This window comes from Azolla caroliniana, unplaced genomic scaffold, assembly GCF_043228905.1.
Source record: "Azolla caroliniana isolate FFs.n. ecotype wild unplaced genomic scaffold, voAzoCaro1.0.p SCAF_13, whole genome shotgun sequence".
NCBI classification, from domain to species: Eukaryota; Viridiplantae; Streptophyta; class Polypodiopsida; order Salviniales; family Salviniaceae; genus Azolla; species Azolla caroliniana.
In genome coordinates this window covers 13,569,779-13,641,867 of record NW_028230448.1, presented here as the reverse complement: position 1 = coordinate 13,641,867, position 72,089 = coordinate 13,569,779, and the positions used below count along the sequence as shown (strand labels likewise).

The window sequence follows — 72,089 nt, the reverse complement described above, 5'->3', positions numbered from 1 at the left end:
CTCCGGAGGAACGCCGAAACAGAAGTAGAGCGCCTGAAAGAGGAACTCCGGCAGCAAAAGGACCGGGAGGACCGGAACCATCGCCAAATCAACGGCAAGCTCAAACAAAAAACGGAGGAGTTTTAGCACTTGCACCGGGAGTATAAACGGATGCAAACGGAGCACAAGGAACGGATGGATGAGCTCCGGCAAGCAGTTGATCGGACCGCAACGGCATACGCTAATGAACAAGCGGAAACCAGAAGACGGTTGGAAGAGGCAGAGAAGGTTCGGACGGAGCTCCTCAGGCAACAGCAGGCGGAAAGAGAAAGAGCGGCGGCGGTACTGCAGAAGCTGCAAACAACATATCAAGGGTAGCTGACGCACTACCAAGAGCAGACGGAGGATACGGCTAATCTCATCAAGCAGTTGAAGGAGGAACGACAAGTTGTGGAAAGTAGAGCGGAAATGGGAGCAAGTCGCATCCAGGATATCATGCGGGCCTGGTTGAACCAGACCAAGAGCTTGATTGACGACGGTTCCGTCAAATGGTGGACCAAGTGGGCCCAGAACGCGGCGGAACTCCAATTGCTCTGGGCCGACGTAGAGAACCGGCGGAAGGAGGGGGATGATTGCTATATGTTGACTTCCGAAGACTTCACCGGCATAAGAGATGAGCTGGCCGAAGACTTTCAAGCCTTGGTAGAGGACCAACTAGGGCAAGTCCGGCAACTTGTAGCTCAGCTGGACGACGACAGGCTGGAGGCGCAGATCCAGTTTGAAAGCTACGAGAGGTCCCGAATCCGGGAAGAGAAAGCACGAGAGGTCCCGAATCCGGGAAGAGAAAGCACGAGAACCGGTTACGGTCAACCTCAGTGATGAGGAACCGTTACTAGAAGGAGACCGGACCGGAAACAGTCAAACGGAGATGCCGGAGTCAGAGAAACAAACGGAGCAGCCGCCTATAGAGCAGCCGGAGCAGTCTCTGTCAGGAACTCTATTAAGGCAGAGAAGGAATTAGTACTAAAAGAAGGATTAGTACTATTGTCGGGGAATAGTACTAAGACAGAGAAGGATTAGTACTATGAGAGGTGTCGAACTTTGAGAGAAGGAATGGGTGAGTGAGAGAGAGAGAGAGAGAGAGAGAGAGAGAGAGAGAATGATGATGCGAAAGGTATATGTATTATATGAAGGAAGATATACAACAGTAGTTAGAAGGCTTAAGACTGGCGTTGAACCGATTTGGTTCGAACTAATGCCTTGCGCCTCCTTTTATAGTGTCTTCAGGAATACTCCTGAAGTTTCTAGAATGTTCCAGAGAAATCTGGAATATACATCAATTTCCCAATAAAACCTAAATGAAAATAATATCCTTCAAATTACAATTTATAACCTAATGGTAAAGTCTCGACCCGTGTAACAAAAGGTTATGGGTTCGAGTCTAGTTATGACACTATCCCCCCTTTAAAACGACGAGTTCCACGAGTCGTTTTGGATTGAGGACCCGGTTTCTCGGGATATCGTTGATGGAAGTCTTCTAGAAGAGCACGAGCATTGGTCACATTCTCGATCGGTTCCCAAGTACGCTCGCTGGGACTATATCCTAGCCAATCGACTAGATAGTAGAGCTTGTTGCGAACAATCTTGGAATCGAGGATGGCAGCGACCTCATACTCAGGTCCATCTTCGAGCTCGATAGGAGGTGGTGGTTGTATAGTACGTCCTGGGATAGTGCTCTCGTGATAGGGTTCGAGGAGAGAACTATGAAACACCGGATGTATCCGAAGTTGCGGAGGTAGCTCGAGACGAAAAGCGACATCATTAATCTTCCCGATAATACGGAAAGGACCTAATCGCCGATAATCCAACTTCTCACATGGGCGAGTAGTCTTGATGTGTCGTCGTAGCAGCCACACCCGATCTCCAATGTTAAAACTGGATGGAAGTCGATGACGATCTGCGTAGTCCTTGTGTGATTGTTGAGCTTGCTGGAGTTGAGTAGATAAATCCGCTTGTATCTTGCGTAACCGCTCCAAACGATCCTCCGCGCAAGGATTTGTGGACACTTCTGGGGTTTCAAGGACACACCACCGGGGATGATATCCTGTATAAGCGTAGAATGGCGTGACTTTAGTCGATGCGTGGATAGCGTTATTATAGGCAAATTCGGCGAACTGAAGAATATCTGCCCAATCATTCTGATGATAGTTGAGAAAGCACCGCAGATACTGCTCCAGTGTTTGATTTGTTCGTTCAGCTTGACCATCGGTTTGTGGGTGGTAGCCGGAGGAGAGGTGACAAGTGACCTTCAGCATTTTAAAAAGGTGCTTCCAGAATTTTGACACAAACTGAGGTCCACGATCGCTGATGATATTATTAGGGAGTCCATGATGCCGACATACTTCCCGCATGACAATTTCGGCGGTGTCTTCACTAGATATTTCTTTAGTACATGGTAAGAAATGAGCCATCTTTGTATATCGATCCACCACTGTGAGAATCGCACTGAATCCCTTGGAGACTGGAAGATCTGTAATGAAGTCAAGAGCAATGGATTGCCATGGCTTGCTTGGAATTGGTAATGGTTCTAATAAACCATATGGATGATGTCTTGGCATTTTCGCTCTGCAGCATGTATCGCAAGTCCGAACAAAATCTTCGACAAATTGTCGCATACGGGGCCACCAGAATGATCGTTGTACTAAATCTAATGTTTTAGTACTACCAAAATGTCCTGCTGTATATGTGTCATGGCAGTTTTGTACTACTCGAAGGCGGCAAGAACCATTAGGAACATACAAAAGTTCTTTAAAGAAGAGTAATCCATCACAGTATTTGAATTGCCGATAATCCGTACCTGGTGATTGTGATTGTGAACATGACGCTCGAGAGGGGTCAATTTGTGCTAGTATAGCTTGGGCGAAAGCGTCAGTCTTCAAGTCCTCACGTATAGTATTGGTAATGTCGGAATCCACGGGCATGTCAAAGACCTGTGCTGCTTGCAGTCGTGCTGGACCCAAGATTACTTGCTTCTGGTTATCGAAAGCTGGCTCACCAGGACCTGGTGTTAGATACGAACGCCGTGATAATGCATCTGCCTTCCCTTGGTGCTTCCCCGGATGATATGTAATTTTGAAGTCGAAGCGTGTGAGGAAGTGGGCCCACCGAGCTTGACGTCGATTCAGTACACGAGCATCTTGAAAGTAGGCAAGGTTCTTGTGGTCACTGAATACAGTGACCTGATGAGGAGATCCCTCCAGGAAATGCCTCCATTGCATAAAAGAATCAACTATTGCTAATAGCTCTTTATCATGAATTTCGTAGTTGATTTCGGCGGCGTCAAACTTACGGGAGTGGAAAGCCACAGGATGTAGCTTCTCGTCGTTACCCTGTTGTGACAGAATGCTCCCCAATGCGAAATCCGATGCGTCAGCTTCGATAATGAATGGTTTTTCCGGATCCACATGACCTAAAATTGGAGCTGATGTAAACGCCTTCTTAAGACTCTCGAAAGCCATGTCCGTCTCTTTAGACCAAAGGAATGATTGTCCCTTCCTGGTGAGCTGTGTGAGAGGCAGCACAATTTTTGAGTAATTTTGTATGAACTTCCGGTAAAAATTTGCAAAGCCTAGGAAGCATTGCACATCCCGCACCGAACGCGGAGTGTGCCATTCTATCACCGTTTTCACCTTGGCTGGGTCCATAGATATGCCTTCTGAGGAGATGACATAGCCGAGAAACTCCACTTGGTTGCACCCGAAACTACATTTCTCTAACTTTGCATACAGACCATGTTCTCGAAGTCGTTTTAGTACTAATAGTACATGAGAATCATGTTCTTCTTGGGTCTTTGAATAAACCAGTAGATCATCCAAATAGATGATCAAAAAATCATCCAAAAGATCTCGAAATATATCATTCGCCATGTGCTGGAAGACTGCCGGCGCATTAGTGAGTCCGAACGGCATGACCGTATACTCGAAGTGCCCATATCTGGTGCGAAACGCGGTCTTCCATTCATCTCCTGGTCGGATCCGTACGAGGTTATAGGCTCCTCGTAAGTCGATCTTCGTGAAGAACCTGGCACCGTTGATCCGTTCTAAAAGACTTGAGATAAGGGGAAGAGCATACCTATTTCTTACTGTGACCTTATTCAAGCCACGGTAATCTACAACGAGTCGAAGCGAGCCATCTTTTTTCTTGACGAAGAAAATGGGTGCGCCGGCTGGAGATTTCGAATGCCGAATGAAACCGTTCTCCAAATTCTCCTCTATATAGGCTCGAAGGACTTCTAGCTCGGTTGGTGACAAATTGTAGATCGGCCCCCATGGCGGCTCTTTTCCCGGTTGTAAGTCGATGGCGCAATCGTACGGCCGATGATGAGGAAGTGTGTTGGCTTGTACTTTATCGAACACATCAGCATACTGACGATACTTCTCGGGAAGTTGAACGGTGGACTCCTCTTTGGTGGTACTGGAGGGTTGTACTGATATTGCGAAGAGAAACATTTCCTCCTTGCGCCCTTCCTCACGCAACTGACGTAGCGAAATGGTTGCAACCTTCTGGGTAGATCCTTGGGTTTGTCGCAACCGGATTTCCCTTGTCCTCCAATCTATGTCTGGGTTATGTAACTCGAACCATGGTAATCCTAAAACTATGGGATGTTCTGGAATACTAATAATATTAAATGATACTACACATGTTAAGTTATCTAGGACAATATTAACGGGTTCCGACTCTTCTATGATATTACCAGAAGCAATGGGACGACCATCAATGACTACTACTGAGGCTGGACATGGGAGCTTTCTGAGAGATATCTGATGAGCTCGGGCAAAATTCCTATCCATGAAGCAAGAATTAGCTCCGGAATCTAGAAGGGCTAAGGTATGTACTGGAGGGGTACTTTTAGTACTAACTGCTACTTGGGCTACGAACACATCACTAACTTGCTTAGAGGGAATGGAACCACTAATGGGCTGCACAGATCTAGGGCTGTCCAACCAAACGGCTCCTATTTTGGCTGGACTTAGTCGTTTAACTCTTCTTCTAATTGGCTAAGGACATCAAATTTGTTTGCGAGATTCGGACTATTAGTACTATTAGGACTATGACTATGAGGACTATCAGAGATTCCTACTGAAATAGACTCGGGTTTAGTATAGTCAGAACTAACAACGACTTGGTTTACCTGCCTTCTTGGTCTATGGGGACAGTTTATCGCGATATGCCCTGGTCCACCGCAATAAAGGCATAATCGGTTTGTTCGGCGTCGTTGCTTTTCCTCCTCCGATAGCGGCCCACGACGACGTGTAGTGTCAATTTCCATTGGAGTTGGAGTACTTACTGGAGGCGCATTATGTGACTCCCTTTGAAAAGGTTTTGCTACCACTGAGGCATAGGTAGGCTCGGATCTTGCCCTCGGCATCTGAAATTGTCGTTCCGAACGTCGCTCGAAGAGGCGGTTGTCACATCTGACCGCTCGACTGATTGCTTCTGTTAATGATTTTGGCTCTTCAGGGAAAGTCAAGAGTAAATCCTTGACATCGTTGCGTAGACCATAGCGGAATTGCTCCATCAATGCTTGATCATCCCAGGGGATATCGGCGGCGAGTAGGCGGAAATCTGCAGCATATGCGGAGGCTGGACGGTCACCTTGGCGTAATCGCCGGATTTTGTTGATTGCAGTCCTTATGCTGTCAGTATCTCCAAAACATGCTTTAAACTCATTTATGAATTCTTCAAAATTATTTAGTACTGGAGATTCCTTTTCTAGTAGCGGAGCGAACCATGCTAATGCTGAGCCATTTAACAACGTGCCTACTAAACCCACTCGTGATGCATCGGTGGGATATCGGGACGGATGCATTTGAATAACTAACCGTACCTGGTTAAGAAACCCTCTAAACTGCGATCGCGTTCCATCAAACTTCGTGGGAAGGCCAATCTTGGGTTCTTTATGAATCCCTTGTGCTCCGTGCCCTTGTTGTTGCATTGCTACGATGGTTGCTTCGAGTTGTTGCACGCGTAACGCAAGTTCCCCATGCTGTTGTTGCGTTTGCTGCTTTTCTAAGGAAATTTGCTGAAGATCCCCCAACAAGCGTTGATTTTCTTGTTCCAAAGCATGAAACTTCTCTTTCAAGCATTGAAATTCCGAGAAAACGGATTGATACTCTTCAGCGCTAACGGTGGCCATGGGATGAAGGAAAAGGAAAATAAGAGACTAATAGGAAAGGAGGGAGACAGAAGGAAGAGGGAGAGAAAAGACCAGACAGGCACCGAGAAATCGGTTCAAACTGTCAGGAACTCTATTAAGGCAGAGAAGGAATTAGTACTAAAAGAAGGATTAGTACTATTGTCGGGGAATAGTACTAAGACAGAGAAGGATTAGTACTATGAGAGGTGTCGAACTTTGAGAGAAGGAATGGGTGAGTGAGAGAGAGAGAGAGAGAGAGAGAGAGAGAGAGAATGATGATGCGAAAGGTATATGTATTATATGAAGGAAGATATACAACAGTAGTTAGAAGGCTTAAGACTGGCGTTGAACCGATTTGGTTCGAACTAATGCCTTGCGCCTCCTTTTATAGTGTCTTCAGGAATACTCCTGAAGTTTCTAGAATGTTCCAGAGAAATCTGGAATATACATCAATTTCCCAATAAAACCTAAATGAAAATAATATCCTTCAAATTACAATTTATAACCTAATGGTAAAGTCTCGACCCGTGTAACAAAAGGTTATGGGTTCGAGTCTAGTTATGACAGTCTCTGTCCCAACCGCAACCACAGCAGCAGCAGCAAGCACAGCCGCAACAACCACAACCGGAAGAACAATTGGAAACTCTGGAACAAAGTATTTTGGACAATTTGGGTGAACAATGAAGGGGCCGAGAAGGGTTCGACGTATAAGGTACTGTCCCACGGGCGTGCCATGTGTTACCGGTCGGCAAGGAGTCCAAAATACGGAGTGAAGGAATGAATTAAGTATGGTTGTAAATGAGCATAGTGTGGACGGACGGACTGGAAACGGTATGCCGTTCGAGATCCGGACGGATCCCGAATAGGTGCGATAGGCACCGTTTTGTACTACGGGCCGGAAACCTATTTAAAGGCCCGGACCCCATTGTAATCGCAGCGGATAATTAATAGAGCGTATGGTGTTTATACTTCTGTGTTGATTTCCGTTCTGTAATTACTGTTATATCTTACGCGTGTAATTAACAAAAGCGCTCTAATCGTGTAACCTACTTAAGTCGGTGTAATCGTTGAGTCATAATCCTATGCCGTAATCACCCTTTGGTGAAGTGTCTCCGTGACACCTTGTGTTAGGCCTTGTCCGGTCAGAGAACAACAGCACTTGGTGGGACGCTTGGCTTATAATAGGTCAGTTGGACCACGTCGTCATTACATACCCCAATGTTCACAATGACCCTAACCTAACAGTTACAATAATTCACCGAGTTTTGATGTCTTGGGGCCAACCTTTCCCCCCTGTTCTATACTTTCAATTGGACAATATTGTGTTGGGAAATAGGTCCCTCCGGATGGGAAGGGAGAAGAACAGTGCCGATGAACAAACTCGGCCGAGGCCGAAACCGTATGAGGAGGACCCGGCTATGGAGAGCCAGATGGCGCAGGCCCGATATGAACCGGATGAGGAGTACTCGGCTACGGAGAGCCGGATGGTGCAGGCCCGGTATGAACCGGATGAGGAGTACCCGGCTACGGAGACCCGGATGATACAGACCCGGTGAAGACCGGATGAGGAATACCTGGCTACGGAGACCCGGATGGTACAGACCCGGTGAGAACCGGATGAAGAGACATATTCATAAATATGTTTCTGAAAGCCCATCGAGGCTACATTTGTAAATAGCCGAAAAGTCATATTAGTATAAATACGACTTAGGGCAAACTTTTAGCAATTGTTGTTGTCATTTTTTCCTTGTTGGTGCAAGAAGAAGAGAGAGCATGTAATAGTGTACAGAGAGAGAGAGAGAGAGAGAGAGAGAGAGAGAGAGAGGTCGTTGCCTCTGTTGTAACCGCCGCCTGTGGCGAAGATACGTGAGCACGAGGTCGGTGCCTCAGTGAACACACTGTTGTATATTCCTACATAGTGACAGTTTGCAGCTTGTGGGCTGCCGTGGTTTTTCCCTTAGTTTGGGGTTTTCCACGTAAACCTCCTGTGTACCTTTTTTTTCTCTCCTTTGCGTCGCGTGTTTTTTTTGTTTCCTGTTTTCTGTGTATGAAAAGAATCTCGGTTGTGGCCGAGCGTCGTGCATAAGGAGCGTTGCGTTCTCGACAAGTGGTATCAGAGCGAAATCGACACAGAAAATGGACGAATCGTTTGGCGGCATGTTCAAGCTCACCGGCTCCAACTATTCAGTGTGGAAGTCGAAGATGAGGGACATGCTCGTGGTTAAAGACCTCTGGCTGCCGGTTCAGTTCGGGGACAAGAGACTAGACAAAATCGACGCCGCGATATGGGAGGTGATGCACATGAAGACAATTGCGTACATACGGTGCTTCATCGACATGAGCCTGTACAACAACTTCAATGAAGAGAGCAAGGCTCATGAGCTCTGGGAGAAGATCGGCATAATGTTTCAAAACAAAAAAGTTGTTAATCAAGTGTCGGTATTCCGGAAGCTAGTAAGACTCCGGTACCAAGATGGCTCCAGCATGGCGGAGCATATGAATGCCTTCCAGGGGCTGATACACCAAGCAAAGTCATTGGAAGTACCTCTTGCCAATGAGGTACTTGCGCTACTCCTGCTCGGTTCCCTCCCGGATAGCTGGGAGACGTTGGTTGTCACTTTGGGCAACGCCGAGCCGGAAGGAAAACGGTTATCCCTAGCAAGAGTAAAGTCGAGCTTGCTAGATGAGGAGGCGCGTCGGAAAGATAAAGATACGAGCTCCAACTCCAAAGCGCTCCTTATCGAATCGGAACGCGGAAGACATAGAAACCGTAGTCCCCAGAACCGGGAGAAGTCGGGGACACGGTCAAAGTCAAGGGGAAGGCCTACTTGCTTCTATTGCGGCAAGCCGGGACACTTCCAAAAGAACTGTCGGCATTTCCGTAAAAACAAGGAAACCGACGGTACCGATTCGAAGCAAACCCCGGACCGGAACGGTAAAGACCTGAGGGGGCCGGACCGGAAGGGAACGACGGCAATCGCGGCAAGTGAAGAAGAGTTGATGCTCATCACCGAGGAGTGTGAGATAAACCTTGCTGGCGACGAGATGACCTGGGTGGTAGACTCCGGAGCGTCGTTCCACCTTACCCCGGACCGGAAATGCTTCTCATCCTACTCAGCCGGTGACCACGGCTGTGTCCGGATGGGGAATGAAGGTACATGCCGAATTGTCGGCATAGGAGACGTGTGGCTGTCAACACCAACCGGATGCAAGTTGTTGCTGAGGGATGTCCGGTCGGCTAGTCGATGAAGGCTACACGGGTAGCATCTGGAACGGTGTCATGAAGTTCAACAAAGGGAGCCTGATTGTGGCTCGGGCCCGGAAGGTCAACACGTTGTACCTGATGAATGCCCGGTTATGTCCGGAAGAAGTGAACGTAGCATTCAACACTGCCGGTGAGCTGTGGCACAAGAGGCTGTGTCATATGAGCGAGAAGGGGATGAAGAGGCTTGCAGATGACAACCTCATTCCAGTGAAGAACGTGCACTTAGAGAAGTGCACTGATTGTCTGGCCGGTAAGCAGAACCGGACCTCCTTCCGACCAAGGCCACCGATGAGACGTAATGCACCACTGGAGTTGGTGCATACGGATGTGTGTGAAGTAGACATGAAGTCACATGCCAGAGCGCAGTACTTCGTGACGTTCATAGATGACCACAGCTGGAAGTTGTGGGCCACACCGTTGAAGACGAAGGATCAGGTGTTATCCGTCTTCAAAGAGCTCCACGCAAGAGTGGAAAGAGAAACCGGCCGGAAGCTGAAGGCGGTTCGAGCAGATAACGGAGGAGAATACCGGGGGCAGTTCGAGGAGTACTGCCGCTCGAAGGGAATCCGGCTCGAATTTCTCGTGCCAAAGACGCCGGAACTAAACGGACTGGCCGAGAGGATAAACCGGACCATAATGGAGAGGGTCCGGAGTATGCTAGCACATGCAAAACTACCCAAGAAGTTTTGGGCTGAGGCATTGTCGACGACGACATATGTGATTAATAGATCACCCTCAGTACCCTTGGACGGAGACACGCCACATAGAGTGTGGACCGGTAAGGAAGTATCCTACCGGCATCTGAAGGTGTTCGGGTGTCTCGCGTACGTGCATGTAGCTAAGGACCAGAGAGGAAAGTTAGATCCAAAGACCCGGCCATGCATATTCCTCGGTTACGGTGACGATGAGTTCGGCTACCGAGTGTGGGACCCGGTCGACAAGAAGGTATTCCGGAGTCGAGATATTATCTTCATGGAGGACAAGACGCTCACCGACTGGGAGTCGGAGAAGAAGATAATGAACTCCGAGTCGACCGGTAAGGATAGACTCTACGATGAGCAGACCCAACCGGCAAGAGACCGGTTAGCACTCGAGGAACCAGCCGGTTACGGTGAGGATACCGAACAGGCTTAAGAAGAAGTACAGGAAGCTGAAACCGGAACCGGCCAAGACCCCGAATCGGATTCGGATGAAGAGCAAATGGAGGAGCCGGTTACCGAAGCCCGAAGACGTAGATATCCTCTCAAAGAGAGAAGGGCCCCCCAGAGATTTCCGGATGCAGATCATGTTTTGTTGACCGATGAGGGGGAGCCGAAAAGCTTCGAAGAAGCGAAGGAAGACACCCACAGCCGAAAATGGTTAAGTGCCATGCAGGATGAGATAGATTCCCTGCATGAGAACCATAAGTATGAATTGATGGAGTTGCCGAAAGGAAAGCGGGCACTCCGAAACAAGTGGGTGTACAAGTTGAAACCGGGAGATGCCGGCAACCCCCCGAGATACAAAGCCAGGATCGTGGTAAAGGGGTTCCAGCAGAAGAAGGGCGTGGACTTCGACGAGATATTGGCCCCAGTAGTAAAGATGACCTCCATCCGGACGGTGCTGAGTATAGCGGCAAGCATGGACCTCGAGGTAGAGCAACTGGACGTGAAGACGGCATTCCTTCACGGCGACCTCGAAGAGGAGATCTACATGCAGCAACCGGAAGGATTTGTGGAGAAAGGGAAGGAGCACCTGGTATGCCGGTTGAAGAAGAGCCTGTACGGACTGAAGCAGGCTCCCCGGCAATGGTACCGGAAGTTCGACTCCTTCATGATCGATCAAGGGTACCACAAGACGCAGGCCGATCACTGCGTGTTTGTGAAGAAGTTCGAAGGAGGGGACTTCTTGATACTCCTCCTGTACGTGGATGACATGTTGATCGTCGGAGAAGACCAAGTAAAAATACGGATGCTGAAGAAGGCTCTCAACCGGACCTTCTCAATGAAAGACTTGGGTCCGGCAAGACAGATGTTGGGGATGCACATCATTCGGGACCGGTCAAAGAAGCAATTATGCCTGTCACAGGAGAAGTACGTGACAAAGGTGCTTCACTGGTTCAACATGTCAGATGCAAAACCGGTCGGATCGACACTTCCGGCAAACTGCAAGCTATCCGGTAAGCAAAGTCCGAAGACGAAAGCAGAGAAGGCGGATATGATGAAGATCCCATATGCCTCTGCCGTCGGGAGTTTGATGTACGCAATGGTTTGTACCCGACCGGACATTGGATACGGAGTCGGAGTGGTGAGCCAGTTTATGAGCAATCCCGGCAAGGAGCACTGGAACGTGGTCAAATGGATACTCCGTTATTTGAAGGCCACTTCAAATATGTGTCTTCAATTCGGCTCCGGAAAACCTCAACTGGACGGTTTCACCGATTTGGACATGTCGGTTTATGTGGATACCAACCGGTCTACATCCGGGTATGTGATGACATATGCAGGGGGAGCTGTTTCGTGGCAGTCGAGGCTGCAGAAGACGGTTGCATTGTCAACCACAGAGGCGGAGTACATGGCGGCTATGGAAGGCGGCCAGGAAATATTATGGATGAAGGACTTCATCGGAGAGCTCGGTATCCGGCAAGAGGAATACCGACTCTACTGCGACAGTCAAAGTGCCATCCACCTTGCTAAGAATGCGGCTTACCATTCCCGGACGAAGCATATCCAGCGGAGGTATCAGTGGATCCGGGAAAGAGTAGATGACCAGGAGTTCGCACTGACGAAGATCCAGACGGCCGAGAACGGGTCAGATATGCTGACCAAAGTGCTGACACCCGACTAGCTGGACGCATGCCGGAAGAGGATCGGACTAGTAAGACACCCCATGCCGGAGTGAAGGGGGAGTTTGTTGGGAAACAGGTCCCTCCGGATGGGAAGGGAGAAGAACAGTGCCGATGAACAAACTCGGCCGAGGCCGAAACCGTATGAGGAGGACCCGGCTACGGAGAGCCGGATGGCGCAGGCCCAGTATGAACCGGATGAGGAGTACTCGGCTACGGAGAGTTGGATGGTGCAGGCCCGGTATGAACCGGATGAGGAGTACCCGGCTACGGGGAGCCGGATGATACAGACCCGGTGAAGACCGGATGAGGAATACCCGGCTACGGAGACCCGGATGGTACAGACCCGGTGAGAACTGGATGAAGAGACATATTCGTAAATATGTGTCTGAGAGCCCATCGAGGCTACATTTGTAAATAGCCGAAAAGTCATATTGGTATAAATATAACTTAGGGCAAACTTTTAGCAACTGTTGTTGTCATTTTTTCCTTGTTGGTGCAAGAAGAATAGAGAGCACGTAATAGTGTACAGAGAGAGAGAGAGAGAGAGAGGTCGTTGCCTCTATTGTAACCGCCGCCTGTGGCGAAGATACGTGAGCACGAGGTCGGTGCCTCAGTGAACTCACTGTTGTATATTCCTACATAGTGACAGTTTGCAGCCTGTGGGCTGCCGTGGTTTTTCCCTTAGTTTGGGGTTTTCCACGTAAACCTCCTGTGTACCTTTTTTTTCTCTCCTTTGCGTCGCGTGTTTTTTTTTGTTTCCTGTTTTCTGTGTATGAAAAGAATCTCGGTTGTGGCCGAGCGTCGTGCATAAGGAGCGTTGCGTTCTCGACATATTGCTAGAGAGAACAAAAATTCAACTCTGTTTGGCTATCTAAGTATATGTTGGTCAACCAAGGATTCTTTAGAAAAGTGAAAGTCAATTTTCTTTTGGTTGGCCACACACATGATCATATAGATCAGATGTTTAGCACATTCTCCAGACAATTGTCTCGGCATGATGCTTTCACATTACCTAAACTACTTGATGTAATTTGTGATGCATATACACCACACCCAAAAGTGTTACACTTGAAGGAGGTATATGACTTTAAGAGATATATATCAGATGGGGGTGTTGGGAATGTTAAAGTGCTCGCCCAGTTAAACAATATAAGCTTCAATCACATTTTTATGATAAAGAAAAATAAAATAAGTGGTTCTACGCTTTTGTAGGCTAAACAATATTCATCTTCTACAACATGGGAACCTGAAGGTGGTTGCCAGTTATTACTTTGTATCCCGAGTACAATTGTCCATGGAGCTAAGTAAATGCCAATTGAGAAGAAAGGACAGTTGCATAGTGACTTGGTATCGGAACAAAAACGGTTATGGCTCCAAGCCTTACAAGAAAAAAGAAAGCATATTGAGGCCGCCAAGAAATATGCCGCACAACAAGACATGTCATGGTGGCATGTATTTTATAGTGATTAGAAAGGAATTATAGACAATTGTGTATTTGGTGATAATTGGAATTTGGAAACGCCATTCACATGGTCGCTGCAACATGATTGTGTAAATAAAACTCCGGAGCAACCAGCAAATGCGATTAATGACAATTTGGTCCATCCACAACAAAGAGACATTTATGTGGGACCAAGGATGACCAAAGCAGCCGAAGCTAGATGGCAAGGCAATTTGCAAGAGCTCACGGCAGGGATGTTGATTGCAACGCCAGCTGATGAGAACTCACATGGCCACCAATTTTGGGTTGGTAAAATTCTAGAAGTGCTAATGCATGAAATAGAAAACACGATCAAGTCTATAAACGTTCATTGGTAAAACACTAGAAGTGCAAATGCTTTTATAGGTAAGTATACATTGGAGATGATTGAATGCCCAACAACAAGGGGAGGTAGGAAGAGGAAGCAAAACATTCGTAACACCTTGAACCTTGATATCTCTGATGTGGATATCATCGTGTACGACTTCACGCTTACAAAAGTCGGACGATAAAGGAAGTCAACGATAGATATAATAAAAGAAAAATTACCAGGTCTACAAGGTGGCTCGAGTCAAAGGCAAACGAGATCTGCTACATATAATCTAGAGTCAAACCATTTGATTTATGACGAAGATAATGCACTGATTAGTACATCCGAGGATGACAAGGAGGAATCGTCATTGTATATTAGTTATAGTAGTGATTCTCCGTAAAGGAGTGATCATGAATGTATTTTGGGCTATTAAGTTTAACTACATTCCGCTTGTAACAAATCGAGTAATATAAAAGCATGTGTTTTGAATTCTTATGATTTCTAAATAATCATTTCTTATAAAATAACATTGGTTGTAAAGTTTGTGATATAAATTGAGAATGTAACTTTTTGAAATTCCTCTTTTTTTGGCTACTTCTAAATCACGAAAATAGTAGATTTTTAACCTTTTTCATAGTATGTTTGAACATGTATGATACTAGTATCAATGTGTCTTGTAAAATCATTGAAAAAGCCCTAAAATCAACCAAAATTTTACATGTGAACGCGAACATGTTTTGAGTTTATTTAGATGGAGGTACAGGGTTCAAATCCTGCCCTATGCATGTAACAATCTTTTCTTCTATTTACAAATTTGTCTCTTCATCCGGTGAAAGACTCTCACCGGCTCTTGCCGGTTCTGTTTGATCCAATTCTTACCGGGTCTCCTTATCGGGTCCTCCCTTCCGGTTCCTCCTTCATCCGGTTCTCACTGGTTCTCCTTACCGGGTCCTCCTTCATCCGGTTCTCACCGGTTCTCCTTACCGGGTCCTCCTTGTCCCATCAGAAGGACCAAAATAAAATTTTTACGTAGTGTGCAAATTACACTACGACAACACAAGGTAGATTTTGACGCCCTTAATCGAGTGAAAGGAACATTCTCTCTCCCTCCCTCTCTATCTCTCTCTCTTCTCGTAGGGTTTGCCCCTACAATGGCAAACACTCGTAAAGTTGCTGCAAAGTTCGAGGTTATGATTGATAATGAGCCGAGATCACCAACAAATCTCGATTCCAATGCAATGGACAAAATGCTTGTGAGTCACTTGATTTCTCTTCAGGAAACCATAAATTGGCAAGTTGAAGAGATTACGACGTTAATGAAAGAGAATGCTAAGCTCCAAATAGTTGCCATTGAGAATGAAATTCTTAAGCAAGTGGTTGCAAAACTTCAAGAAGAGATTCAAGAATGTAAAAGAGCCTCTTTCGAAACAAATGAGCGCCTTAATAAGATTGAGTTAAAGGAAGCATTAAAAGAAGAAAATTTGGACATGTTGAGGCGGGATGTAAGTCAGATGAAAAATGTATATACAACGAAGTCATGGGCCGATGTATGTGGTGGGGATGTGGTATCAAACTCATCTAATATGCATGTGATGCATCAAGAGAATAACATAGAAAGCATAGATGTCCGAGAATTGAAAGAACGTGAACGACGATCAAAGAACATTGTCGTTCATGGGATTAAAGAAGAGAGTATGGAAACACCCACATCCCTTGGAAAGGCCATTGGTGAATTTTTTAGCATGCATTATGGGATGTCAGATGTGAATGTATATGGGGCACACTGAGTTGGGAAACATGGTGTTACTCGCTCTAGAGAAAGGCCTATCGTATGCACAATGACAGATGATACAAAGCGGCGGATCATACTCGAAAATAGTTGGGTATACCTCAAAGGTACGCAATGCTTTGTGAGTGAAGATCGTACTATCTCACAACAAAATGCTCGTCGTAAAGCATATGAAGAACGATTGAAAATTAAGGTTAAGGATGTGCCTAAAGATGGAAATGTAGGCAAATAGGGACATGTGACCTATGAGACTAACCCACGCCTTTTATGACGATGCCTTTGGAATTGCAATGGATACCCATGGAATGCGGGATTTGGCATAGAGGAGTTCATCGATGACTCGGATATCACACTTCTTGTTGAAACATGGGAGCATGATACTCAAAGGAATCAAGGTTTGGGAAACTATAATGTACACTCTTTGATATAGAAGAAAAATCCAAGACAAAGAAGAGGACAAGGAAGGGTGGCATGTTTGATTAAGAAGGAAATAGAAAAATATGTGTCAATCATAAAAAATGATGAACATAAATGCTACATATGGCTCAAAATAGAAACACCTAATGATTTTCCCACTTCTGTAGTTGGATGTTACATTCCTCATCAAGATTCTAACTTTTATGCTTGTTTGGATAAAGATCAACCTTTTGCCAATCTAGAAGATGATATTGCTTATTTCAAATCCAAAGGGGAAGTTATTGTCTTTGGTGACATAAATGCTCGTACAAGAAGTTTCCAACTTGATTCACAAGAATCTTTCAAACCACATATCTCAAGGATGCAAGAGGATATGCAAATGTATAGCAATTCTTCTAGCGATGAAAAAGATCCGGACCAATTTGGGAAGTTACTCAATGTGCAATAGTACCCGATTGCTTATTGCAAATGGTATTTCCTTATGGCCCAACACTAATGGTTTTACATGTAGAAAACACAATGGAAATAGTGTGATTGACTATGTGCTACTTTCCGAAGGTATTTTGGATCGTATACATAAATTCTCACTTGGTGAATGGAGACCGGAATCTGATCATAGGCCTTTATGTATTGATCTCAAATTTATGCATAGGTTTGATTGTGAGAAGGCTATTGAAGATAATAAACAACCGCACTTGAGCATGAACCTTAAGCGAGCACCCACGTATTCCAAGATGGTTGAGGATATGTTACAAATGACAAAGATACAACATGGTGCCACACTAGAATGCAAATGGGAAGCTTTCAAGAAAGTCATTCTCTCCTGTACAAACAAATGTTTTTCGACCAACCACACATCATGGAAATGCACCAAGAAACTTAGGAAAAAATGGTTTGATAAAGAATGTGTTGGGAGACAGGTCCCTCCAGATGGGAAGGGAGAAGAACAGTGCCGACAAACGAACTCGGCCGAGGCCGATAGGTCGAGGCCGAATCCGTATGAGGTGGACCCGGCTACAGAGAGCCGGATGATACAGACCCGGTGAAGACCGGATGAGGAGTACCCGGCTACGGAGAGACGGATGATACAGACCCGGTGAAGACCGGACGAGGAGTACCCGGTTACGGAGAACCAAACGGTACAGGCCCGGTGAGAACCGGATGAGGAGTACCCGGTTACGGAGAGCCGGATGGTGCAGACCCGGTATGAACCGGATGAGGAGTACCCGGCTACGGAGAGCCGGATGATACAGGCCCGGTGAGAACCGGATGAGGAGCACCCGGCTACGGAGAGTCGGATGACGAAGACTCGGTGAGAACCGGAGGGAAGAGACATATTCGTAAATATGTTTCTGAGAGCCCATCGAGGCTATATTTGTAAATAGCCGAAAAGTCATATTAGTATAAATATGACTTAGGGCAAACTTTTAATGGTTGTTATTTTCTTTCTTGTTGGTGCAAGAAGAAGAGACAGTACGTAACATTGTACAGAGAGAGGGAGAGAGAAAGAGGTCGATGCCTCTGATGTAACCGCCGCCTGTGGCGAAGATCGTGAGTCCGAGGTTGTTGCCTCCGTGAACTCACTGTTTTGTACATTCTTACATAGTGACAGTTTGCAGCCTGTGGGCTGCCGTGGTTTTTCCCCTAGTTTGGGGTTTTCCACGTAAACCTCCTGTGTATCTTCCTCTTCTTTTGTGTCGTGTTCTATTTCCCGTTTTCTATGTGTCAATCTAAGCTCGGTTGTGGCCGAGCGTTGCGCATAAGTAACGACCAGTTACCGTCAGAATGTCGTGAAGCTCAAAAGTGCCTTATGGTTTTGGATGTAGTTAAGGATAAAGAGAATTACCGAAAGCATTTGCATGAGTATACAAGTTTTATTCAAAGAAAGAGAAGAACATGGGAAGTTACTCAACAAAATTTATCCAAACGCAAGAGAAAGCACATGCATGTGCTAAATTTTGGGGAAATCTAAAGGGGAAACGTGTTGAGAGTTATGGTGACTTAACTCTTCACGACTTGTCTATGCATTGTAAGAATTTATATGAGTTATCTCTTGCCGGAAAGATGATGTATTATGGTTCTCCTTCACATATGCCTCCCTTCTTTACAATTGAAGATATATGCATAGGACTTAAGAAATTGGCCTCTCGAAAGGCAAGCGATCTTCAATGTATAAAGGCTGAAATGCTCAAATGGACGGGAAAGGAAGCACATGTATGGATAAGAGATATGTTTAATGATGCATTACAACATGGTATGTCGTACGATTGGACTACAAATTGGATGAAACCTTTACATAAAGGTGGAGATGTGAATAATGCAAACAACTATCGAACCATCATGGTTGGTTCATTAATGGCAAAACTGTTTTGATGTATAATGGAATCAAAGATAAGTGTATGGGCTGAAAAAAATGGTAAGTATTAATGGAGGAAAGTCAGCTTAGAGGTAAAGGTTTATATTGTTGCTTTGTAGACTTCAAGAAAGCTTTTGATATGGTATTTCGTGAGAATCTTTGGAGGCAAATGGGAGAACTTGAGGTGCCAAGTGAATATATGCTTGCAATTTCCCGAATTTATGAGAAGGTTATATCTTGTGTAGCATGAGAGATAAACTTTTAGATTTTTTCAAAAACACTATTGGTGTTAAGCAAGGATGCCCACTCTCACCAGCACTATTTGGTCTATGCATTGATGAATTTGAAGAAATGGTTACCAAGTTTGCAAAGGAAGAATGTGTTGAAGAAGTTGCCATTGGGAATGTTGTGATTATGCTTTTGCTATATGTAGATGATGTAGTGCTTTTTGCAAATATTTTAGGAGATGCACAAAAGCTTATGAAGGCATTGCAAAAAAATTGCATGCATACTAAATTAAGTGTCAATAGCTCTAAAACAAAGATTATGCTTGTGAAGAGCCAAAAAAGAGATAAACCATGCATTATGTACAACAATGAGCCACTTGAATGTGTGGAAAGCTTCAAATATCTTGGCCTTGAAGTTCCCTTGAATGTGTGGAAAGCTTCAAATGTGTGGAATGAATGTGCTACATGCCACTTAGAGGCGGGTAAGCGAGCATATTAGGCATTTAAGAACACATGCAATCTTGGAGATATTAAGTGTTGGGTCCTCAAGAAATATCATTTCGACACTTTGGTGATATCAGTTCTTCTCTATGGGGTGGAAGTATGGGGTGGTAGCATCCCTAAACCTATGTGGAAAGAGTTTGAAAATGTCCAAAAACATTTTCTTACAAAGTTTCTACAAGTTAAGAAACAAACGCCCTACACCCTCCTCCTCCTCCTCCTCCTTGAGACGGGATTGCTTCCCATTGAGATCATGGCCATAGAAAGGGTTGTTGAATACATGCTTAAGGTTCAAAAACATCCCTCACATCGACTTCCTAGAATTGCGTGGGAAGCAAGCAATAAGATCCAAAAGACGCATAAAAGCAAAATTTTGTGTTCCGGTTAGATGCAAGATATAGTAAAATGGTTTGGTAGATGGGATACGAGACACTTGCTTCATGATGCATCATTAGATTCCTCTGTAAATGAGGCCTTTTTGCAATGTCAATGTATCATGACATGGGACAAATGTGGAGGCTCACGCTTCACACATTATATTACACATGTTGCACCTAACTACAAAACCAAATTCTTTGCGGAACAGGGAAATCGTACACATCAATACATGTTAGAGCCCATAGCGTTATCGGCGATTCGAACCATTGCTTCCATGTGACTTAGCTCACATGCATTGCGATGTGAGACAGGGTGTTGGGGCACAAGTGATGAGAGTGGTTGGCTATGCACACTTTGCCCTAAACAAGTTTGCGAATCTAAGAATCACACTTTGATACAATGCTCTGCCTTTGATCATATTTGACCATGCTTTCCACATCTCTTTGACTGAGCCCAATCCTTGCATGAATTCCTCTCACAACCATAATGTGCACTCTCGATTGCAACATTCATTGGTAAATTTCTTGAACATCGAGAGTCACTACTCACTTTCACATGTATCACGTGAAATGTAATATTTTTGGTCTCATAGATCATATTAGACCTCCAAAGATGATAATATAATCTCTCTCTCTCTCTCTCTCTCTCTCTCTCTCTCTCTCTCTCTCTCTCTCTCTCTCTCTCTCTCTCTCTCTCTATATATATATATATATATATATATATATATATATATATATATAGTGGTCACGACTCAAAATAACTAACTTACAACTACACCAACTTCACATTGTCGTAGTTATAATTATACTTACATAACTTTAGGGCTATTTACAAATATGGCCTCAATGGGCGCATTAGAACATGTTTTCTAACATGTCCCTACTTCTACTTCACACCGGATACCTTTCCGATACATCTGATCTGGCTCGTCAGATTAGGACTGGTTTCCAACCACTTTGGAAGGATATAATGGGGAATGGGGACATGACGATGAGTATTTTGATGCAAAATTTGCATTCTACAATGAGGAAGTAGAGCTCATGACAGTGAATATGAGGGACACTTTGGATACAATGAACTTGAGGTATTATATGTGTGAGGAATTGGATGCCACATGGATGGTAGAAGGACTACCAACTAAGGATTAAGTACCTCATATAAGATATGCAATATTGGGGAATGGTTTCTCGCCCACCCTCATTGAAGTAGACATGTGTTTAGCATCCTAAGGGGTAGAGAAGAAGGAATAGATGACACATTTTAGCTTGTAAGCTTACATCGGAGTTTAGGATCTTTGCACCAATATCTCCAACCTCTTTCTCCAATATTTCCTATGGTCCAATGTATTGTGTAAGAGGACTAAGTTTGAAGGTGAAGCATCCAATGAGTTCTCGTCCTTGGCAGAAGACATTCAAATAACACTCTACTTCCTACACGACCGAACTACATTCAACATTAACCAAGTCCTTAATGCGGTGCCTCAAATCATCGCAACAATGTTTACCAAGTATCACAACAATGATGGGTGGTGGCTCTTAGAGATTCACAACACTTGCCTGATATGAATCATTATCGTGAAATTACATGCGAGTGTGAAAAATTCAATGACAATATTGGGAACTTGAACTCGGGAAGATGGCAATGTCGAAGATGAATTTTGTTATGGAATGTGGTTAAACTTGTCCATCTTGACCATCGTAGGTTCACTTGTAGGCACCCTTTCGGTGTGCAAGAGAATCCTTCAATGAGTAAAGTGACCTCGTTCTAGAACATATGCACTGGAATATGTTCAAATCTGACGCATCTACAATAGACGCGTAAGATTCGAACATGTGTGCTCATGTGTTTGGAATATGCTTGTTTAAATGTGTTTGGTTGTATATGCTCATAGGTATTCACATGAGTGTATACATGTAATTGTGCGTTATTGTCTAAGGGAGAGTATAAATACTGTATTAATTGTCTATATTATATGTTTACTCTAGTTTATGTCTCAATAAGTGTATTACATGTATATATGTACTTGTTTGTACATTGAATATATATATATATATATATATATATAATATGTATGTATAATATATTGTTACATATGTGTACACGTTTACCTATATGTGGTTCCGGATGTATGTGTGTGTGCGTATGTGTGTTTATTGTATAAGTTTACGATCATAATGGGGAAGTGAAGACTTTAGGATTTAAGAGTAATATTCTTTTATTGTTTTATTGAAAAAGGAGAGGTGCATAAGAGAACCGACAACATTTATTTATGTTGGCCTTACGGCCGGTACAAGGAGTGCGGAACGGGGAAATCATCGGTGGGTTGTAGATAAGTTGAGAGGGAGACGAGACCACCAAGATCGATTTGAGCGCACCCGAATCGTAAACAAAGCTTGGTGTAGGCGACGATTAGAAGAGATAGAGGGTGTCAGGAACTCTATTAAGGCAGAGAAGGAATTAGTACTAAAAGAAGGATTAGTACTATTGTTGGGGAATAGTACTAAGACAGAGAAGGATTAGTACTATGAGAGGTGTCGAACTTTTGAGAGAAGGAATGAGTGAGTGAGAGAGAGAGAGAGAGAGAGAGAGAGAGAGAATGATGATGCGAAAGATATATGTATTATATGAAGGAAGATATACAACAGTAGTTAGAAGGCTTAAGACTGGCGTTGAACCGATTTGGTTCGAACTAATGCCTTGCGCCTCCTTTTATAGTGTCTTCAGGAATACTCCTGAAGTTTCTAGAATGTTCCAGAGAAATCTGGAATATACATCAATTTCCCAATAAAACCTAAATGAAAATAATATCCTTCAAATTACAATTCATAACCTAATGGTAAAGTCTCGACCCGTGTAACAAAAGGTTATGGGTTCGAGTCTAGTTATGACACTATCCCCCCTTTAAAACGACGAGTTCCACGAGTCGTTTTGGATTGAGGACCCGGTTTCTCGGGATATCGTCGATGGAAGTCTTCTAGAAGAGCACGAGCATTGGTCACATTCTCGATCGGTTCCCAAGTACGCTCGCTGGGACTATATCCTAGCCAATCGACTAGATAGTAGAGCTTGTTGCGAACAATCTTGGAATCGAGGATGGCAGCGACCTCATACTCAGGTCCATCTTCGAGCTCGATAGGAGGTGGTGGTTGTATAGTACGTCTTGGGATAGTGCTCTCGTGATAGGGTTCGAGGAGAGAACTATGAAACACCGGATGTATCCGAAGTTGCGGAGGTAGCTCGAGACGAAAAGCGACATCATTAATCTTCCCGATAATACGGAAAGGACCTAATCGCCGATAATCCAACTTCTCACATGGGCGAGTAGTCTTGATGTGTCGTCGTAGCAGCCACACCCGATCTCCAATGTTAAAACTGGATGGAAGTCGATGACGATCTGCGTAGTCCTTGTGTGATTGTTGAGCTTGCTGGAGTTGAGTAGATAAATCCGCTTGTATCTTGCGTAACCGCTCCAAACGATCCTCCGCGCAAGGATTTGTGGACACTTCTGGGGTTTCAAGGACACACCACCGGGGATGATATCCCGTATAAGCGTAGAATGGCGTGACTTTAGTCGATGCGTGGATAGTGTTATTATAGGCAAATTCGGCGAACTGAAGAATATCTGCCCAGTCATTCTGATGATAGTTGAGAAAGCACCGCAGATACTGCTCCAGTGTTTGATTTGTTCGTTCGGCTTGACCGTCGGTTTGTGGGTGGTAGCCGGAGGAGAGGTTACAAGTGACCTTCAGCATTTTAAAAAGGTGCTTCCAGAATTTTGACACAAACTGGGGTCCACGATCGCTGATGATATTATCAGGGAGTCCATGATGCCGACATACTTCCCGCATGACAATTTCGGCGGTGTCTTCACTAGATATTTCTTTAGTACATGGTAAGAAATGAGGCATCTTCGTATATCGATCCACCACTGTGAGAATCGCACTGAATCCCTTAGAGACTGGAAGATCTGTAATGAAGTCAAGAGCAATGGATTGCCATGGCTTGCTTGGAATTGGTAATGGTTCTAATAAACCATATGGATGATGTCTTGGCATTTTCGCTCTGCAGCATGTATCGCAAGTCCGAACAAAATCTTCGACAAATTGTCGCATACGGGGCCAGCAGAATGATCGTTGTACTAAATCTAATGTTTTAGTACTACCAAAATGTCCTGCTGTATATGTGTCATGGCAATTTTGTACTACTCGAAGGCGGCAAGAACCATTAGGAACATACAAAAGTTCTTTAAAGAAGAGTAATCCATCACAGTATTTGAATTGCCGATAATCCGTACCTGGTGATTGTGATTGTGAACATGACGCTCGAGAGGGGTCAATTTGTGCTAGTATAGCTTGGGCGAAAGCGTCAGTCTTCAAGTCCTCACGTATAGTATTGGTAATGTCGGAATCCACGGGCATGTCAAAGACTTGTGCTGCTTGCAGTCGTGCTGGACCCAAGATTACTTGCTTCTGGTTATCGAAAGCTGGCTCACCGGGACGTGGTGTTAGATACGAACGCCGTGATAATGCATCTGCCTTCCCTTGGTGCTTCCCCGGACGATATGTAATTTTGAAGTCGAAGCGTGTGAGGAAGTGGGCCCACCGAGCTTGACGTCGATTCAGTACACGAGCATCTTGAAAGTAGGCAAGGTTCTTGTGGTCACTGAATACAGTGACCTGATGAGGAGATCCCTCCAGGAAATGCCTCCATTGCATAAAAGAATCAACTATTGCTAATAGCTCTTTATCATGAATTTCGTAGTTGATTTCGGCGGCGTCAAACTTACGGGAGTGGAAAGCCACAGGATGTAGCTTCTCGTCGTTACCCTGTTGTGACAGAATGCTCCCCAATGCGAAATCCGATGCGTCAGCTTCGATAATGAATGGTTTTTCCGGATCCACATGACCTAAAATTGGAGCTGATGTAAACGCCTTCTTAAGACTCTCGAAAGCCATGTCCGTCTCTTTAGACCAAATGAATGATTGTCCCTTCTTGGTGAGCTGTGTGAGAGGCAGCACAATTTTTGAGTAATTTTGTATGAACTTCCGGTAAAAATTTGCAAAGCCTAGGAAGCATTGCACATCCCGCACCGAACGCGGAGTGTGCCATTCTATCACCGTTTTCACCTTGGCTGGGTCCATAGATATGCCTTCTGAGGAGATGACATAGCCGAGAAATTCCACTTGGTTGCACCCGAAACTACATTTCTCTAACTTTGCATACAGACCATGTTCTCGAAGTCGTTTTAGTACTAATAGTACATGAGAATCATGTTCTTCTTGGGTCTTTGAATAAACCAGTAGATCATCCAAATAGATGATCAAAAAATCATCCAAGAGATCTCGAAATATATCATTCGCCATGTGCTGGAAGACTGCCGGCACATTAGTGAGTCCGAACGGCATGACCGTATACTCGAAGTGCCCATATCTGGTGCGAAACGCGGTCTTCCATTCATCTCCTGGTCGGATCCGTACGAGGTTATAGGCTCCTCGTAAGTCGATCTTCGTGAAGAACCTGGCACCGTTGATCCGTTCTAAAAGACTTGAGATAAGGGGAAGAGCATACCTATTTCTTACTGTGACCTTATTCAAGCCACGGTAATCTACAACGAGTCGAAGCGAGCCATCTTTTTTCTTGACGAAGAAAATGGGTGCACCGGCTGGAGATTTCGAATGCCGAATGAAACCGTTCTCCAAATTCTCCTCTATATAGGCTCGGAGGACTTCTAGCTCGGTTGGTGACAAATTGTAGATCGGCCCCCATGGCGGCTCTTTTCCCGGTTGTAAGTCGATGGCGCAATCGTACGGCCGATGATGAGGAAGTGTGTTGGCTTGTACTTTATCGAACACATCAGCATACTGACGATACTTCTCGGGAAGTTGAACGGTGGACTCCTCTTTGGTGGTGCTGGAGGGTTGTACTGATATTGCGAAGAGAAACATTTCCTCCTTGCGCCCTTCCTCACGCAACTGATGTAGCGAAATGGTTGCAACCTTCTGGGTAGATCCTTGGGTTTGTCGCAACCGGATTTCCCTTGTCCTCCAATCTATGTCTGGGTTATGTAACTCGAACCATGGTAATCCTAAAACTATGGGATGTTCTGGAATACTAATAATATTAAATGATACTACACATGTTAAGTTATCTAGGACAATATTAACGGGTTCCGACTCTTCTATGATATTACCAGAAGCAATGGGACGACCATCAATGACTACTACTGAGGCTGGACATGGGAGCTTTCTGAGAGATATCTGATGAGCTCGGGCAAAATTCCTATCCATGAAGCAAGAATTAGCTCCGGAATCTAGAAGGGCTAAGGTATGTACTGGAGGGGTACTTTTAGTACTAACTGCTACTTGGGCTACGAACACATCACTAACTTGCTTAGAGGGAATGGAACCACTAATGGGCTGCACAGATCTAGGGCTGTCCAACCAAACGGCTCCTATTTTGGCTGGACTTAGTCGTTTAACTCTTCTTCTAATTGGCTAAGGACATCAAATTTGTTTGCGAGATTCGGACTATTAGTACTATTAGGACTATTATGACTATGAGGACTATCAGAGATTCCTACTGAAATAGACTCGGGTTTAGTATAGTCAGAACTAACAACGACTTGGTTTACCTGCCTTCTTGGTCTATGGGGACAGTTTATCGCGATATGCCCTGGTCCACCGCAATAAAGGCATAATCGGTTTGTTCGGCGTCGTTGCTTTTCCTCCTCCGATAGCGGCCCACGACGACGTGTAGTGTCAATTTCCATTGGAGTTGGAGTACTTACTGGAGGCGCATTATGTGACTCCCTTTGAAAAGGTTTTGCTACCACTAAGGCATAGGTAGGCTCGGATCTTGCCCTCGGCATCTGAAATTGTCGTTCCGAACGTCGCTCGAAGAGGCGGTTGTCACATCTTACCGCTCGACTGATTGCTTCTGTTAATGATTTTGGCTCTTCAGGGAAAGTCAAGAGTAAATCCTTGACATCGTTGCGTAGACCATAGCGGAACTGCTCCATCAATGCTTGATCATCCCAGGGGATATCGGCGGCGAGTAGGCGGAAATCTGCAGCATATGCGGAGGCTGGACGGTCACCTTGGCGTAATCGCCGGATTTTGTTGATTGCAGTCCTTATGCTGTCAGTATCTCCAAAACATGCTTTAAACTCACTTATGAATTCTTCAAAATTATTTAGTACTGGAGATTCCTTTTCTAGTAGCGGAGCGAACCATGCTAATGCTGAGCCATTTAACAACGTGCCTACTAAACCCACTCGTGATGCATCGGTGGGATATCGGGACGGATGCATTTGAATAACTAACCGTACCTGGTTAAGAAACCCTCTAAACTGCGATCGCGTTCCATCGAACTTCGTGGGAAGGCCAATCTTGGGTTCTTTATGAATCCCTTGTGCTCCGTGCCCTTGTTGTTGCATTGCTACGATGGTTGCTTCGAGTTGTTGCACGCGTAACGCAAGTTCCCCATGCTGTTGTTGCGTTTGCTGCTTTTCTAAGGAAATTTGCTGAAGATCCCCCAACAAGCGTTGATTTTCTTGTTCCAAAGCATGAAACTTCTCTTTCAAGCATTGAAATTCCGAGAAAACGGATTGATACTCTTCAGCGCTAACGGTGGCCATGGGATGAAGGAAAAGGGAAATAAGAGACTAGCAGGAAAGGAGGGAGACAGAAGGAAGAGGGAGAGAAAAGACCAGACAGGCACCCAAAAAATCGGTTCAAACTGTCAGGAACTCTATTAAGGCAGAGAAGGAATTAGTACTAAAAGAAGGATTAGTACTATTGTTGGGGAATAGTACTAAGACAGAGAAGGATTAGTACTATGAGAGGTGTCGAACTTTTGAGAGAAGGAATGAGTGAGTGAGAGAGAGAGAGAGAGAGAGAGAGAGAGAGAGAGAGAATGATGATGCGAAAGATATATGTATTATATGAAGGAAGATATACAACAGTAGTTAGAAGGCTTAAGACTGGCGTTGAACCGATTTGGTTCGAACTAATGCCTTGCGCCTCCTTTTATAGTGTCTTCAGGAATACTCCTGAAGTTTCTAGAATGTTCCAGAGAAATCTGGAATATACATCAATTTCCCAATAAAACCTAAATGAAAATAATATCCTTCAAATTACAATTCATAACCTAATGGTAAAGTCTCGACCCGTGTAACAAAAGGTTATGGGTTCGAGTCTAGTTATGACAGAGGGAGGGGAGAGGGAGATAAGGGATCAAAATACTAAAAATTAAACTCTACATACCAATAAAACACTAAATAAGATTAAAACATACCCATGACCTTGAGAAAGAGAGAGAGATTAAACAAAACTAATCTTCATTAGGATAGGGTTTACAATGAGATAGGGGAAATGCGAATGGCCACAAGCAAACTAGTTTCGCCCCCTACGGGGCTCATTAGCATTAAGTGGCCTTTGGGGGTTGATGGTGTTTATATAGTGAAGTTTAGGAGAGGCTTTAGAAAAATGAGAATAAGGAGTGGGGAGTGGAGGTGTGGTAATGGGTATGATTGGAAATGGGGAAAGAGAGAAGAGAAGACTCTATAATAAGGGGAAATATAATGAGGGGGAGAAGGTTTAATGTGAAGGGGTAATAGTGGGTGTTTAGAAAAATCTAAGGGGGTGAAAAGGTAACAAACAATAGAGGAAGAAATGGGAATTAAAAGGGGAGAGTAAGGGAGGTATAGAACTAGTGAGAGGGGAACTTTAAAAAAAGGAAGAGCGAAAAAGAAGAAAGTGGAGAGAGAGAAAAGAAAACAACAATGACATAAAATTCCACCCGATTAAAACTATTAATTTCAGTAAAAGAGACCAATATATGTGTTTATTGTATAAGTTTACGATCATAATGGGGAAGTGAAAACTTTAGGACTGAAGAGTAATATTCTTTTATTGGTTTATTGAAATAGGTGAGATGCATAAGAGAACTGCCAACATTTTTTTTGGAAAATTAAAAGAACGGACAACATTTTTTTTGGGGACAAAAAAAAGAACTGACAACATTTTTTTTGGGGAAAAAAAAAAACTTACAACAATTTTTGGAAAAAAGAAAAAGAAAAAGAAAACGACAACGACATAAAATTCCACCCAACTAAAACCATTAATTTCAGTAAAGGAATACCAAATGAATCGTGTTTCAACAAAACTTGTCGATTAATCTTAAATTAGAGAACACAACCCTATACAATTTCCTTATTTTCTCACTTCCAAAACTCATAAAGGCAAAGAAAGGACATGGAAACGTTGATGTGCATTGTGTGTCATAAATTCAATATTTTTGGTGAAGCGTGAAGACACACACACGATATATCTACAAGGACAAGCATGCTCTCTCTCTTTCTCTCTCTCTCTCTCTCTCTCTCTCTCTTGAATAAGTAGGATCTCATTCTCTTTATAACAAGCACAAACACATAACAAAAAAGGGATGTGATTCAATTTTTACCACAATGAGGAAGCCCATGTGCTTTTTCGTCTCGTCCACCTTCATCATCATTCTTATGTATAACACTAATTATGGTCTTCACAATTCTAACCTCATAATACGAGCACAATGCACAATCTTGTCCCCAAACATCACTAGTTGCAATGCCCCATCAGAAATCCCCGCATTAGAACTCAAAATTTTGAATTGTTGTGCCCCTCCCCCAACTACAGCACCCTTGCCCCTCTTCACACCCAACCCAACACTTTATCCTACCCTCAAGGGTCGAAGGCCAGCCCACCTTCCCAATGCCACCTATGGAGACACACTTGTTAGAGATTACTCCCTCATGAAGGACCTACCCCCCGATGACCCTTGTTCCTTTGTGTTAAGTAATTGGGTAATTAACTAGGGTTAATTAGAGACTAATTATATGGTTAGGTTAAGCGGCAGAAGATTAGTATGATATGCGCGTGAGAGTGTGTGAGAGGATGAGAGAGAGAGAGAGAGAGAGAGAGAGGAAGTTACACTTATGAACACGAAGATAAATGGGGGATGATTGACTATATTGAAAAGTGTCATCAACCTACAAAAATACCCACAATGAGGTATATATACAACCCATGTGCAAAGGTGCACATGTGTGGGTAGAACATAGGTACTTATGTGTAAGTCCTACATTAAATGTACTAAGGAGTGGAGGATCTAGAATATCCCACTTAAGTACAAGGTCCTATTTAAAGGCTTAAGGTTAATACATTAACTAGATTCGATCTAGGTAACTACTAAGTTACATGTGTTGACTAACTAGATTAAACTAGTTGAGCTTGATATCTCAACACGCCCCCTCAAGCTCAAGTGTTGTTAGGAACAGTACTAAGACAGAGAAGGAATTAGTACTAAAAGCAATATTAGTACTAAGAGAGGTGAAGAACTCTCAAGAGAAGGAAAGAGTGAGTGGGAGGGAGGGAGAGAGAGAGAGAGATGATAAGAAAAGATATATATTATGTGAAGAGAATGTATAGTAGTAGCTAGGAGGCTTAAGACTGGCGTTGAACCGTTTTGGTTCGAAATAATGCCTTGTCCCTCCTTTTATAGTGTTCTAAGGAATACTCCTGAAGTTTCTAGAATGTTCCAGAGAAATCTGGAATATACATCAATTTTCTATAATAAAACATAAAAGAAAATAATATTCTACGTATTACAATGTATAGTCTAATGGTCAAGAGCTCGACCCATGTAGCATAAGGTCATGGGTTCGAGTCTTGCCATATCATGACACTATCCCCCCTTTAAAACGACGAGTGTAACGAGTCGTTTTGGATTGAGGACCCGGTTTGTCTGGATATTAACAATGGAAGTCTTCAAGAAGAGCACGAGCGTTGGTGACATTCTCTATCAGTTCCCAAGTACGCTCGTTGGGACTATATCCTAGCCAATCGACTAGATAGTACATCTTGTTGCGAACAAGCTTGGAATCAAGGATGGCGGCAACCTCGTACTCAGGTCCATCTTCAAGCTCGATCGGGGGTGGAGACTGTGTAATACATCTTGGGATGGTGCTCTCTTGATAGGGTTCAAGGAGAGAACTATAAAACATCGGATGTATCCGAAGTTGTGGAGGTAGATCAAGACGAAAAGCGACATCATTAACCTTTCCTATAATACGAAAGGGACCTAATCGCCGATAATCCAACTTCTTGCATGGGCGAGTAGTCTTGATGTGTCGTCGGAGTAGCCATACCCGATCTCCAATGTTAAAACTAGATGGGAGTCGATGACGATCTGCATAAACCTTGTGTGTTTCTTGAGCTTGTTGGAGATGAGTAGATAAATCTGCTTGTATCTTGCGTAACCGCTCCAAACGATCCTCCGCGCAAGGATTTGTGGACACCTTTGGGGTTTCAAGTACACACCACCGGGGGTGACATCCCGTATAAGCATAAAATGGCGTAACTTTAGTTGATGCGTGGATAGAGTTATTATAGGCAAATTCGACGAAGTGGAGAATATCTGCCCAGTCATCCTGATGATAGCTAAGAAATCACCGCAGGTACTGCTCCAACGTTTGATTTGTTCGTTCGGCTTGGCCGTCGGTTTGTGGGTGGTAGCCGGAGGAGAGGTTACAAGTGACCTTGAGCATTTTAAAAAGGTGCTTCCAGAATTTTGACACGAACTGGGGTCCACGGTCGCTGACGATACTATCAGGAAGTCCATGATGCCGACATACTTCACGCATGACAATTTCGGGTGTCTTCACTGGAGATTTCCTTAGTGCATGGCAAAAAATGAGCCATCTTCGTATATCGATCAACCATCGTTAGAATCGCATTGAACCCTTTAGAGACTGGAAGATCTGTGATGAAGTCTAGAGCAATGGATTGCCACGGCTTGCTTGGAAGTGGTAATGGTTGTAATAAACCATATGGATGATGCCTTGGCATTTTCGCTCTGCAGCATGTATCACACGTCTGAACAAAATCCTCGATAAATTGTCGCATACAGGGCCACCAGAATGATCGTTGTACTAAATGTAACGTTTTAGTACTACCAAAATGCCCAGCTGTATATGTGTCATGACAGTTTTGTACTACTTGCAAGTGGCAAGAACCATTAGGAACATACAAAAGTTATTTAAAGAAGAGTAATCCATCATGGTATTTAAATTGCCGATAGTCCGTACCTGGTGGTTGCGACTGTGAACACGACGCTCGAGAGGGATCAATTTGTGCTAGTATAGCTTGGGCGAAAGCATCTGTCTTCAGGTCCGCACGTATGATATCGATAATGTGGGAATCCATGGGCATGCAGAAGACCTGTGTTGCTTGCAGTCGTGCCGGTCCCAAGATTACTTGCTTTTGGTTATCGAAAGCTGGCTCGCCGAGACGTGGTGCTAGGTATGAACGTCGTGATAATGCATCTGCTTTCCCTTGATGTTTCCCAAGTCGATATGTAATCTTGAAGTCGAAACGCGTGAGAAAGTGGGCCCACCGAGCTTGACGTCGATTTAACACACGAGCGTCTTGAAAATAGGCGAGGTTTTTGTGGTCACTGAATACAGTGACTTGATGAGAAGATCCCTCTAGGAAATGCCTCCATTGCATAAAAGAGTCCACTATAGCCAATAGCTCTTTATCATGAATTTCGTAGTTGATTTTGGCGGCGTCAAACTTGCGTGAGTGAAAAGCCACAGGATGTAGCTTTTCATCATTACCTCGTTGTGATAGAATGCTTCCCAATGCAAAATCCGATGCGTTCGCTTCGATGATGAATGGTTTTTCTCGATCAACGTGAGCTAGAATCAAAGCCGATGTAAATGCCTGTTTAAGATTCTCAAAAGCCATGTCCGCTTCTTCAGACCAAACGAATGATTGTCCCTTCCTAGTAAGTTGTGTAAGAGGCAAAACGAGCTTTGAGTGATCCTTTATAAACTTCCGGTAAAAATTGGCAAAGCCTAGAAAGCATTGCATATCCCGCACCGAACGCGGAGTCTGCCATTCTACCACCGTTTTGACCTTAGCTGGGTCCATGGAGATGCCTTCTGAGGAAATGACATAGCCGAGAAATTCCACCTGGTTGCACCCGAAACTACATTTTTCCAGCTTTGCATAGAGACCATGTTCTCGAAGTCGTTTTAGTACTAACAGTACATGAGAATCATGCTCTTCTTGGGTCTTCGAGTAAACCAGTAGATCATCCAAATAGATGATTAGACACACATCCAAGAGATCTCGGAAAATATCATTTGCCATGTGTTGGAAGACTGCTGGCGCATTAGTGAGGCCGAACGGCATGACCGTATACTCGAAGTGCCCATATCTGGTGCGGAACGCGGTCTTCCATTAATCTCCTGGTCGGATCCGTACGAGGTTATAGGCTCCCCCCCGTAAGTCGATCTTCGTGAAGAACCTAGCACCATTGATCCGTTCTAAAAGACTTGAGATAAGGGGAAGTGCATACCTATTTCGGATTGTAACCTTATTCAAGCCACGGTAATCTACAACGAGCCGAAGTGAGCCATCCTTTTTCTTGACGAAGAAAATGGGTGCGCTGGCTGGAGATTTCGAATGTCGTATGAAACCATTCTCCAAATTCTCCTCTATATAGGCTCGAAGGACTTCCAGTTCGGTTGGTGACAAATTGTAGATCGGTCCCCAAGGTGGCTCTTTCCCCGGTTGTAAATCGATGGGGCAATCATATGGTCGATGGTGAGGAAGCGTTGTCGTGAAGAATTTCGGCCAAAGGCGGAAACCGGGAAACATTGGCTACATCGGCGGGGTGCAGCGTGTGTGCTCACCCATGTACATTTAGTGTGAATAACGAGGGCGCCTTTATGGCGCCGAAGAGTAGTCAAGTCGGGACAGACAATCCCATGTAAGTCGGGATTTATCCCACATTGTAACGCATCCCTCTCCTTGTTCTATAAAAGGAAGGGAGCGCCCTTTGTGAAAGGGTTGCCCATTTTGCGTTAGAGGGTATACCGTTAGATTTAGGGTTAGTGACATTACTTCTTCTTCTTCTTCTTCCCCCTTCATGTTCGCTTAGGGTTTGCTTCAACTCGTCTCCTGCGCAAGACCCCGCTCGGCGCGACAAGCCCGTGAGCTCCCCGACCGGCGGCTTGGCAGCTGACGACTACTGTAACCTACCTCGGACCAGCTTGAAGCCGGGAATGTATTCTTCCTTATATATATATACATTTGCGTCTGTCTGTGTATATTCGCATCTATGTTGGTGTCGAGTGCTTCCCCTTTCTTGCGTTTCCTATATATAAGGGCGTGAGTCGGGTCGGCATGTGTGTGTGTGTGCGTGTGTGTGCGTGAGTCGGTGTTAGGCGCGCGGTCCCTCTCTTTCTCTCTCTCCCTTCGGTCACTTCCGGTGTGCTTCTGGGATGCCCCGGAAACGGTGAAGCACGACTTCCTACGCTCCGTCACTCCCTAGTCCAAGACCCCCGTGGTCCCGCCTTTCTCCACGCACGCGTGTAACAACGTGACAGCGTACTGGCTTGTACTTTATCAAACACATCGGCATACTGATGATACTTCTCTAGAAGTTGAACAGTGGAATCCTCTTTAGTGGTGCTGGAGGGGTTTACTGATATTGCGAAGAGGAACATTTCTTCCTTGCATCCTTCCTCACGCAACTGATGTAGTGAAATCGTTGCAATCTCATGAGTAGACCCTCGGGCTTTTTGATGCCAGATTTCTCTTGTCCGCCAATCTATGTCTGGGTTATGTAATTCGAACCATGGTAATCCTAAGACAATGGGGTGTTCTGGGATGCTAATTATATTAAATGATATGACACATGCTATATTATCTAGGACAATATTAACGGGCTCTGACTCTTCTATGATATTTCCTGAGGCAATGGGATGACCATTGATGACTACTACAAGGGCAGGACATGAGAGTTTTCTGAGAGATATCTGATGAGCTTGGGCAAATTTCCTATCCATGAAGCAAGAATTAGCTCCGGAATCTAGAAGTGCTAAGACATGTACTGGAGGAGTACTTTTAGTACTAACTGTTACTTGGGCTACGAACACATTGCTAACTTGCTTAGAGGGAATGGAACCACTAATGGGCTGCACAGATCTAGGGCTGTCCAACCAAATGGCTCCTATTTTGGCTGGACTTAGTTGTTTAACTCTTCTTCGAACTGACTAAGGACATCAAATTTGTTTGCTAGATTTGGGCAATTAGTACTATTAGGACTATCAGATATCCGTACTGAAATAGACTCGGGTTTAGTACAATCAGAACTAGCAACTATTTGGTTTACCTGCCTTCTTGGCCTATGGGGACAGTTTACCGTGATATGCCCTGGTCCACCGCAATAAAGACATAGTCAGTTTGCTCAGCGTCATTGCTTTTCTTCTTCCGATAGCGGTCCACGACGACGTGTGGTGTCAATTTCCATCGGAGTTGGAGTACTTGCTAGAGGCGCATTATATGACTCCCTCGGAAAAGGTTTCGCTACCACTGAGGCATAGGTAGGCTCTGATCTTGCCCTTGGAATCTGGAATTGTCGTTCTGAATGTCGTTCGAAGAGGCGGTTGTCGCATCTCACCGCGCGACTAATTGCTTCTGCTAATGACTGTGGCTCTTCGGGGAAGGTCAAGAGTAAATCCTTGAGTAAATCCTTGACATCGTTGCGTAAGCCATAACGGAATTGCTCCATCAATGAGTGATCATCCCAAGGGATATCGGCAGCGAGTAGGCGGAAATCTGCAGCGTATGCGGATGCTGGACGATCACCTTGGCGTAATCACCGGATTTTGTTGATTGCAGTCCTTATGCTGTCAGTATCTCCAAAACAGGCCTTAAACTCACTTATAAATTCTTCAAAACTGTTTAATAATGGAGAATCCTTTTCCAACAATGGAGCAAACCATGCTAACGTTGAGCCACTAAGGAGAGTGCCTACTAGTCCCACTCGTGATGCATCAGTGGGATATCGAGAAGGATGCATTTGTATCACTAAACGTACCTGATTCAAAAACCCTCTAAACTGTGATCGGGTCCCATCAAATTTTGCAGGAAGACCGATCTTGGGTTCTTTGTGAATCCCTTGAGTGCTTGATCCTTGTTGTTGTAATGATATGATAGTCGCTTCGAGTTGTTGTACACGTAGTGTCAGCTCCCCGTGTTGTTGTTGTTTTTCCAACGCTATTTGTTGAAGATCCCCCAACAAGCGATGATTTTCTTGTTCTAGTGCTACAAATTTCTCTTTTAAGCACTGGAGCTCCGAGAAAACAAATTGGTATTCCTGAGCGCTAACAATTTCCATTTTACTAGGGGGGATAAGAGGATTAATAAGAAGATAAAAGGAAAAGGAGGAAAGGAAGAGGAGGAAAGGAAGATCGACCGGAAATCGGTTCAAACTATCAGGAACAGTACTAAGACAGAGAAGGAATTAGTACTGAAAGAAGTATTAGTACTAAGAGAGGTGAAGAACTCTCGAGAGAAGGAAAGAGTGAGTGAGAGGGAGGGAGAGAGAGAGAGAGAGAGAGAGAGAGAGAGAGAGATGATAAGAAAAGATATATATTATGTGAAGAGAATGTACAGTAGTAGCTAGGAGGCTTAAGACTGGCGTTGAACCGATTTGGTTCGAAATAATGCCTTGTCCCTCCTTTTATAGTGTTCTAAGGAATACTCCTGAAGTTTCTAGAATGTTCCAGAGAAATCTGGAATATACATCAATTTTCTATAATAAAACATAAAAGAAAATAATATTTTACGTATTACAATGTATAGTCTAATGATCAAGAGCTCGACCCATGTAGCATAAGGTCATGGGTTCGAGTCTTGCTATATCATGACAAGTGTGAGGCGTCCAACGTCCGGTTTAGCTTCCTTCGGCTTCGTCGGCATCGGTGCGACTTGCGGCGTTGTTTGGCTCTTTGTGGCTTTCTTCGTGGCTTCGTTGCGCAGCTCTCCGCGTCTTTGCGGCCTCGTTGCGCAGTTCTTCGCGGCTTATTCTCCCCCTCAAGCCTGTGATGAAGGCTTGAATCCTCGGGCTCTTGTTCGGCCACTACCTTCATCACGAGGGCATAGTGATGGGCCATATACTCGTTGTAGGCGTAACAAGTGACTTGGGTCTTCGCTCATGATGAGTGGCGGAGTTTCTCGTTTGTCGATGTCAACGCCTTCTTTACTCCGAGTGTCCTCATGATGGGTACACCGAACTCACTGTCTAGTGAGCGAGCCGAATCATCTGAATCACGATCGTCGGGGTGGACCTCGACTTCATATTCGGGCATCTTACCTTTGCCTTTGTCCAATGTCGGACTTGGTCGCGACGTGTTTTCATCGCGTGGAGGGTCTTGTAGGCCAATTAGCTCGGTAGAGCTTGGATTATCCTTCAGTGGAGGACTTGGCCGAGTTTCGTTGTCCGATTTGGCGTTCAACTCTTCCTCGATCGGGTCGGATGGAGTCGCATCAAGCTTATACCAAGATGCCGATTCGTCGAAAACGATGTCGCGACTTATCCGCACCGCTCGGGTCGAAGGGTTGAAGCACTTGTACGCCTTTTTCGCGGACAAGTATCCTATGAGGATACATTCTTCCGACTTCGCGTCAGGCTTCTCTCGACTTTCGTTCGGGATGTGTACACTCGCAATGCTTCCGAACACCTTGAGGTGCGAGAGGATGGGCTTCTTTCCAACGAAGATCTCGTATGGAGTAAGCTCGTGCACGCTATTTGTGGTGCATTGATTCATGAGATAGACGGCTGTGGATGCCACTTCCGCTCAATAGAAGTTCGGCATGTGCTTCTCACGCATTATGGCGCGTGCTACCTCGAGAATTTTCCGATTCTTTCTCTCGGCTACTCCGTTTTGTTGGGGAGTGTGTTGGCATGAGAATTCTCTACGAATGCCTTCATCTTGGAGGTAGGAGGTGAACTCATTGGAGAAGTACTCCTTTCCTCCATCCGATCGTAGGCATCGAATGTGCCGACCAGTTTCTTTCTCCAGTTGGCTTTTGAGCCTTTGAAAGTGGGAGAGCACTTCGCTCTTCTTCTTCTTCATCGGGTATATCCACGCATAGCGCGAGTGGTCGTCGATGAAGGTGACATAGTAGTGGCATCCGCCGAGCGTCGGCGTTTGAGCCGGTCCCCATACGTCCGAGTGGATTATGTCAAGGAGGCCTTTGCTTGCGGAGCTCTCCTTCGGGAATGGGAGTCGATGTTGTTTGCCGAGTTGGCATGCTTCACACACTCGGTCGACTCGTTTTGATTCGAAGGTCAGAAGTCCAATTACGACTCCCTTTGATTGCATTCCGCGAAGCCGTTGGAGGTTTACGTGGCCGATTCGCTTGTGCCACAACTCGATGTTTGTTTCGTTCTTGAGACCTTTGGCGTACATGGCCGATTTTACCTCGTTTGAGTCGAGGATGAACAAGCAACCTTCTCTCCGTCCCTTGGCTATGAGTCGGCCGTCTTTCTCGATGAAGCAACCTTCATTGTTGAAGCGGACTTGCATGCCTTGCTCCACGATTTGGCCGACCGAGACCAAATTCTTTGTTATTGTGGGCACGTGCGAGACATTCTTGATGCAGGTTTGCTCGCCTTCTTTCCCAAATGGGACATCGTCGATGTGCCGAATGGGATGCGGAGTGTCGTCTCCGGTCTCTATGTAGCCGGGTCGATCCGGCGTTCGCAAGTCGCGAAACCACTCTTGGTGCGACGTCATGTGGTGCGAGGCACCGGAGTCTACGAACCACACGTGTTCGGAGTTGGAGGTGCTTGCAGAGTTTGCGTTCATGACATCTTTTATAAACCCCTTATACATATATTTTTCACTATTTTAGATACCCTTTTATAAAAAAACAGTTCATAAAAATACCCCTTACTGTAAATATATATTTTTATAACTACTCATTTTAAATGCCCTTGCATAGAAAACACACATATGTTTTATATATGTATTGTATTGTATTATATTGCATATGTTGTAAACTTGTATATATTTTATGCATGGGTTGTAGTATGAAATGTATTGTATTGCATGCGAATGTATGTATGTTATAATAATAACATATGTGCTATATTGTATTTCATGTTTATTTATGTATGAGTTGAATTACAACACATTAATTTTTGCTTGCACCTTTTTAATACATTTTATTCCTTATTTCCGTTTAAAAATTTTTGTTTGTATGTTTGTTTGCATGTATGATGGTGTGGAGCATGTGTCTTCATATCGAAGAATGATCACCATCTAATCACTAAGCATTAAAGGCTATCTTCATTACATTCCATCTTCTATAACATGCCTATGTAGCAATGCATATATTTTGGCTTCACGTAAGTGCAAAACGATATATCTAAAAGAGCATCTAAAACAATATTATGTGATATCCAAGAATAATTCACAACATTCAACTTGAGTAAGAACTTCGCTGCACAAAGTTACTGCAATCCCAAAAACAACACACTGAGTTTTTCTCTAAGAAAAATTGGGTATTTAACTCCCTACATTGCTATTCAAGAAGATCTAGTCTGAAATTTGTAAACCTACACACTTTGAAAATACGTTTTTTACCACTTCTTTGTGACCACAGTCATTCAATGAGTTGAAAACCTATACAGTAACAATATGAAACCAAAGATTAACATACTGTGTGAATAAAATAACAATATCAAAATGATAGTAGCAAACAAAAGATCACAACAAAGTCTTGTTCGATTGTCATTGGAATCTCCGCCCTCTATTGTAAATTACATCTTGAAGTCGCATGAGGCTTCTCAAGACCAAAAGAGCTTTTCTTGCCTGTGATATGACAATAGCAAAAACACAAATTATGACGGAATGTTGCAAATGCATGTGTGCATCATTCATAGAGGCATACAACACAACCATGCATATGAAAATATACATACACACATATGAATAAGATTAAAAACTAATAATTATACATATGGTACTTAACCAACAACCATCAGAAAGTGGTCTAGATCTGGATGGCAACAAACTCCCGCTTTCTTATAACTCATCTTGCACATCCTTGTTTGCCAGTGGGAGGCCATTTTGAAGAGGTCAATCACCTCTTGGAGCCTTCTCTCTCTCTCTCTCTCTCTCTCTCTCTCCCCACATCCGACACCCCCCCCCCTTCTTCTTCTTCTTCTTTTGATCGAACATGTACACATAAATATCCATTAAGGAAGACATTACAATTGACAACAGTAACAATGAACAGTTCATTCAATACACATGTAGCTCTAAAGTGAAATCAAAGGTTGGCTGGGTTTAGTAGCCACCTTAAAAAAAGTTGAAGAAAATGATGAAATTAGCTGCCAAATCCAGAGAGTATGACCTTATCGTTTCAAATCATATACCACATCCATTGTTATCATGGTCTTTCTGCAAGCATGCTTAGTGTTGGTCACAATATCATGGATCATATTCTCGAAGAAGATCTTCACAACTCCATAGGTTTCTTCATCCCGCCTCTGTGTGCAAGCCTTCGGACAGCATGCTTCGTGATCCCTTGAATGTTATCACTATTAAGGACTTTACGATGGCGCTTGGCACTGCCCTTTCTTAATCCTTTGCCTCTTTTGTACCTCTTTTGGACATGACTTCCTCTGATCCTTCTATGTAGACTTACCCTCTTCTTCTTCTTCTTCCTCTCTTTCTTTTGCATGCTTCTCTCTCTCTCTCTCCTCCCCCCCCCCCCCCCCCCAGTTTCTTCTTTTTCCCCCCACTCTTTTTTTGCTAAAACACAATACATATGTAATCTCCCCCCTTTCTTCCCTCATTTTTTGAAACAATTAGGATTTTGAAAAGAGCTTTATAGCTTGTGTATGTTCTATACATGTGTGTGTGTGTTTATGCATGTGGATATGTATGTATATTCTCCCTGTGTGTGTGTGTGTGTGTGTATGGCCTATACAATTGCATATGTATGTATGGCATGTGTGTATGTTGTATATATGTACATATTGTATTGTATATATTGTATGTATGGCATGTGTGTATGTTGTATATAAGTACATCTTGTATTGTATATATTGTATGTATGGCATGTGTGTATGTATGTACATATTGTATGGCATGTGAGTATGTAGGTTATATGTTATGTGCTTGTGTGTTTGTGTGTTTGTCCTATTATGTGCATATGTATGTTTTGTATTGCATGGTTGTATGTATGGCATGTGTGTATTTATGTATATATATGTGTTATATGGTGTGTGTGTGTGTGTGTGTGTGTGTGTGTGTGTGTGTTCTATACATGTGCTTAAGCATGTATTGTATGTATAGCACGTGTGTATGTGTTCTATATATATGCATATGTATTGTATTGCATGCATATATATGTATGTGTTGTGTGTATGTATGGATGTGTGTATGCATCTATGTACATATTGTATTGCATTGTACCATATTGTATTAAATGCATTATTGTATATATTCATTGTATGTATGGCATATGTATATGTATGTATGTATGTATTGAATTGCATGTGTTGTATATATTGTATGTATGGCATGTGAGTATGTATAATGTGTCTATGTGGTATGTGTGTGTATGTTCTATATATGTGCACATGTATGTGGGTATGTATTATATGTGCATATGTATGTATGTATGTATGTATGTATGTATGTATGTATGTATGTATGTATGTATGTATGTATGTATGTATGTATGTATGTATGTATGTATGTATCACATGTGTGTGTGTATGTAGGTGCTATCTGTGTGCGTATGTTCTATACATGTGCATATGTATAGGAATATTACATTCGATCATCCACATGCACATATATACAACACAATACGTACATGTGTGAAACCAAGGACAATTGTAAAGATACATCCCCAATTGAAACAATCAAGGATAAGATTCTTGAAGATGTTTTAGGTAAATGGATGATAGAATGTAATAGGATGTTTTAGGTATATTTATGCATGTGCACATGTGAATGAACATATGTATGTATGTAATACGTAATGTATGCATGTTTGTATGTGTATGCATATATGCATACATGTGTGTGTGGATGTTTGTTTGTAATATGTATGTATATATATCTAATGTCTACATGCATGTATGTATTTGTATGTATATCTAATGTATGTATGTTTATGTACATGTAGCAATGTATAAATGAATATATGTATGTCCATGTACGAATGTACATATGTATATGCATATGTAATGTATGTATGTATGTCTATGTATATATGCATATTTAAATGTACATGATTCAATGTGTATGAATGTGTGATTGTAATATCTGCATAATATCTCTACATATAATGTATGTATGTGTATGTATATGTAGCAATGTATAAATGAACACATGTATGTCCATGTACGAATGTACATATGTGTATGCATATATGCATATGTAATGTATTTATATATGTATGTGTATGTATATATGTACGTATTGTAGTTTGTGATGATATATATGTGTATGTAATATACAAATGTAACATAAGTATGTGTATGCATGTATGGAATGTATGTATATATGTGTATAGATGTATGTTTGTAAAACTTATAACATCGTTACAGACATATGTACGTATATATATATATATATATATATATATATATATATATATATATATGGTGATATGTGGAATATGTAATGTATATATGTGTATGCATATATGTATATGTCAATATTCATGATTCAATGTGTATGGATGTGTTTGTAATATGTGTATAATATGTATCTATATATCTAATGTATGTATATATGTGTATGTGTGTGTGTATGGTGATATGTATGTACGTGTATGAATGTATGGATGTGTATATCTGTACGTATATTTTTGGGATATTTTTCATGTTTAGTATGTATATGGCTCATATATGGATATATGTTTGTAATATGTACGTAATATGCATGTATATATATCCGATGTATATGTAAGTATACATATATGATATATCTAATGTGTGTGTATGTATGTATATATGTAAATCTGTAATATATCTATGCATGTATCTATATATTTATACATGTAATTTATGTATGTATGTGTATGTAAATTTGTATATTGTGTAATAACTATGGTTATATCATATATGATACGCAATATCTATTTTATTTATGTGTGTGCGTGTGCGTGTGCGTGTGTGTGCATGTATGTATATATATATATATGTAACTTGTTTGTATGTATGTATGAAGATTTGTATGCATATAATAACTATAAGTAATATTAGGAATTAATTTATGCATGTGTATGTGTATATATATATTATGTAATTTATTTTTTTGTGTTTGGAATGTATATATGTATGCATTTGTATAAAAATTGTGTGTATAACAATATATGTGTGTAATATGTAATATATAAAATATGTTTGTAAGAATATGTATGTATATATCTAATATGTCATTTTTATGTATGTAGTATGTAATGTATATACGTATGTGTATGTACATATTTACATATGGTAAGATATATTTGTACATATATTTATGTTTAGTCAAAATACATGTATAAATGGGTGCAATGTATGTATATACATATTCACGGATGTAATGTTTGAATGTAACATATATGCATGCATAATATATTCTTTACTATCTCATTGAAATATCTAATATTTCATGGGCTTATATAATTTATTTTTTCCAGCATAATTGATAATACCCTTATGTAAATATATTTTCAAAATATTTATTAATACCCTTATATATATACATTCTATATCTCAACAACTAATTTAAACCCCTTTTGATGAACTCACGTGCTATCATACAAGTTTTGACAGTGAAGCCCCCGGGATTTTCCCACGCCTCTTAGGGCGTCTTGGCGTCACAAATGTGGCTAAGCATGTGGTCGTTTACACATGTTGCCAAGCAATACATTACCCGACTCACGCCTTGCTCTCACGTTGGGTAGTTGGCGTGTGTGATTTTGGGTTTCTTTTCTTGTGCGTCGTTGATGTAGCTCCAATACCCTTGGCCGACAAGGTATTGATTCATCTTGTACTCCCAAGATGAGTAGTTGCTTCGGTCTAGCTTTTCGCTAGGGAGTGAGCTTCCCATTTGTGTGTTCATGTTGATTGTTGTGTCTTTTGTTTTGTTTTTCTTCTCTTGGTCGCATACACGTCCTTCGTAGTGGCACTATGGTAGCGGATAGCGGATAGCCAGGATTTGTCGTCGGCATCTCGAGCACACAATCACGAATAAGCGGTGGGCTTAGTGGATTTCCTAAACCACGCGCTCTGATACCATGTTAAGTAATTAGGTAATTAACTAGGGTTAATTAGAGACTAATTATATGGTTATGTTAAGCAACAGAAGATTAGTATGATATGCGTGTGAGAGTGTGTGAGAGGAAGAGAGAGAGAGAGAGAGAGAGAGAGAGAGAGAGAGAGAGAGAGGAAGTTACACTTATGAACACGAAGATAAATGGGGGATGATTGACTATATTGAAAAGTGTCATCAACTTACAAAAATACCCACAATGAGGTATATATACAACCCATGTGCAAAGGTGCACATGTGTGGGTAGAACATAGGTACTTATGTGTAAGTCCTACATTAAATGTACTAAGGAGTGGAGGATCTAGAATATCCCACTTAAGTACAAGGTCCTATTTAAAGGCTTAAGGTCAACACATTAACTAGATTCGATCTAGGTAACTACTAAGTTACATGTGTTGACTAACTAGATTAAACTAGTTGAGCTTGATATCTCAACACTTCGCCCAACAAGCAAACATCCATTGTGCTTATTCCAACACAGTCTATAACCAAAACAACTCTACCGACCTCCTCTTCCAAGTCCGCGGGAACTGGCTCTTCTTCCCCTTCCATTGATGGTACCTCTACTGCCACGAGAGGATCCTGGCCAAGCTCCTAGATGATGACACTTTCCCGCTCCCCTTCTGGAACTATGACCATCCCAATAGCTCCACCATGCCATGGATGTACACCCAATACCCCATCCTCATGGATAACTATAGGAATCCTGATCACATGCCACCCATGGTGGTCACCATGGACTGCACCTACAATGCCAAAACACGGTCCACGGAGGAACAACTCCACGAGAACACGACGTACGTGTACAGGTCCCTCATTAGGGATGCAGAGAGCAAGTATAGATTCTTCTGTTATCCATTCAAGCATGGAGAGGCTCCCAGGACCCTCTATGGGACAGTGGAGGAGTTCCCCCACAACTCGATGCATGTGTAATCGGGTTTGGCGACCACGGTCAAGGGGAAAGACATGGGGTCGCTTTACGCGGCCGCTAGGGATCCGGTGTTCTACGTGCACCACGCGGAGCTCGACCGGATGTGGGTGCTCTGGAAGGACATGGAAGGGAACGAGGACATCGACAAGGCCGAGTATTTGGATGCCGAGTTTGCGATCTACAACTAGGACGCGGAGCTCGTGAGGGTGAGGGAGAGGGATGCATTGAACACAAGGAACTTAGGGTATGTGTATGAGGAGGTGGATGTCCCATGGATGGTCCAAGGAGTCCCGTTGAGGCTTAGCGACGGAGTGCCGGTGAGGCTTAGCTACGGAGTGGCGGAATTAAAAAGCTCAGACAAGTTGTGCGAGGCGGGGGAGTGGATTATCACCCCGTGGTCCGCCACGATGGAGCGAGATATGGCGGCGGTGGCACAAGGGGTATAGGAGGAGAATCTAATAATGGCCGAATTGACATGGACCGATGGCATGTCGACCATTCTAAATGTCTTTTTGAACCTTCCGTCTGCCATCGCGAACACAACCTCCGGATGCGAGGAATTCGTGGGCACCTTCCACAATGCACCACAATTTAGTGAAGGCAGGAATTCGAGTGGCTTCAGGCTCCATGTCGGTGGACGGATTCGTGCCCTCAACCTCACATCGGAGTCATCCCTAGTCTTCACCTTTGTTCCCAAAGGCCTCTCCCTAGGTTCTCCCACCACCTTCAATTTTCTAGTGATGCAGTATCCTCCTATGTCCCACAACAATACGTTAGTCAACTGGCCACTTGCTCCCATGTTGAGTAGTCAGCATCCTTTGGGTCGGGTCGATTTTCTTGTGCTCCTTTGATGTAGCTCCAATAACCTTGGCCAACAAGTTATTGGTGCATCTTGTACTCCCAAGATGCGAAGTTGTTTCAGTCCCTTCTTCTTCTCTCTTGAATACGAGATATGTAGAGGTACTACGATAGTGATGAGTCGGATTTCTTTGAATCGTCGGCGTAGACACAACACACAGTCACGATGAGGCGAGTGGGCTAGATCAAGCTACCAAATTGCTCTGATACCATGTAAAGAATCGATGGTGATCCTTGTGCAACGGAATAGGTTAGAGATGTGTTGTGTGTGTGTGTGTGTGTGTGTGTGTGTGAGTGATAGAGAGAGAGAGAGAGGAGAGAGACACAAGATCGATAATAGAAAATACTCAAGAAGATTGTATATTACAAAGGAGATTAACCAACATGTTACAAAGTAGGAGGAGGGTGCTTTATATAGTCACTCTTTCTCTTCATTAACTACCGAAGCTCATGAGTCGTGGGGAATGTGGAAACTCATCTGTTATGTGGACTCATAGAATATGATTCTATGAGACATAGTTAGTGTGTAAAGAGTAGTGGTGTGACTTTTGACCTTTGAGTGTTCATACACTCTCAAGGGTGTGGTCACACATTAGACTAGGTTAAGATTGTTTCTCAACACTATGGAAAAGAGGTAGGATACAACGGAGACACAAAGGTAACGGCCTTCTACTCAAACTCTTTGCCAACAGGCGGTTACAACATATACAAGCTTCTTGTCTCTCTCTCTCTCTCTCTCTCTAGTGGTAACTGCACCAACTTCATATTGCCATAGTTATAATTATACTTATATAACTTTAGGGTTATTTACACATATGGCGTCAACGGGTGCATTAGAACATGTTTGCTAACATGTCCCTACTTCTGCTTCACACCGGTTACCTTTCCGATACATCCGATTTGGCTCATCAGATCGGGGCCGGTTTCCAGCCACTTTAGAAGGATATAAAGGGCAATGGGAACATGACGATGAGTATTTTGATGCAAAATTTGCATTCTACAATGAGGAAGTAGAGCTCATGACAGTGAATATGAGGGACACTTTGGATACAATGAACTTGAGGTATTATATGTGTGAGGAATTGGATGCCACATGGATGGTAGAAGGACTACCAACTAAGGATTAAGTACCTCAGATAAGATATGCAATATGGGGGAAAGGTTTCTCGCCCACCGTCATTGAAGTAGACATGTGTTTAGCAACCTAAGGGGTAGAAAAGAAGGAATAGATGACACATTTTAGCTTGTAAGCTTACATCGGAGTTTAGGATCTTTGCACCAATATCTCCAACCTCTTTCTCCAATATTTCCTATGGTCCAATGTATTGTGTAAGAGGACTAAGTTTGAAGGTGAAGCATCCAATGAGTTCTCATCCTTGGTAGAAGACATTCAAATAACAATCTACTTCCTACACAACCGAACTCCATTCAACCTTAACCAAGTCCTTGATGCGGTGCCTCAAATCATCGCAATAATGCTTACCAAGTATCACAACAATGATGGGTGGTGGCTCTTAGAGATTCACAACACTTGCCTGATATGAATCATTATCGTGAAATTACACGCGAGTGTGAAAAATTCAATGACAATATTGGGAACTTGAACTCGGGAAGATGGCAATGTCGAAGATGAATTTTGTTATGGAATGTGGTTAAACTTGTCCATCTTGACCATCGTAGGTTCACTTGTAGGCACCCTTTCGGTGTGCAAGAGAATCCTTCAATGAGTAAAGTGACCTCGTTCTAGAACATATGCACTGGAATATGTTCAAATCTAACGCATTTACAATAGACACGTAAGATTCGAACATGTGTGCTCATGTTTTTGGAATATGCTTGTTTAAATGTGTTTGGTTGTATATGCTCATAGGTATTCACATGATTGTATACATGTAATTGTGTGTTATTGTCTAAGGGAGAGTATAAATAATGTATTAAGTGTCTATATTATATGTTTACTCTAGTTTATGTCTCAATAAGTGTATTACATGTATATATGTACTTGTTTGTAAATTGAATATATATATATATATAATATTTATGTATAATATACGGTTACATGTGTGTACACGTTTACCTATATGTGGTTCCGGATGTATGTGTGTGTGCGTATGTGTGTTTATTGTATAAGTTTACGATCATAATGGGGAAGTGAAGACTTTAGGATTTAAGAGTACTATTCTTTTATTGTTTTATTGAAAAAGGAGAGGTGCATAAGAGAACCGACAACATTTATTTATGTTGACCTTACGGCCGGTACAAGGAGTGCGGAACGGGGAAATCATCGGTGGGTTGTAGATAAGTTGAGAGGGAGACGAGACCACCAAGATCGATTTGAGCGCACCCGAATCGTAAACAAAGCTTGGTGTAGGCGACGATTAGAAGAGATAGAGGGAGGGGAGAGGGAGATAAGGGATCAAAATACTAAAAATTAAACTCTACATACCAATAAAACACTAAATAAGATTAAAACATACCCATGAGCTTGAGAAAGAGAGAGAGATTAAACAAAACTAAGAGAGAGAGATTAATCTTCATTAAGATACGGTTTACAATGAGATAGGGGAAATGCGAATGGCCACGAGCAAACTAGTTTCGCCCCCTATAGGGCTCATTAGCACTAAGTGGCCTTTGGGGGTTGATGGTGTTTATATAGTGAAGTTTAGGAGAGGCTTTAGAAAAATGAGAATAAGGAGTGGGGAGTGGAGGTGTGGTAATGGGTATGATTGGAAATGGGGAAGGAGAGAAGAGAAGGCTATATAATAAGGGGAAATATAATGAGGGGGAGAAGGTTTAATGTGAAGGGGTAATAGTGGGTGTTTAGAAAAATTTAAGGGGGTGAAAAAGTAACAAACAATAGAGGAAGAAATGGGAAACAAAAAGGGAGAGTAAGGGATGTATAGAACTAGTGAGAGGGGAACTTTAAAAAAAGGAAGAGGGAAAAAGAAGAAAGGGGAGAGAGAGAAAAGAAAACAACAACAACATTAAATTCCACCCAATTAAAACTATTAATTTCAATAAAAGAGACCAATATGTGTGTTTATTGTATAAGTTTACAATCATAATGGGCAACAAGGCAGGAATTTGACAGGTGTCATGCCCATCTAAGGCCATTTTGCCCGTCAAAAACATACACCCAATAAAAATGTCCGTCAAGTGACATATAAACTTATAATTTTCATTTTTCATGCAAAAGGCACCCAAAAATTATACATGTCAAATGACATGCTAAAAATTTAATTTTCATGTCATATATATATATGTAGGTATGTGTATATATATATATATTTGTAGGTATGTATATATATATATTATAGTGTTGGGCAAAGGTTGAATTGGGAGTCGAGACTTTTGCCGGTTAGCGACAACCACTATGGATAGCCAGAATCGATTCCGGCCAGGATTTCCGACCAATTGCAATCTAGCCGGATGAGCCGGCTATTTCTATAGTATATGAAAATATTTATAGGAATGCGCTATTTGTCCCCTCGTTTTGGCTAAACCACTACATCCCCCCCGCCCCCCCAAAAAAATAAAAAATATCGATGATAGTTCTCACCTCAACATAGGTATCCCGCCATTTTGGCCCCCCAAACCCATTCTCGTCACCCCGCCCCCCCGAAAAAAAAAAATCCAATTTTCCATGGGAAATTTTCAGAAGATATTACGCCCCTCCATGGTATAGCTCTAGATATGGGGAATGTTCAATGAAGAAGCTCCATTTAGGTCAAGGAAATCATCCACCCCAAAGTTATTTAGAAGACAATAATTACTTCCATGGCCATACTCATGAGAAATATGTGTGGATCGATGGATAATTAGCAATCAGTTCTACTAGCAATTAATATGGATGGATCAGATCGATTAGGTTATGATTATAGTAATCGTGGGTGTTGTAGAGGTTATCCTCAATCAGTGCAAATAGCGCTTTCCTATTTATATTGTATTTTTCTTCCAATGTTTCATTCCCAAATTTCCCCCTCTTTCTATTTCCCCCTTGTTTTCTCTTTTCTTGCTTCCTTCTTCACGCGTTGCTCGTTGCTTTCCTTCATCGCTACTCCCTGTTCCTTGGTTGTTACCCATTGTTCCCAGCTCGCTCACTACTCGTTGCTCCCTGTCGCTTCTCAGTGATTGCACGACATCTATTGTTTACCACTACACCACTCTGAAGTATGTATTTTGTCTCTTTTTTTCTCTTTCTCTCTATTTTCTCTGTTTTTCTCTTTTATTGAATCTTTTTTCTTTGAAGATTGCTCGTGAGAAGCGTGTCTGACAAAGTGGAATGCATTTTCTTTTATTCCCACAAAAAGCTACAATAGGAGAAGGGCTACGCAATTAGAGTGATTAGTTACCTATGTTTGTCCAATATGGACTTATTGAAAGCCATAGAAAGCATGGAGATTTTTAGTATTTACTGCATTGTATGCTATAAGTCATCGAGTACAATAAGCACATCTTATTGTCACACATCACACATCATGCAAGTACATATTGTATTGTATGAGTTAACAAAACTTTGATAGAGAACAAATATCTTGTAGATGGTATGCTCATTTGGCCATATGAGCTTAGCGAAGAGGCTTATGACACTAATGCACGAGTAGTTGGGAACAATATGTACATGAGCATGCATGTAGGGAAATTTATATGCAATATCCAAAATTCTTAGGTTATGCATGTAAATTGAAGAAGGCATTGTATGTATTACCAACAACGAACATCAAGTGCTTAATTACGCATGGATTTGAAATATCGAAGTTTGTGTATATGTTAGTTAGTACAATGGAATCATTCTCATTATGAATTGTGCGGATGTTTATATCCTTGAATGCTCAAAAGACATCAAACATTTGTTGGAGGGATATATTTAACCTTTGGTTTGAAGAGAAAGAGAGATGGATAGTATCATAATTCATTGAAGTAGACACATATTGCACAATGCTTAATATGAGGAGTCACGGTATGACAAAAAAAAAATTTGTATTTTTTGTGCTTTAAGAAATATATGATGATTGAGTATTCAATTTGTATGATTTCATTATCTTTGTGAGGTAGTTATGTTTATTTGTGTATCTTGTGTATTTTCTATAGTAATGAAATGTTTAATAATGAAGCATCATATAGAGCTTTTCATTATTAAACCTTGTATGTCAAATGACATATTAGTTTTTGCACTCTCATGTCATATGACATACATCTTTAAAAAATGTCCATCAAAAAACTTAAAGACTAACCTGTCAAATTCAAGCCCCGATGGGGAAGTAAAAACTTTAGGATTTAAGAGTAATATTCTTTTATTGCTTTATTGAAAAAGGAGAGGTAAATAAGAGAAATGACAACATTTTTTTGGAAAAAAAAAAAGAACTGACAACATTTCTTTTTGGAAAAAAAAAAAGAACTGACAACATTTTTTGGAAAAAAGAGAAAGAAAACGACAAAGACATAAAATTCCACCCAATTAAAACCATTAACTTCAGTAAAGAAAGACCAAATGAATCGTGTTTCAACAAAACTTGTCGATTAATCTTAAATTAGAGAACACAACCTTAAACAATTTCTTGACTTTCTCACTTCCAAAACTCATAAAGGCAAAGAAAGGACATGGAAACGTTGATGTGCATTGTGTGTCATATTTACAAGGACAAGCATGCTCTCTCTCTTTCTCTCTCTCTCTCTTCAATAAGCAGGATCTCAATTCTGTATATAACAATCACAAACCCATAACAAAGAAGGGATGTGCTTCAATTTTTACGACAATGAGGAAGCCCATGTGCTTCTTCGTCTTGTCCACCTTCATCATCATTCTTATGTATAACACTAATTATGGTCTTCACAATTCTAACCTCATAATACGAGCACAATGCACAGTCTTGTCCCCAAACATGACTAGTTGCAATGCCCCATCAGACATCCCCGCATTAGAACTCGAGATTTTGAATTGTTGTGCCCCTCCCCCAGCTACAACAACACCCTTACCCCTCTTCACACCCAACCCAACCCTTTATCCTACCCTCAAGGTCAGAAGGCCAGCCCACCTCCCCAATGCCACCTATGGAGACACACTTGCTAGAGCTTACTCCCTCATGAAGGACCTACCCCCCGAAGACCCTCGCTCCTTTGCCCAACAAGCAAACATCCATTGTGCTTATTGCAACACAGTCTATAACCAAAACAACTCTACCGACCTCCTCTTCCAAGTCCATGGAAACTGGCTCTTCTTCCCCTTCCATAGGTGGTACCTCTACTTCCACGAGAGGATCCTGGCCAAGCTCCTCGATGATGACACGTTCTCACTTCCCTTCTGGAACTATGACCATCCCAATGGCTCCACTATGCCATGGATGTACATCCAATACCCCGTCCTCATGGATGACCTTAGGAATCCTGATCACATGCCACCCACGCTGGTCTCCATCGACTACACCTACAATTCCGAAACACGGTCCACGGAGGAACAACTCCACGAGAACGCGGCGTACGTGTACAGGTCCCTCGTTAGGGATGCAGAGAGCAAATATAGATTCTTCGGTTATCCGTTCAAGCATGGAGAGGTTCCCAGGATCCTCTATGGGACAGTGGAGGAGTTCCCCCACAACTCGGTGCATATGTGGGCGGGTTCGGTGACCGCGGTCGGGAGGAAAGACATGGGGTCGCTTTACGCGGCTGCTAGGGATCCGGCGTTCTATGCGCACCACGCGGAGCTCGACCGAATGTGGGTGCTCTGGAAGGACATGGAAGGGAACGAGGACATCGACGAGGCCGAGTATTTGGATGCCGAGTTTGCGTTCTACAACGAGGACGCGGAGCTCGTGAGGGTGAGGGTGAGGGATGCATTGGACACAAGGAACTTAGGGTATGTGTATGAGGAGGTGGATGTCCCATGGATGGTCCAAGGAGTGCCGGTGAGGCTTAGTGACGGAGTGGCGGAATTAAGAACCTCGGACAAGTTGTGCGAGGCGGGGGAGTGGATCGTCGCCCCGTGCTCCGCCACGGTGAAGCGAGACATGGCGGCGGTGGCACAAGGGGCAGAGGAGGAGAATCTGATAATGGCCGGATTGACATGGACCGAGGGCATGTCGGCCATTCTAGATGTCTTTTTGAACCTTCCGTCTGCCACCGCGAACACAAGCTCCAGATGCGAGGAATTCGTGGGCACCTTCCACAGTGCAGCACAATTTACCGAAGTTGGGAATTCGAGTGACTTCAGGTTCCATGTCGGTGGACGGATTCGTGCCCTCAACCTCACATCGGAGTCGTCCCTAGTTTTCACCTTTGTTCCCAAAGGCCTCTCCCTAGGTTCTCCCACCACCTTCAATTTTCTAGTGATGCAGTATTCTCCTATGCCCTACAACATTGTGTAGGGAGTAACAATCTTTGTTACGGTTAATGGGAAATATAGTTATTTATTTATTTATTTGTTTGTTTGTTTGTTTATGTAGGAACTATATTTAAAATGATTGGAAGTGTGTGTATATATGTATCTTTTAAAATAAGTAATGTGTCTAATAAGAGATTACAAGAGAATCTACGGCCCTCAAGAGTGTAATATGAATGATTGATTGGCATCATCACATGATCCTCGACAAATTTTGTAACCACACTACCTAATATTCATGTTCATTAGAGGGGAGGGGAGAGGGGCATTTGAGAAAAAATCGGTAAAGTTGGACGAGAAATGCTTTGCACACTTCAAATTACAAAAGACACCCTTCAAATTCATTCTTTTGCTATGGATGATTACAAAAGACAGTCTTCAAATTCATATACACATGAAACATTAGATGAAATCCATCGAAAGTGATTGTAAAATGGCCATTCCTCACAAGCTATTTTACATGGAGAACAAGGTCTATTGTGTTGATATAGTGAGAAGCTAACCATTTTATGTGCTCTGATCTATACAAAAGATGCTCATGAAGTACCATATCAAAAACATTCTTGAAGTTTATGAAGCAATAATATAAACCCTTACCACTTAAGTAGGTTGTCTTCACTACGAAATATAAGCTCTAACCTTACAAGCAAGCGGACATTGTATGAAATGATGAATAGTATCTTCCACTTGAATTGTGCAATAGAAGTAGTTGTTTCTTGCTAGTCCACATCATTTAGAGCAAATCCACAATCAAATACTATCTAAATCAAGACCCACTAGAAGTGACAATTTAGAATGTCAACCACGTTCCAAGATTTGTCATCATCCATGATCAAAGTTACATACCTTCCATTTTAGTAACTGTTGATCAGAGTTACATACCTCCTATGACACATCAATTGATGGGTTAGTTAAGGTTTTCTCCTTCCCAAGATTCTAGTGAGAGAGTAGGCATTTCAATGAGAGAATGTAGAGAGAGGGTGACCTTGTAAGCACCCTTCTCTCTCCTTGGTAACTGTTGGTTGTCCTTCTTGTTCTTGTGAATATACAATTTGTATTCTGTTTTCCTATATTGAGTCTCTCTTCTCTTATATACACACATAACACACACATCTTTAGTTTGTTTTTCCATGCGACATAATCACAAACTTGATTATTTACATGGTATCAGAGTGGCTTGGTAGCTTGATCTAGCCCATCCGTGTGTGTTTTATCCTATGCCAACGTTGAAGAAGACCCGGTCCATCACTATTATAGTATCACTACATAGCTTGTATCCGAGAAAGAAGAAGGAAAACTACACCGACCACCATGAATACTCAGATGGGCAACTCACTCCCTAGCGAAAAGTTGGATGGAAACAACTTTGCATCTTGGGAATACAAGATGCACCAATACCTTGCTGGCCAAGGCTATTGGAGCTACATCGATGGAGCACAAGAATCGAAACCCAACCCAACAAACGTCGACTACTCAACATGGGAGTAAGCAACGAGTTGAGTGTTGTATTTATTGGCAACATGTGTGCATGACCACATGCTCGACTGCATTCATGAAGCCATGAAGCCGAAAGAAGCATGGGAGAATCTCAAGAAGAACTTTGCAACAAATACAATTGCATGAAAGCTTCAACTCTGCCAAGAGTTGAACAATGTCCAACAGAAGGACTTGTCCATCACAACCTACACCTTGAAGATCAAGGAGCTATGTGACACACTTGCCTCAATCAATGCCAATGTCGATGAGGACGAAAGGGTGCAAATATACCTCAGAGGCCTAGCACCACAGTTCGGTACAATGAGAACTGTTGTCACGGACACACCAAGCACGGACTAGGATAGAACACGGATGGTGGGGCTAAGAGTGTGGAACTTGAGAAGCTAGGAATGACACAAGAGTATGAAGATAGAGATAAAGATCAAGGAGACAAGATGGGGCTACAAGCAACAGATGAACTTGGAGCTAGATGTGACAAGGCTAGGAACTCTAGATATTGTGAACGACGTGAGGGCATGAAGACATAAATAAAGATCAAGGAGACAAAGATTAGGCGAAACGATAATACTGGATTGATGTATCAATGACTGGTGTTGAATCCCCTGAAAGGGACTAAGGAGATTACAAGTATTTATACTAGTTTTGAGATTGAGTATCTCTAGAATATACCTGACAAATATCTCTAGAATATACCCATCCGGAATACACCATAGAATATTTCTAGAATACACTAAAGTCTTTAGAATATTCTGGAATGTATATATGCTAGAATATACAATGTATATTATATATAAATACATGCTCATATCCAGATGGTTGAATATGACGTCTTGTAGATGTGAGGTTGAAAGTTCAATCCTCACTAACTACGTATTTGACGTCACTATGTCGTGACACTATCCTCCCCTTTACGGCCGCCTTTTTGAAAGCGTGGTGTAGGGGTGGACGAGAATTGGAGCACTGAGGAACCATATGTTGTCCTCACCGGAGACTAGAACACCGACAAACGTGAGCGACCATGTCCAATCCTCACCAGGAACTCGAACTGGAACACAAACAAGCGTGAGTGATCATGTGTTGTCCTTGCTGGGAACTAGAACTAGAACACGAATACCAACGGGTATGAGGAACCATGTGTGGCCCTCACCGGGAACTGGAACACCCACGGGCGTGAGCGACCATCTCCGGGCCTCACCAAGAACCCGAACACGAACGGACATGAGCGACCATGCGGTCCTCACCGAGAACTAGAATTGGATCACGAACGGGCGTGACCGACCATGTGCGGTCCTTGTCGGGAAGTAGAACACAAATACCAACAGGCGTGAGTGACCATGTGTGGTCCTCATGGGGAACACGAACACCAACGGGCATTAGAGACCATGTCAATCCTCGACGAGAGTTGGAACACGAACACCAACGGGCGTGACCAACCATGTGTGGTCCTAACCGAGAACTGGAACATGAACAACAACGGGCATGAGCGACCATGTCGGTCCTCGTCGGGAACTGGAACACGAATACCAACGGGCGTGAGTGACCATGTGCGGTCCTCATAGGGGACACAAACACCAACGGACATGAGAGACCATGTTGGTCCTCGCCGAGAGTTGGAACACGAACATCAACGAGCGTGAGCAAGCATGTGTGGCCCTCATCAGGAACTAGAACATGAACAACATCGGGCATGAGCAATCATGTCGGTCCTGGGCAGGATCTGGAACATGAACAATAGCTAGAGTGAGCAACCATGTGTGGTCCTCATCGAAAACACGAACGGGCGTGAGCAACCATGCAGTCCTCACCGAGAACTGGAACGTGAATGGACGTGAGCGACCATGCGGCCCTCATCGAGAACTAAAAACGAACGGGCGTGAGCGACCATGCGGCCCTCACCGAGAATTGGAACACAAACGGCATGAGCGACCATGTGTGGCCCTCATCGAGAACTGGAACATGAACAACAGTGGGCATGAGTGACCCTGTCAGTCTTGGCCGGGATCTGGAACACGAACAATAGCTGGAGTTAGCGACCATGTGCGGTCCTCACCAGAGATTGGAACATGAATGGGAGTGTGCGACCATGTGTGGCCCTCGCCGAGAGTTGGAACACGAACATCAACGGGCGTGAGCAACCATGTGTGGCCCTCACCAGGAACTGGAACATGAATAGCAACGGGCATGAGCGACCATGTTGGTCCTTGCCGGGATCTGGAACACGAACAATAGCAGGAGTGAGCGACCATGTGCGGTCCTCATCGAAAACACGAACGGGCGTGAGCGACTATGCAGTCCTCACCGAGAACTGGAACACGAACAAATGTGAGTGACCATGCGGCCCTCACCGAGAGCTGAAAATGAACGAGCGTGAGCGACCATGCAGCCCTCATGTAGAAGTGGAACACGAACGACATGAGCAACCATGTGTGGCCCTCGTTGGGAACTGGAACTTGATCCTCATCGCAAATGGTCGCTCACACCCGTGGGTGTTCCAATTCCCGATGAGGGCCGCACATGGTTGCTCATACCCGTTGGTATTCGTGTTCTAGTTCCAATTCTCGGTGAGGATTGGACATGGTCGTCATTCTTGTTGGTTGTCATTCTTATTCTTGTTAATATACAGTTTGTATTCTGCTTTTCTTTATTGAGTCTCTCTTCTCACTTCTCTTATATACATACATAACAAACATGTCTTAATCTATTTTCTGCACTACATAATCACACACTTGATTATTTACACAACTTCCAAGGACCTTTCAATGACCTAGTGTTCTATCCACACCACACTATGCTCCACTTATTGTCGATCTTTTGTGTGAGAAATAACTCTTTGCCACTACTGAGTTCAAAACTCACTTTGGAAGAAACAGAAAAGAAAAATAGAGATTGATACACTTACAAGGTAATGAGTCGACACAGTATATGTTAATGTGGAAAACCTCAAGAGGCAAAACTACGGGAGTCCACTGACTCCGAACTAGATCACTATGGAAAAGAGGTAGGATACAACGGAGACATAGAGGCAATGACCTTCTGCTCAAACTCTCTCTCTCTATACCGTGGTAACGACTCAAAATAACTAACTTATAACCACACTAACTTCATATTTCCCTAGTTATATTTATATCTATATAACTTTAGGGTTATTTACAAATATGGCCTCAACAGGCCCATCAGAACATATTTACTAACATGTCCCTACTTCTGGTTCACACCGAATACCTTCTGGATCCATCCAATCCGACTCTTCCGATCCCATTCGGAGGGACCCTTTCCCCAACCAACTCCCCCTTCACTATGGCATGGGATGTCTTTTCAACCCGATCCGTCTCCGAAACATGTCCAACTTCTCAGCTGATAACGCATTGGTCAACATGTCTAACATGTTGTCGTGGTATTCCGCTGGTATGTGTTGAAACGGGGCGGGACCACCGGGGTCTCGGACCAAGGGGCCGATGAGAAAAGAAAGGGTGTCTGGATCGATTTCCGGATAACTTTGCCAGATCGGTTTCCGGAGACTCAGTAAATAGTAATGGCTAACAAAGAAAACAGAGAAGATTACAACCGGACACGACCAACAAAGGAGCTATGAGCTCCCAACACTTACACACACGCAGACACTAGTGAGCTTTCGATCGGGAGCACATTGGCTACCAGCATGGAACGGAGGCTTCGCAGTGCCACAATAGGAAACCGGAAAATAGAGAATAAGAAGGAAGCTTATAGAGCTCTGTCCGGCATCATTTCGTTCTCCAAGATCGTGGATCCCTAGCACAGTCCAAAGCCTCCCCTTTTATAGAACAAGGGGAGGCTGTTACATCACGCTTAATGATAGCTGTTTCTATCAGCGATTCCCCCTTGATTCTCTCACACACCATATCTTTTAATCCTTACTTCCATGGGACATTAAAGTACCCATCGAATCACACTAACTAGTACCTATTAGTCCTATGCTATTTACACACCTTTGTACATAAAGACAAATTTCTTTGTGCATTCGTGGATACCCCTGTTCACGCAGACCCAACCTCATTTTCTTCCTCTGGCCGGAATCCTTCACGACACCGTTCTCCTCTGTGTGGATCTTCATCAGCGAAAAGTCTTTGTCTACTACCTTCTCTCAGAGTCAGTGATATCTCCTCGGGATGCACTTGGTCCGGGAGTGGTAGGTCGCGTTCTTCGCAAGGTGGATGACACTTTGATTGTCACAGTAGAGCCGGAATTCCTCATGTTGGATCCCTAACTCTCCGATGAAGTCCTTCATCAAGATTACTTCTTTGCCGACGTCTACTGCCGCCATGTACTACGGTTCTGTTGTCGATAGTGCCACCGATTTTTGCAACGTCGATTGCCGGTTGGTATCTACATCATCCGACACGTCTGAATCAGTAAAGCCTTCCAATAGAGGTTTACCTTAGCCGAATTAGAGGCACATGCTCGAGGTGTCTTTTAGGTACCGGAGGATCCACTTGACAGCAGCCCAATGCTCTCTTCCCGGATTGCTCATGAACTAGCTGACCACTCCGATTTCCAGTCGGGTAAACACCATTGCATACATTAGGCTTTTGACTATTGAGGCATAAGGTATCTTCATCATCTCAGCTTTCTCCGTCTTTGTTTTCAGACTTTGCTTTTTGGACAGCTTGTAGTTTGTCGAGAGTGTCGACCCGGCCGACTTCGCATCCGTCATGTTGAACCTTTGGAGCACCTTAGTCACGTACTTTTCTTGTGACAACCACACTAGCTTCTTTGTTTGGCCCCAGACTATGTGCATCCCTAAGATCTGTCTCGATGGACCCATATCTTTCATTGAGAAGGACCTACTCAAGGCTTTCTTCAGGATCTCGATTTTGATATGGTCTCACTTAACGATCAACATGGCATCCACGTATAGCAAGAGTATTTTGATATGGTCGAATTTCTTCACGAGCACGTAGTGCTCAACTTGCGTCTTCTAGTATCCTTGGTCGATCATCAAGGAGTCGAACTTTTGATACCATTACCAAGGAGCTTGCTTCATTCCGTATAAGCTCTTCTTCAACCGGCACACTAGGTTCTCCTTCCCTTTCTTGATAAATCCTTCCGGTTGTTGCATGTAGATCTCCTCCTCGAGGTCACCATTGCCAACCTCGACGTCCATGCTTGCCACTATGCTCAACAATGTCTGGATGGATGTCATCTTCACTACCAGGGCAAACATCTCATCAAAATCCACTCCTGTCTTACATGTTTTAGTTATGTTTCTCTCTCTCTCTCTCTCTCTCTTTTAATTAGTTTTTAATTTTGTTTTTAATTAGTATGTTAATCCCCTCGTCTCTCCTACCCCTCTTTTTAATGTTTAACTATGTTTTTAAACTCGTTTTTATTCTTAATCTTGGACATAACTATGTTTTAATGTTTTAATCTCTCTCTCCTCCTCTCTCACCCACTACCCTCCCTTTACCTTATTTTAGGTTTATGTTTCTAGTTTTATGATTACATTTTTAGTTTTTTATTTTTATTTTATTTTTAGGGTTAGTTTTATGTGTTAATTATTTTCATTAGTGTTTATGTTTAGCCTTAGCATGTTAATCCTCTCCCCTCTCGGTTTTTTAATTATGTTCTTTACTCCCGTTTTTTAATTATGTTCTTTAATCTCGTTTTTTTAATTTTAGTTTTAATCCTAAACTTAATCTTCTATCCCCACCCTCGCCTTCCTCCTCTACACCAAGCATTTTCACGATTCGGGTGCGCTCCAATCGACCTTGGTGTTCTTCCTCTCTGACATCTTCTCCAACCTCTACCCACCGATGACCCCCCATTTCACACTCCTTGTTCCGACCGCAAGGTCTATAATCATAACTTCGTTTCTTCTATGGAGGCCCATGTATCGGGGATAGGCACCCACATCGAGTGAAGCATTAGCGACCACCGAGCCCTCGGTCGTGCCGAGTGCCCCCGTAAAACGTTACATGGCATTGGAAATGGCGTCATCGATTTCTACATGTCACACTCCCCGACATCCCCTTCACTTACCTCTCATTGTAACACACGAGACTACATTATGGATCCGTGTTTTCATTTTATTTTTATCTCCCTTCTCACACTTAGGATCATGCTCGGGACTACACCTTTGGTAGCCGACATTGTAATGTTTCCATCCCTCTTTTTTACTTTTATTTTTATTTTATTTCCATCCTACCCTCCCCTCACTTTCCCAACTTACCCCTTCCAAATTTACATCCATACCCTCCCTTTACTTTTTATATTCTCACAGTACCCCTATCTTCATTTTTGCCATATTACCCTCTCACCCCTACATTTTTCATAAATTTAACTCTCTAGCCCTCCCTCTACTTTTCAAAATTACCACCCTACCCCTCCCATTACCTTTTGGTTTAATACCCACCTACCACCCCTAACCTCACCTTTGAAATTACCCTCCTAAACCCCCCCTCCTTTCCATATTTTTATCTCTAGCCCTCCCCTCATCTAAACCAATACTTTATCCCTACCCCTCATCTCTCTTAAATCTCTAACTTTCCCCCTCTCTCTTACTTTTTAACCCCACAGTGTGCCCACGTCACCACTCCCTTTTCCCTATCTTTTAACAATTTTACCTCTCCTTCTTTCAACATGGGCATGTACACATCCCTTTCCTCTCTCTCTTACTTTCTCCCTACACTCTTTCCCATACCCTCTCACTCCTTCCCTCTTAGTACTTACCATTCCCATTTCCCTTTTCCCTATCTTTAGAAAACCTTAAACCTTACATCCCACTACCTTTCCTTCCTTAATGTGCACATATGCACATAGCTACCCCCCACTCCCTCACTCTACCCCTCTCCTAAAATCTTATATAAATCCCCTCCCTCACCCTCATGGTCTTTTGTTGGCACTGATGAGCCCTTCATGGGCGAAACTAGTTTGCCATAAGACCATACCCTAACACCCCCAAACCCCATGTAATTTTTGTCCAATGATAATTACATGTTTTAGTTATGTTTCTCTCTCTCTCTCTCTTAATTAGTTTTCAATTTTGTTTTTAATTAGTATGTTAATCCCCTTGTCTCCCCTACCCCTCTTTTTAATGTTTAACTAGGTTTTTAAACTCGTTTTTTATTCTTAATCTTGGAATTAATTATGTTTTAATGTTTTAATCTCTCTCTCTATCTCTCTCTCTCTCCCTTTTAATTTTGTTTTTAATTAGTATGTTAATCCCCTCGTCTCCCCTACCCCTCCTTTTAATGTTTAACTATGTTTTTAAACTTGTTTTTATTCTTAATCTTGGACATAACTATGTTTTAATGTTTTAATCTTTCTCTCCCCCTCTCTCACCCACTACCCTCCCTTTACCTTATTTTAGGTTTATGTTTCTAGTTTTATGATTACGTTTTTAGTTTTTTATTTTTATTTTATTTTTAGGGTTAGTTTTATGTGTTAATTGTTTTCATTAGTGTTTATGTTTAGCCTTAGCATGTTAATTCTCTCCCCTCTCGGTTTTTTAATTATGTTCTTTACTCCCATTTTTTAATTATGTTCTTTAATCTCATTTTTTTAATTTTAGTTTTAATCCTAAACTTAATCTTCTATCCCCACTCTCGCCTTCCTCCTCTACACCAAGCACTTTCACGATTCATGTGCACTCCAATCGACCTTGGTATTCCTCCTCTCTAACATCTTCTCCAACCTCTACCCACCAATGACCCCCCATTTTGCACTCCTTGTTCCGACCGTAAGGTCTATAATCTTAACATTATAGGCTCATAATATCCTTTTCCTTCTTCTCCAAATCTTCCCCTTTTCAAATCATATCCATAAGCACACACCCCCACTCCCTATTGTCATTTCTCTAAACCCTCTCCTAAAACTCCTTATATAAACCTATCCACCCCTAATGGTCATTTTAGCACTGATGAGCCCTGTAGTGGGCGAAACTAGTTTGCTCATGACCATATCCCCATGTAATTTCTTTTTCAATCTTAATGATAATTAGTAATAGCTTTGCTCTTAATCACTCTCTCTCTCTCTCTCTCTTAACATGTTAGTAACATTTGATTTAGTCTTTTTAATTAATACTTAATGACTAGCCCTCTCTCCCTTTCTCATTATATTTTTAGATATTTTAGTTATATTGAAGTTTTAATCCCTATAGTAATTGAAGTTATCAAGGTTTAATCTCTCTCTCTCTCTCTCTCTCTCATGCTCTCTAAGCCGTGCACCGATGATACACCATTCGCACTCCTTGTCGACGATCGTATGATCAACAAAAGACAATGTCTCAACTCCGAATGACCTTCCTGTTGGCTAAGTCCCATAGTCAACGCACTTCGAAGAAGGACCACAACAAACCCAATGAAGCGCCCGGGACTAAGCAGTCGCAATTCATTGGGAAACGCAAGACACCCAACGAATTCATGGATCGCGATTGTAAGCGACAACATCCTTTTTGCGTATTCTACAAAAAGAAGGGTCATACAAAAGAACAATGTCGAAAGCTCCAACGAAAAAAGCACGACAACAAAGCTAAAGCTGTAGACCATAAAGGTCAGATTCCTAATGTCCTTCAAGTCTATACACATCATTTAAGTAATTATCAATCTTCTTTCCCTCACTATGTCTTGGGTCCCAATGATTTACTATGTGCAAAAGGGTATATCAATGGATCTCCCGTTGTTGTGAAGATTCCGGGCCATAAGCGGAAACAAGGTGAAACGCACAGGAATATCAGTATATGCGAGTGCACGCCTCGAGGGGAATTAAATAAGATAACTACTAACCATGAGTATAAGGAGGGGTACTAGGTAGTTAAAGCATTAAAGAATATATAGACATCGCATAAGTAGGGGGAGTTACGAGGAGAGAATCTAGGACGAAAAAGTGATGGGTCATGAATGCTTGTAACGGTCGCTCCTTGTGCTATAAAAGGGGCGACCTTTGACTGTCTTTCAGAATGCCATCTAGAGGAAAGGATAGACAAAGAACGTCCGAGGACTGACCGAGGAAGAAGGCGCTTCCCCTCCTCGCGTCAGACGCCAGAGTGCTCCCGACCCAGGGATCGACCTTCTGCGCACCGACGTCTCTTTGTACCTGGCTGTTTGCCAAAGCTCCGTGCTCCATCACCGGCTCTGATCCGGCTGTAACCGCTCACAGCACTGTGCACCTGTGTTTTAATAGAACTCTTGCTACCTAACATACTTGGTTCTCAGTGTCTTTGTCCGTGTCTGTGTCTACGCGTGACTCTCTTACTCTTTCTCGTTCGCTAGACTTGCCCGCTTCCCCGTTTTCTCAAGACCTACGTTGTCGAGATAATTACGCAAGTGCGTGTGAAAATGAGGCGGGACCGCGGGGGTCTCGAACCAAAGAGCAAGCAAGGGAGGAGAAAGAGAGAGAACCGGCTACGCAGGACCGGGGATACGCAGGGACACGGCCCTTCAGCACGGAGAACGCGAACAGACACCGACACAGACAGATGCGAATGACTAAATAAGTGTATTAACAAAAATGGCTAACACGACTACAACCCTCGATGGGGCACAGGTTGTTTACAACCGAACAGGCCGGCGAACAGATGCCGATGCCTGTTCGCTTCGAAACACAAACGGGGTAGCAGGTCGGAGGTGCTGCCGGAAGCACTCGGGCGTTCCTCGAAACAGCGCGAGCCTCCTCAGAACCCTGTACAGAAGCTATGGAGCTCGAGAAGGAAGGAAACACAGAGAGAGAGAGAGAGAAACGCCCAGAAACGGTCCGGCAGCACTTCGTCCTCTCCGCGCGAGATACCTTTTTCTATTCTTCCTCCTCCTTTTTATAGCCCGTCAGGAGGCCGTTTGGCATTAACTGCATACCAACCGAATCTCCCACCTCGGATCCTCGTATGTACCTACTTCGTCCTTAGGTACTTCTTGGCGCGCGTGTGTGTGTAGAGCCGTTTCCCACGCCTTGCTCCTCCGATTCCTCTTGTGGGCGGTTTTCTTCACGACATCCGCCCCCACCTAACCGCGCATCCACCGGCATGCGCCAAATTAAGTTGGCACGGAGAAAACCGGCCCGCCTTTACTCGTCGCCTGCCGGCCCTTCCTCGGCCTCGGATCGGTCGTCGCTGCTGTCCAGGAGAATCGGGTCGGGTTCGTCGTCGTGCCGCTTCTTGAAAGCTTTGATCCTCTTCCCGGCCACGGGTATCGCTACTCTCGTACCGTCGAGTTCCGCCAGGTGATATGTCCCGTTGTCATTGGCGCTCCGTACCACGTAAGGCCCGAACCACCTTCGTGCGAACTTCCGTGTGGCTCGGTGCTGGTTGTCGAGGCTGCTGTCGTAGACGAGCACCCAGTCATCTTCTTCGATTTTCTTCGGTCGGAGCCGGTGCGTTCGGTCGAACCGGGCTTTGTTCTTTGTCCTCGCCACCCGGAGCTTCTCCGTAGCCAGTGCCACGTCCTCCGGTCTCCGCTCGAGCTGTCGTATACGCGCGGCCAACAACTCCTCCCGGCTCATCTCGTTCCTCCAGTCGACCGTTGCCCACGAGGAGATCGTCCGTTCAATCGGCATGATCGGCTTCTGGCCGAACATGAGCTCTGTCGGCATGTACCCGGTTACCGAACTGTGCGTGGTCCGGTCTGCCCACAAGGCATAAGGTAGGAGCCGCGGCCAGTCACCGATTCGGCCTCCGCATGCCCGAACCAACGCCTTGACGATCGGTCCGTGTCCGCGCTCCACCTTTCCATTCGCCTCCGGATTGTACGCAGTGGTGAGCGAGAGCTTGACCCCCAGCCGGTCGAACAGCTCCGCGGCTTCTTCGGCGTCCAACTCCCCTCGGTCAGCCACGATCTTCCCGACGCACCCGTACCGGCATATCACGTCCTCGATCAGGAACCGACACACGGCCGCGGTCGTCTTGTTCTGAAGGGCTCGGCCTTCCACCTGGTTCGTCAGGTCTTCCCGGGCTAGGACCAGATACCGCATCTGTCCTACCCCCATCGGCATCGTCACCAGATCTACCATCCATTTGAAGTGGATAGCCGGAGGGTACGTAGGGCGAAGCCCGTCCCGGTGTCGGACTATCGAGTGCATCTGACAACTCTCGCAAGTTGACACGAACCGATGCACGTCCCGGTACAATCCCGGCCACCAGTACTTCCCCTTCAGCTTCTCAAATGTCGCCCACGTTCCACGGTGTCCAGCCCAAGGGCTGTCGTGGTGGGCCGCCAGTAGCTCCTCCTGTTCTTCCTTTCTCGCCACCACCCGGAGCGGGACGCCGTTCCTCTTCTTCGGGTGCTTCCACAGGTATCCGTCCCGGAGAAAGAACCGGTACGCTTTCTTCCGGATCCGGTTGGCCTCGTCCTTCGTCCATGACGCATCGGGCGTCATTGTCTTCAAAAACCCACCGATCTGCAGCCACTCCCCGTCGTACTTGCTCGCGTCGAACTCGTTAAGCGCCGGAGTGCTCATCCCGTCGGTCGTTACGTATGCTGCCTCGAAGAAATCCACGCCGACTTCTTCGTCTTCCGAAACCATGCCGCCTTCGTCGTCGAACCTCGCCCTCGAAAGCATGTCGGCCATGGCGTTGTCTTTCCCGGAAATGTGTCGTATTTCCGGGTCCAGGGACTTGATGTACGCTATCCACCTGAGCATAGCCAGGTCCGGAGTCGCGCATCCGGAAACCATACCGAGAATCGGCAGGCAATCCGTCTCGATGATCACTTCTGCCCCTATCAGGTAGTCTTTGTCGGCTTTAACCGCCGAAACAATACCCCAGAGTTCGCGTTTAACCTGGGCGTATCCTCGCTGCCGTTCACTGAGGACTTTCGCGCCGAATCGGATCGGAAACCGATTGCCGTCCTCGTCTTCCTGGTTCACGACCCATCCGATCCCGGTCGGACCGGTATCCACCGTTATGAATACCGGGGTACCCTTCCCGTATACCGCCTTCCGGAGTGCCGGTGCCGCTGCAAGGGCCTCTTTCAGCTTCCGCACCGATTCCGCGTGCTCGTCCAGCCATTCGAACCTTCGCCCCCTTCTCAGCAACCCGTACAGTGGCTCCGCGACGTGTGCGTAATGCGGGATCCATATGTGGTAGAACGCGCATGCCCCCAGGAATCTCCGTACTTCCGTGACCGAGCTGCAGTCGGGCTTCATCGCTGAGATGGCTTCTACCTTTGCCGGAGACGGTTTCCGGCCATATGGTCCGCACAGGTGTCCGACCACCATGATTTCTGACTGCCCGAAGGCCGACTTCTCCCCGGAGAAGGTGAGTCTCGCATCCTCTAGCCTTTGCAGCACCTTCTCGCAGTCGTCGATGTGCGTCGCCACGAATCGCCGGCATCCGTCCGGCCCGATCGTCTCGTCCTTTTCTTCCACCGGGCATCCCTTGATCGGGATGTCATCCAGAAACGGCATGGTGATGTCCGGGATACAGTCCCTCAGAACCTTGTTCATCGCATTCACCATGTGGGCCACCGAGTTGGTCCCTCCTTGCGGCAGTGTACACATCCGAACTAGGCCGAGGGGAGTTCGCATCGTCGTAATGTCTCTGCTCTCCACGGCTAGCTGGAACTGGTCGTACCCTGAGTATAGATCCCCGACCGAGTAAATTGACCTTCCGGCGAAGGCCTCCGCGAACTCGTCTATGGTCGGTCCGATCCCTGCGTTCCGAATGGTCACTCGATTGACCGGCTGCAGGTCCTGGATGAAGCGCAACGAACCGTTTTTCTTCGGTACGGTAAACCATCGATTCGAATATGGGGCGCTCGACGGCTCGAGAATTCCCATATCAACTTTCTGCCTCAGCAGCTCCATCAACTTCGGGATGTGAGCTCTCGGAACCGGGATTGGCTTGAGATTCCATGGTACATGCGGTACCGTGAATATCACCATCGGCTCCACGATCGTCGAGTCTACGCACCCGATTTCCTCCGGCGAGAATGCGAAGGCTTTCCCGTGCCTTCCGAGCATTCCCCGAAACTGGTCTTCCTCCGCCGGCAGTAGGAACCCGCCCCCACCGATTTTGAGCTCTCGGAGCGTCTCGTCGGTGAAGGTGTGTCCTATGCAGGCCGGATCTCGTAGACTAGGGTCCGACGCAACCCCTTTGATTCTTGACGCGCTGTCCTCCGGTAGGGGTGCCGCGACTGGCCTTACCTTCCGGTCCACAGTCTTGTACTTGGTGCCTACGTGGGCCGTCCGAACTGACTCGAGCCCTCGACCGAAGTCCGCGATGACTCCGTACATCTCCTCGGAACACACCCGTATCGTCCGGTCTTCGTTAAGGCCTTCTTCGACCACCTTTCCCAGCGTCCCCAAGGTGTCGTCGAATGAGACCGCCTCCACGGCCCCGCTGATTTCCTCGCCAGGGCCGAGAACTCCGCACGCTCGAAGTCTCCCCTCCGCCTTTGTCTTCTCTCGGCCGCCGATGCCGACTATCGTACACGCTCCGCTGTCGGAGAAGCAAAATACCCTACCTGTCGTACACGGTTTTATCGTACAAATGTGGGGTTTTCCCGGAGCATCCGGACTGTCGCGGCCCCACGCCTTGGCAGTCCTCTCTAAAAATCCTCTCGGTTATCGGAACCGAGGGAGTCGCGGTTACGCTCGTGGTTCGGCCTAACCGTCAAAAACTGGACCGAATGGCGCCCGTCCTGGCTCTTGACCCGCGCATAGGCTGAACCATTGTCCAGCACCTTGGTCTCCATTCGCGCCGCCGTGATGTACGGCTCTCCCAGAATGACCGGATGCGAAGATGTCTCCTGCACGAAGAAGTGCTGGTCAATCTCGACGTCGCCGATCTTGACTCGCACATTCGGACAGGCCCCGTGCAGTTCCTCGGTGGCGCGCGTTGCTGCCCTTATTTTCCACCCGTGCTTGGTGTTGATCGGCCATTTGCCCTTCTTATAGAAGTCCATGGACATCAAATTGATCTCCGATCCGTGGTCTACTAAAGCTACCACCGGTTCCTGGACATCGCCGATCTTCACCGGGGTTTCCGTGGTCGCTCGGGCCCAATGTGGTCTCGAATAGTGGCTTTCCGCCCACTCGTCTCCCAGCGCCATGTCGTCTAGGTGCGTCGTCCGCACTTCCACCGGTCTTTCCGGTTCTGTCTCCGCCGACAGCCTCTTCCGTTTCACCAAGTCCACGATGGAGTCGTGGAACTCCTTCTTGGCGATTCCCAGCACCTCTCGTAACGACAGCTCCACCTTGCTGTCGAGGATCCGTTCCTCCAGGACCTTTCGTAAGTCCGTGGTTCTTTCTATCTCCGTCCCCAGACGGTACCCGCCCTTCTGGGGTTTATCTCGCGTACCGGCCCCGCCGGCTTCGTCCCGTCGTGGCCCGGACCGGGTCTCGTATCGTTGTGAGGGCCCGGTCGTCCCGGGTTTCCCCACCCGCTTCTCTTCTACCAGAGCCTCGTAGTTCCTGCAAGCGGCTTCCACGAAGCCCGTCTTTTCCTCGACCGGGTCGCTCCACCCGGTCATCTCCCGTACCCGTTTCTCCGCACGGTCCGATTCCTCCCTTTTAAGCCCTGCACCGGCAAGGCCTTCCAGCATCGTCGGCCAGAATCCGGCTTTGCTTTCCCCCCGGGCCTCGCCGCCCCCGACTCGAATGCCGGCTGACGCCGAGTAGTGGACGGTTTCCGCGTGTCGGGCCGCCGCCTCTTCCATCAACCTTTTCATACCACCCTTTCCGTCGTTTCGGCTCAGGGCCCTTCGGGTGTCGCTGGCATGCACCCGTCCTTCCCACAGGTACACCACCCTGTTCCTCAGCGCCTCCGCGAAGTCGCCGCAGTCCTTCCGAATGTGGCCGACTTCATCGCACCACATGCACCTGTTTCCTGCCGCCGGCCGTCGGTCACGAGCCGGTTCGCCTCCTTCCCTTCGGGCCTGCGCGATTTGGAGGTCCTTTATCGCCTTCGTCAATTCCTCCAGCGCCGCTCCTCCGGTTGAGCCTGTGACTACGCCGGTCGAAGCCGAACCGGTGTCCAACCACTCTCCGGTCCCTTCCTTTCGCACCCGTGGCGCTGGTTCGAACTTCCTTGCTGCGACCGAGCCCGACCCGGTCGCACCGTCATCCGCCCATTCTCGCCGTTTGTCGAAACGGCCACAGACCTTCCTGACAGCCGCCCAGTCGGTAGTGAGCCCGTCTTCGGTTTCTAGCAGGGCGCCCACGTGACTCCGATCCCTCTCGTCAACCGATTTGACGAACAGCAGGACCCGGCTTGTATCCAGGACCATCCTGTCAAGCGCCGAAAGGCGTGCGAAGTTCTCCTCGAACTCCCGGAGGAGCGCCGACGCGTTTCTTCCCTTTCCCGGGGACTCCACCCATTCCATGAACCTTCGCTTCGAAAGCCGGAGCGCGTCGTCCAGCCCGTATTTCTCTAGGAGCCGACCTTCGAACTCCTCCCAGGTACGGCTCTCCGTCCGTACCTCGAGCACCTCCGCATGGATGCTCGGCATCGCTACTCGGGGAAATCCGGCCAGACGCCTTTCTTCCGGAATGTCCCGCATCAGCATCTCTGCACCGTAGGACGCCAAATACTTCGTGGCATCCTTCCCATCGAACCGGCCGATCGTGCCGACGACCGCCTCAATAGCTCTGTCGAGGGCACCGGTGCTCTCGCGCGCGTTTACAATCCGATCCACGGCCGAAGCCATGGCCTCTGCGAGATCCGACCCTCTCATTTCCTGCTCTTCTGCCGCCTCTTTCACGTCGGGTTCACCAAAGATGTCGAGATAATTACGCAAGTGCGTGTGAAAATGAGGCGGGACCGCGGGGGTCTCGAACCAAAGAGCAAGCAAGGGAGGAGAAAGAGAGAGAACCGGCTACGCAGGACCGGGGATACGCAGGGACACGGCCCTTCAGCACGGAGAACGCGAACAGACACCGACACAGACAGATGCGAATGACTAAATAAGTGTATTAACAAAAATGGCTAACACGACTACAACCCTCGATGGGGCACAGGTTGTTTACAACCGAACAGGCCGGCGAACAGATGCCGATGCCTGTTCGCTTCGAAACACAAACGGGGTAGCAGGTCGGAGGTGCTGCCGGAAGCACTCGGGCGTTCCTCGAAACAGCGCGAGCCTCCTCAGAACCCTGTACAGAAGCTATGGAGCTCGAGAAGGAAGGAAACACAGAGAGAGAGAGAGAGAAACGCCCAGAAACGGTCCGGCAGCACTTCGTCCTCTCCGCGCGAGATACCTTTTTCTATTCTTCCTCCTCCTTTTTATAGCCCGTCAGGAGGCCGTTTGGCATTAACTGCATACCAACCGAATCTCCCACCTCGGATCCTCGTATGTACCTACTTCGTCCTTAGGTACTTCTTGGCGCGCGTGTGTGTGTAGAGCCGTTTCCCACGCCTTGCTCCTCCGATTCCTCTTGTGGGCGGTTTTCTTCACGACAACGTGTTCCCCAAACTCCTCCCTCCTCGCTTTCCTGATTCCTTGGTTCGAGACCCCCGTGGTTCTGCCCGACTTCTACGCATCCGCGAGAACATCCTCGACACCATACAATTTTTGTTTGATTCGGGAAGCTCACACAACTTTGTGAATGATCGTTTGGTTCAGATATGGGGAATCCAACCCACCGTAAGTGATCACACCTACACGGTGCACTTGGCTGATGGAAGAGTACAATACATCAACGGGGCGATTCATTCATTAGGAATTTCTATTGATACTTACATAGAGGAAGTAGACTTCCATGTAATGAATCTTTGTACCACTGATGTAATACTGGGTTATCCCTAGTTCTATAATAAAAACTCTTCTTTATCTATCGATTGGGTTCATCATTCCATTTCCTTTGTACTGAACGATTGTACTCATTTTATTCAATGTGTAAAAAAAAAATCCCTCTCGATTGTTTCCTCTCCATCAATATCCGAGTTGTCTTGTTCTGCTCTATTTTATTGTGTACTTGGTGTTAGCCAACCGGCAAGGAATGGAGGACAGTCCAGAATATGAAAGGGCAGAAATAATCGGAGGCTGTTATTAGGATATTAAGTAATTAAGTAGATTTTAGAGAAGTGAACGGACGGACCGAAATCAGTATGCCGATCTGGATCCGGACCGGTTCATATTAGTGCACCGGTTGGCACCGTTTTGTAGGCAGAGCCAGTGATCTATAAAAAGGTTCGGTTACATTGTAAATGATGATGGATAATTAATAAAACTCTAGTGTCTTATCTCCATGTATTGATTACCGTTCTGTGCTAATTACTTTCTATCTTACGCGTGTATTAAGATTAAGGATATGTTGCTTAAGTAACCGATTAAGGTCTAATTAATCGTCGGTCTAACTTTGTTTCACCGTAACACCCTTTGGTGAAGTGTCTTATGTAGAAACCTTGTGTTAGGCTATTGTCGGGCCCTAAGGAGTAACACAATTTTTGGCGACCACGATTCCTGCATAAGCGCAGCGAACAACGACGGGAATGGATGACTAGACCAGCGAGTGGACCGGTTACGGATCGAGCAAGGAGACTCGTTGAGCGGTTGTGGAAGCGAGAGGCCTTCCAGCAAGCGGCGGAAGAAATTCCTTCGGATCAATCATTT

General features: G+C 44.6%; 1 protein-coding gene and 1 pseudogene across 1 annotated transcript; both read left to right on the top strand.

Moving 5' to 3' along the window:
• The first annotated feature begins 41,459 nt into the window (after positions 1-41,459).
• Positions 41,460-47,245, top strand: LOC147856212 (aureusidin synthase-like; annotated as a pseudogene).
• Positions 47,246-51,446: 4,201 nt separating this feature from the next.
• On the top strand, positions 51,447-53,084 carry LOC147856211 (polyphenol oxidase, chloroplastic-like). Its single transcript, XM_087329065.1, has one exon. It carries the CDS (start codon positions 51,458-51,460, stop codon positions 53,060-53,062), a length of 1,605 nt encoding a protein of 534 aa, XP_087185191.1. The 5' UTR covers positions 51,447-51,457; the 3' UTR covers positions 53,063-53,084.
• The last annotated feature ends 19,005 nt before the right edge of the window (positions 53,085-72,089 follow it).

Coding starts and splice junctions, on each gene's coding strand:
- LOC147856211 (XM_087329065.1), top strand. CDS start 51,458: ATGAGGAAGCCCATGTGCTTCTTCGTCTTGTCCACCTTCATCATCATT.